The sequence below is a fragment of the Azolla caroliniana genome, unplaced genomic scaffold (genome assembly GCF_043228905.1).
Source record: "Azolla caroliniana isolate FFs.n. ecotype wild unplaced genomic scaffold, voAzoCaro1.0.p SCAF_18, whole genome shotgun sequence".
Classification (NCBI taxonomy): domain Eukaryota; kingdom Viridiplantae; phylum Streptophyta; class Polypodiopsida; order Salviniales; family Salviniaceae; genus Azolla; species Azolla caroliniana.
Window position 1 is genome coordinate 4,649,738 of NW_028230453.1, and position 72,089 is coordinate 4,721,826.

Here is a 72,089-nt window from a genome sequence, read left to right on the forward strand (position 1 = left end):
ATAGTGTCATCTCCGGTTTCGACATTACCGGGTCGCTCCGGCTCTCGAAGTTCGAGAAACCATTCTTTATGAGATGTCATATGGTTTGAGGCTCCAGAGTCAACAAACCATACGTCCTCCGGATTGGGGGCACTAGTTGAGGTAGAGGCCGACATAGAGTTTGTTCTATGTTTCATCATGAACATTCCGCCACGATTGGAGTTGTATGCGTACATTCCGCTATACTCTTCGTAGTCGGAATTGTGCGTGTAATTCGTGAGTTGTCGGCTTGTGGAAACCGATTCACGCATCTTCTTTCGGCACTCTTCTTCGTGGTGGCCGAGCTTTCCGCAATATCCGCATTCGATTGCGTTTTGATGGCTCAGGCCGGAGTGGAAGCTCCCCCTTCTTGCGAAGGTTCCTCATTGGCTTCCATTTTGCGGCCGAAATTGGGAGTTGTTATCGTAGGTCGGACCTCGTCCGCCTTGTCCTTGGCCGAATCGGCCTCTCGACCGTCCGCGTCCTCTTCCTCCGTTCGAGTGCGTGTAGAGCATGTGGCCTTCCAACTCATTGCTCCTTGTACGCACGTGGTTTTCTTCGACCAATAGCATTGATTGGAGCTCGAAGAAGGAGGGAGATTTCTCTCGTGCTAGAACGGTTGTTCGCATCGCGCCGAACCATGGTGCGAGGCCGTTGAGGCATATTTGAACCATCTCATCATCATCATCGATATTTACGCTTATTGAGCCAAGCGAATCGCAAAGCTCCTTGATCTTCGAGGTGTATGTCGTGATGGACATGTCCCTTTGTTGAATGTTGTTCAACTCTTGGCGGAGTTGAAGCTTCCTCGTGGTCGTGTTTGCCGCGAAAATCTTTCGTAGATTTTCCCATGCCTCCTTTGACGTCTTGGCTTCGCGAATGTAGCCGAGCATGTGATCGTGAACACATGTCGCCAAGCAATACTTCACACGGCTTGCGGCTTGCTCCCATGTCGCGTATCCGGGAGCCGCTTCGGCGGGTCGGTCTTCATGCGCTCCTTTGATGTAGCTCCAATAGCCTTGTCCGACAAGGTATTGGTGCATCTTGTACTCCCAAGATGCGACGTTGTTTCGATCCAACTTCTTGGTAGGGAGAGCGCTCCCCATTTGAGTATTCATTATGTCAATTCTTCTTCTTCTTCTTCTCTCTTCGAATGCGAGCTATGTAGTGAAGCTACGATAGCGATGAGCCGGTTCTTGGTTGTCGGCGTGGAGCACAACACATGATCATTGATGAGGCGAATGGGCTAGATCGAGCTACCAAATCGCTCTAATACCATGTAAAGAATCAAGAGATGGATTCTTGTGAAGCGGAATAGGTGTGAATTGTGTGTGTGTGTGGGTGTGTGTGTGTATGAGATAGAGAGAGAGAGAGAGAGAGAGAGAGAGAGAGAGAAACACACACACACACACACACACAGAGTATACACAAGGTTAAGTATATTAACAAAGGAGAAAGACATGACACAATACAAGGTGGGAGGAGGGTGCTTTATATAGTCACCCTCTCTCTTCATTAACTACAAGACTCATGGAGCATGGGGAATGTGAAAGCTCATAAGTTATGTGTCATAGAATATGATTTTATGACTCATACTAAATGCTAGAATACAAAGAGGTGACATAATGGTGACTCTTGACCATTGGAGTGTCTATTCACTCTCAAGGTGAGTTCACACACTAGACCAAGTTGAGCTTGATTCTCAACACTATGTTAATGTGCTACTTTTCCTCTTCTCCTCTTGAGCTAAGCTTCCATTTTGTGTTTTATTCATTCTCCTCTACTCCCTAGTCCAAGACCCCCGTGGTCTCGCCTCGAATCCTACACGTACTCGCGGAAAACCGTGACAATGGGCATGAGCGACCATGTGCGGTCCTCTTCGGGAACTGGAACATGAATACCAACGGGCGTGAATGACCATGTGTGGTCCTTGTCAAGAGTTGGAACATGAGCACCAACGGGCGTGAGCGACCATGTATGGTCCTCACCGAGAACTGGAACATGAATAGCAGCAGGCATGAACGACCATGTCAGTCATTGTCAGGATTTGGAACATGAACAATAGCTGGAGTGAGCGACCATGTGCGGTCCTCATCAGAGACTGGAACACGAACGGGAGTGAGCAACCATGTGTGGCGCTCATCGGGAATTGGAACATGAGTGACCATGTGCGATCCTCATAAAAAACACGAATGGGCATGAGCGATCATGCGGCCCTCACAGAGAACTGGAACACGAATGGAAGTGAGCGACCATGCGGCCCTCACCGAGAACTGAACATGGAACGTGAGCGACCATGTGTGGTCCTCATCGAAAATACGAATGGGCATGACTGACCATGCGGCCCTCACCGAGAACTAGAACACGAACGAACGTGAGGGACCATGCGGCCCTCATCGAGAACGGAACACGAATGGGCGTGAACGACCATGCGTCCCTCACCGAGAACTAGAACACGAACGGACGTGAGCAACCATGCGGCCCTCACCGAAAACTGAACATGAATGGACATGAGCGACCATGCAGCCCTCACCGAGAACTGGAACAATTGGTGTTGAATCCCCTCAAAGGGACCAAGGATGTTACAAGTATTTATACAATTTCCGAGATTGAATATCTCTAGAATATACTTGAGAAATATCTCGAGAATATACCCGTTTAGAATATACCTGTTATGTACACATAACGTTGGTGAGGGTAGGTCACTAATATTTACATTAGTGAAGGGTATGTTCACTATTATTAAAAAAGGGACTAATGATTGGATAGAATGAATGATATGTGCATGCACTATCATGATTTAGACAACCAATGAATAGAGAGCCTTTTAGAAAGGCACATCTATTCAAGGGGCCTAGGAAAAGGTATAAATATGAGGCTTAGCTACCCTCATAGGAATCACGTCGGAAGGCTGCTGTCGTAGACACCGGTGGTGCGGGCTAGGCTTTCGTCTCGACGATCGTGTTTATCTCTTCCAAGGTATTAGTCATCCTAATATCCGGCGGTATGGGACGTCGGTGGTAGGTTGGCTATGTCTAGATCATAGCTCGGGGGTGGTCGGGTGGAACGGGTTCTTCTATCCAATCTATTTTCTTCCTTTTTACTTGATTTGGTCTATTGATTAGTAATAGACTCTTAACAGTGGTATCAGAGCTTTTACTAACAATTTTTTTGTTGTTTTGATGTTTTTTGCGTGTGAGCGAGGGGGATCTAACAAGGCTCGTCATGCTCTTCTCAGGATCAAAACAACACTCTAAACCCGGTATTCTTCTTTTTTGATCTCTTCTCTTTTTCTATTATGCGTTCTTTATGGTCGAATCAAATTGGTATTACGTTTTATTCTCTTTCTTTCTACCTCCTACTATGCTACGATTTTACTTATTATTATGCATCGGGTCGAGCGTGTTTGCACTAATCGCACACGCTCAACTCATGGCCTTTTGCATATTGCGATATATATCCCACTCTCTCCTCTCTTGAACTCTTACGATAATAATTATTCTTGTGCATTGGGTCGAGCGTGTTTGCTCTAATCGCACACGCTTATCTCATGGCCGTTTTGCATATGATGTTGAGTATACCACTCTTCCCCTCTATTGAGCCATCACTTGGCCGATTCTAAGGGATGATGTGGCCTTGACGAGGTGTATGTTGCCTACCTATGCCACTCTACTCTCTATTAAGCCATCAATTGGCCGATTCTATGGGATGTTGTGGCCTTGACAAGGTATATGTAGCTTACATATGCCACTTTCCTTTTTAATTAGCCATCAATTGGCCGATTCTAAGGGATGATGTGGCCTTGACGAGGTATATGTCACTTACCTATGCCACTTTCCTCTTTAATTAGCCATTACTTGGCCGATTCTAGGGATATGTGGTGGTCTTGAGGAGGTGCATGTCAACTACCCTAGGGTTTCGTATCTTAGGGCATGTTTGATTCCATACACCTAATTGTTGATTATTCTAATTAAATTTTAATTTCATAAGTATTGTTTCACTTATATGATTTTCTAGTAATTATTATTTACCCGCCCACAATTAACTCTCCTTTTTCCACTTCCTTTTCATGTATAAAGTATTTACATCGTTTATTTTTAATGTAACCTTTACGTGTAGACTATTTTTTCGTATGGAGTGGCTTGTTGAACGATTTTTTTTCAACGGGTCATCTAGGTTTAACTCTTATCATCAAGCCTTAGAAAACGAGTAAAACCATATGAGTTCCCTTATTGATGTTTTACTCATGGATTTGAGTATTACATCTTTGCGCACAACACCGTCATCACTTGTATCAATTTGTGGCTTATGTCACAATTGTGCAAGTTATAACAATCATATTGGGATGTATATGTGCATACCTTGCACTTCCCATTTATTTGTGACATTTTTTTTTTCGTAGGTAACACATGGGTTCTTTTTTTTTTTTTACCCTTGTTTTCGACACTACTTAACTCTTATGAGTAGTGCCTTATTTTATCATTTTATCATCACGTTTGCTTATTGCTCGCAAGACTAGAATATTACTTGTGAGTGCACTTGTTTTTTCACGTAATACACTTTCTCGACCATATAATACATGATGGGTTGGCATTAATATAAGGCTATCTAGGAAATTTCATTGATGTAAGAACCATGGTTGAGCCTCGGGGAGCCACCATGCTTACTCAAGATAGAGATCCGAGAAATACATCTTAGCTATGTTTTCCCCCATGGTTTTTAAAACACCATAGTGTTACCATAGTTATCGGATCTCGAATCACATCTCATATGTCTAGAGGGGTAAAGACATGAGATACTTTCTTGGATAAAGTTCTTTCAATCAAAATTTCAAGCATTCATTTTGCTTGTGTATTTTCTGAACCTCCTTATTTTATTGCATACCCACAGCGTGCATCATGGAACAAGTTTTGAACGCAGTTGGAACGATCTCTCCAAATGAGACCTCTCAACCCCAATCCGCATCTCGCACACAAGCTGAGATCACTATTGAGCAATTGCTCACTACTACCTTGAATCAATTGGCCGAAATGAGACAGGCCAATATGGCATTGGAAAAGAAATTCCAAGAATTAACTATTGAGTCCAAGAAAGAAGGTGAACCTTCCTTCGTAGTCACGCCTTTCAAGGGAGATAAGAAAGAAAGAACCGAGGAGGCTATTAGCACTTGGCTTGGTCGTTGGGAGTCTCACTTTGAGCTTCATCCCAAGCCCGATGCAGTAAAAATTGGTTATGTCGGTCGTGAGTTAGGTGGCCGAGCTGCTGCTTGGTGGCGTGGCCTAAGGACCGCAAAAAACTTACCCACAACTTGGGAAGGTTTCGTTGATGTTTTTAAGAAACAATTCTTGCAGCCACCTTCTCAAACCGAACAAGCGCAACACTTGCTCACATTGTCTAGTAAGCCATTTACCTCTCTCGAGGATTATGTGCATCACGCTCGGACCCAGATCCAAAAATCGGGACTTACGGGTGAGAAATGGTTTGTCGCTTGTTTTTTGAATGGTATTCCCAATGGGGATTATCATTGGATTGTCCATGACAAGGACCCCACAACTTTCGAGGAAGCCGTCAACATTGTGCTGCGATACCATAGGACTTCCAAGAAAGACCACAATAAACCTGAGTTCGCCAAAACTCCGAATGTCAAGTTCATTGGGAAACGTAAGCAATCCAGTGACACTCTTGACCGCGACTCAAAGAAACCGAACCTCTTCTGTGCATATTGCAAGAAGCGGGGCCACACAAAGGATACCTGTCGTCGTCTTGAGAGGAAGTCAATGAACACCCCTCCTCAAGACAAATCTACGAGTAACACAGGTGAGTCTTTTGATATTGTTGAAGTTCATACCAATCACTTAAGTTTATGTGAATGCACTTTTCCTTCACATTTACTTGGACCTAATGATTTACTCTGAGCAGTCGGATATATCAATGGAACACAAGCACATTTCTTGTTTGATTCCGGTAGTTCTCACAATTTTCTTAATGATCACTTTGTGCAGCAAATGGAGCTCCACATAAACGCAAGTGATCATATCTATCAAGTTCACATGGCAAATGGAAACGTTCAATACATCAGTGGCATTGTTTGTCAACTGCCAATTCAAATAGATACTTATTTGGAGAAGCTTGACTTTCATGTTATGAAATTACAATCCGCAGATGTCATTTTAGGATATCCTTGGTTTTTTAATAAAAACCCTTCTTTGTCCATTGATTGGGTTAATCACTCAATCACATTTGAACTTAATAATTGTAAACATTTTATTCAATGTTCCAAACTTCCTTCTCATTCACTTGTGTCTTCTAAATCTTTAAGTGAGTATTCTAGTTCATTAATTTTTTCGTGTGTAATTGATCCTGCGGTTCAATTTTATTATTTTAATATTGACGCAACACAATTACCACATTTTGAGCAACGATTACTCGACTCTATTTTAGAGGATTTTCAAGATGTGTTTCCTACTGAATTACCGCTTACTTTACCACCTAAACGTAATGTGGACCATCAAATTGAACTCATCCCTGGGGCTGCTCCTGTGAGCATTCCACCTTACCGACTTAGTCGATTAGAAGAGGATGAGATCGCTAAACAACTTAAGGAATACTTGAGTATGGGCCACATTAGGTATAGTAAATCACCTTGGGGTGCGCCAGTTCTATTAGTCAAGAAGAAGGAAGGTTCGTGGCGAATGTGTATCAATTATCGCCGTTTGAATAAAATGACAATTAAGAATGCATATCCATTACCTCGTGCCGATGATTTGATTGATCGTTTACACGGGGCTCGATATTTTACGAAAATTGACTTACGAACTGGTTATCATCAGATTCGCATCGCCGAGGATGATATTCCTAAAACCGCTTTTCGTACGCGTTATGGCCATTATGAGTTTTTAGTCATGCCGTTTGGGTTGACTAATGCACCAGCCACATTCCAACAAGCGATGAATGATGTTTTCCTAGATCAACTCGGTGATTTTGTTGTCGTCTTCTTGGATGATATTTTGATATATAGCCGTACCTTGCAAGATCATGTTCAACATGTTCGATTTGTTTTGCGAAAGTTGCGTGACAACTCTTTCTATGCAAAACATTCAAAATGTGACTTCTTCCAAAAATCTATTGTGTACCTAGGTCATTTAATTACAGAAAATGGCGTTGAAATTGAACCTTCTCGTATTGAAAAGGTTAAACTTTGGCCCATTCCTCGTAATATTCGTGAACTTAGATCATTCTTAGGGTTTGTTGGATTTTTACGAAAATCAATTCGTAACTATTCCAAATTGACTACGCCATTAACTGACCTTTTAAAAGGTCATCCACGTAAGTCTGTCAAACCAATTTCATGGAATGAACAACTTGACAAATCATTTGAGACACTCAAGGAGCATGTGTCAGGCTCCCACTCTTCTATTACCAGACCCTTCTAAGCCTTTCTCAATTGAAACCGATGCTAGTGATTATGCTATTGGTGTCGTTCTTTATCAAGGTGGTCACCCTATTGCTTTTGAAAGTAAGAAGCTTGATGTTGCTCAATCTCGGTATTCGGTTCAAGAGAAAGAGTTGTTTGCGGTGATACACGCACTTAAAACATGGAGGCACTATCTCTATGGAAATAAATTTGTGGTTACAACAGACCATCAATCATTAAAGTATTTTTGTGACCAGCCCGATCTTGTTGGTCGTAAAGGCCGTTGGGCTGACCTTATGCAAGATTTTGATTTTTCCATACGATATCGCAAGGGTTCTATGAACACCGTTGCTGATGCTCTTAGTCGCATTAAAGAAGTTAACATGCTTAGCTTCACGGAAATAAAATCTGATCTTTTAGATCACCTTCGAGGGAAATACCTTGATGACAGTTATTTCTCAAAATACTGGACGAAAGCCGAATCTGGTTTAGATGCCGATACTAGCACCCTATCCTCGAAGGCGACCTTTCACATTACAAACGGTTTGCTCTACCGTAGTGGAAAGGTCTGTGTTCCAGATTTACCAAATGTTAAACAGAAAATTTTTCATGAATGTCATGATGCACCATCTGCTGGTCATCCTGGAATACAACGCACACTCGTTCTCATCTCGTGTACTTTTTTCTGGCCTAAGATGCGCTCTGACGTGCATAAATACGTAACTCAATGCTTACAATGTCAGATTAATAAGTCGGAACGACTTAAAGCTGCTGGTCTTTTACATCCCTTAGATATTCCCAACAATAAATGGGAAAGTATCTCGATGGATTTTATTGTTAGTTTACCTCGTACACAGAGGGGTCATGATGCCATATGGGTTGTCGTTGACAGGCTAACAAAATTAGCTAGATTTATTCCTACAAAAACCACGGTAACCGCTCAACAGTTGGCTTATCAATTTGTTGATGAGTTATTTCGTTTTTATGGATTACCGATGGATATTGTTAGTGATCGAGATTCCAAGTTTACTAGTGACTTTTGGACTCAGGTCTTTAAGAAACTAGAAACTACGTTGAGCATGAGTTCCGCAGATCATCCTCAGTCTGATGGACAAACTGAACGAGTTAATCAAATTATTGAGGACATGCTTCGAGCTTATGTAGCAAAAACCCCTTCTAAGTGGGAGCAATACCTTCCTATCTTAGAATTTGCCTATAATAGCTCTAAACATACATCCACTGGATATAGTCCTTTTATGTTGATGTATGGTTTTCAGCCACGTGCCCCAGTTGATGTCACGATTCATCGTGATACATTAGACAGTACACGCAATTTTTTGCAAGACATGAACCAAATGTTGCATATTGCCAAAGAAAATGTCAAGACAGCTCAAGATCGTGCTCGATTTTATGCTGATCAGGATAGACGTCCTCGTGCATTTACTATTGGTCAAAAAGTTTTTTTGCGTGTCCCGACTGATTCTACGTCATTATCTATGGGCAAGTGCGCTAAGTTAGCCCCACGATATTGTGGCCCATTTGAAATCCTTAAGCGAGTTGGGTCATCTGCTTATCACCTTGCCTTACCTCGTAACGTTGGTATTCATCCTGTTTTTCACGTCAGTCGTCTAAAACCATTTTTAGGCTCTGGTGATAACACCATCACAATCCAAGATCTTGTAACATTAGAGGATTTTTCTTACAAACCTCATGTTCCTGAACGAATTCTTGATTCTTGTACGGGTTCTTCTATCCAATCTATTTTCTTCCTTTTTACTTGATTTGGTCTATTGATTAGTAATAGACTCTTAACAATACCACATAATAATTCTAGAATATACTAACGACTAGAATATTCTTGAATGTATTATACACTAGACTCTACAATATATACAAGTTCACAATCCAATGTGAACAACTTACAAGAGTTTCCATATGGTTAACACAACACAATGTAATGTGTGTTAAATGTCAGAGGTTTGAGTCTAGAATGTGACAGGCTTGACACGGACCTCACCTTTGCCGACTCGGCTTTATGTCGGCCGACTTGTAACATAAATTTAGATTAGTGTCGTAATCTAGGTTCACGGGGGAGACAACCCCAAACACATGTACATGTAGGAAAGAGTTGTCCTTTTACGGGGGAGTTTGTTGGCATAAAAGGCCGACTCCTTCCACTTTGTATCCTAGTGTGAACTCTTCCATATAGTTAGTTAGGGCTTTGTATATAAATGATAACCTAACATTGTAAAGAAGATTCTTGATCGTTCTTGTACAATGTCTCAAAGAGAGAGAGAGAGAGAGAGAGAGAGAGAGAGAGAGAGAGAGAACGTAATAACAAAAGCTTCCATTAACGTTGAAACCGTATATATTTTCTGTTCATTCTCTTGCCTTCCTTTTGTGTTGTTTGCTAAGCACATACAACTAATCCTCACACATACGTTTTCGCACACATACATATGTACGTTTTATACAACCAATCGATTACCACTACAACAAATTTAATGATTGAAATTAATACATAGTGACATAAACATGATTAGAATAGGAGAAGAAAGAATATAAAAAGAAAGAAAGAAAGGAATACTAAAGTTCTTTATGTTGTTGCGTTTCGGGATCAAGCTCGACTGCACATCGATCGATCACCATCCAACCAAAAAAAAACAATCAACAAAAGAAACATTAGGAATCAAGGCTCTGATACCAACTGTTAGAGCTAGATCCTAATGTAAGCATGAGATAAGGATATAATAGATAGATAGAAAAGAAAGGAGAGAGAGAGAGAGAGAGAGAAGGGTGTTGATCCACCCAACCACCCCTGAGCGAAGGGATCACGATAGACTCGAGCCTCGATCGGCATCCCATACCACCGTTTTGGCATTGAGTCATACCTCTACTAGCGCACTCACTACAAGAGTTGAATCACCATGAGCACAGAGTCTTGGCGTAGTCGATAATGTGTCAAATACGGGTAGCTAGGCCTCATATTTATAACTATACCTAAGGCCCCCAGGCAAGCTCACACTTGGCCTTAATGAGTTCTCTCAATCTCGAGGATTAAAAGTAATTGTTGAGAATCAAGCTCAACCTAGTCTAGTGTGTGAACACACCCTTGAGAGTGTGCACTCAAAGGTCAAAAGTCACCACTCTTATCTACACATTAACTATGTGTCATAGAATCATATTCAATGACACATAACTAATGAGTTTTCACATTCCCCATGACCCATGAGCTTCGGTAGTTAATGAAGAGCAAGAGAGTGACTATATAAAGCACTCTCCTCCTACTTTGTAATTAGGTTGATTAATCTCCTTTGTAATATACATCTTCTTGAGTATTCTATTGTCTCTCCAATCTATTTTTTTGTTTCTCTCCCCTATCTCTCTCTCTCACACACACACATATAACGCACATCTCTAACCTATTCCGCTGCACAAGAATCATACTTGATTCTTTAAAGTAATCATTCCCTTTTATACACTCTCGTTTAACCCTCACACTTTATCCAGGTGTATAGAATACTACGGTCCAATCTTACCACGAGATATTATATGGTCATGCCCATAATAGTTGCATTATCTATGGTTACTTGAACATTCATACATTAATGTAATATATTCATAGTTGCAATGAAACTGTGTTATGTTGGGTGTATCAACTTTAGCAAACACCTATGTAATCTATTATGAATATCTTATGGACTCCCCCCCATCAAAGAAGTAGGCCGTCAATGGTGAAATGACTCTCGTGATGCCATCTTCAAAAGTAATTTATAATACTAACATTCTAAATTTGAGGCATACAACCAAAATCCCAATAACGTGAAAACATCAAAGTTAGAGGTCCCATAAACTGTTGGAGTATCATTTAAAAAATTCATTTGTCAAGTCATCCCAACCAATGGCCTCATCCTAACAGAAATTTGCATCCAATTCATGACTATGGAGATAATGGACAATTCATCTAACCACATCATAAAATTCATGGCGCGCTCTAACCACCTCATTCATCCTAAACAATTGTGGACCAATCAACTCCTTACAGTAATGAGCAAATATTACAATTGTTGTAGCTTGATCCACACTAAAATCATCCCTTTGTTTCACATGTACCGCATTAGGTTAAGCACAGCCAAGACGTAATCATTGGGAAAACAAATGAGATTGACATTGATTATCTATAAGTTCATCCTTGAGTTATTGCATCTTAGCATAATGATAACTTTGACATTGCAGTTGAGAAATAAAGACTTACGATTGACTTCGGGTATCCAAATCTCCTCATCTAATAGATTATGCATTAATAATGTATTGCACCTAGATAGAACTGTTGTAGAAGACAGTGTCATTGTTGAGCATTAGTTACCCCATACATACAATGAATAATCTTAATGTTTCATAAATTGTGTCCATGCACTTACTACCTTGTTATCCACATGTTGTGAAAAGTTTATGAGACGTTTCCATACTGGAATTCATCACTAAATATGTGCAAAATAAAAACGTTGTGTCGCGATATGTTTGATGCATCTTATAACGACACATTTTCCAATTAAAATAAATAAATATATATAAGGGGGATTCATAATCACCTAGTTTATTATCAACCCTTCCTCCCGCCATCGAAGAAGAGTAGCAAAATGACGCCGAGCACATCTCCTCATCCATCCACAAGTACATTTAGGGTTAAGAAGAGGGTTATGTTTAGAGTTTGTATTAGGGTTAATTAACCATAAAAACACACAAAAATTAGGAGGCGCGCGCGCACACACACACAAATTATAGGCTAAAATTAACCTTCATATAAATAAGTACACACACGCACGCACACGTACACATACACATATACAAACTAACAACCACATACGAAGATACATGCACATACCATACACAAATTAACAACTATGGACACAAGTTAACAATCACATACACAATTTGTCTTCCTAAGTTTAATTGTTGTTAGTTCTGTGGATATAAAGGTCCAAGGCATTGCTACTAATGACATGAGTTTCAGATACCTTCAGGCTTCAAACTTGGATTGTTCACAATATGTACTTGTTTCCATTGTTTTAGATGTAATGGATGTGTTCCATGTTTTCTTACTTGCAGCTTACTACTAAAGATTTAGAGAAGCCTCATTTAGGGTATGCATGATTCGATCAAAACCAAAATTTCTTATCATATTCTCTAACTCTAGCAAATTATTTACAAAGTTTACTTTTATCTCACCACACAATATTTGCATTTGGTTACTTTTATAGTTCTTGAATGACATTGGTATGATGGCCCAAGTTGTATCCATCCTTGTAGAAATATTATCCAAATACAATTCTATATGGATGGATACAACTTGAGCCATAATACCAATGCCATTTAAGAACTATGTAACGAAAGGCAAATATAGTGTGGTATGATATATAAGTAAACTTCGTAAATACTTTGCTAGAGTTAAAGAAGATTATAAGAAACTCTAGTTTTTGTTCGCATAAAGAATTTGATGAGATAAACTCTTTTTCATCCTAATTGTGCAACCTTTGAGCACCAAACTTATCGCCCCTCTTATTGCCATACTTTCTTCGGACGTAGTTCACTGGGTTAATTTTCTATTATTGATAAGTTTTGATTCTTCATGTTTTCTGATGTCAATTAATGATTTCCCATATCTAAGTTTGACGTAAAATTAGAGCATTCATGAAAGGTGTATACTTGGTTTTTGAAGGTGATATCATTTTGTTCCAAATTTGGAATATGGATTGAGGGTTTCTTATAGTTTGCATGAAAGGTTAGTTACAAATTTTTATCTCAAAATACTTGCTTTCTACTTACAAATTTTGACTTCACACTTAATGAGAAGGGTGCATCGAAATTTCAACTTCTTCCTTCTTTCATAACTCGTACTCAACTAATCCTTTCATTCGCAATATTTGTTTCCATTGTTTTGGATGTAATGGATGTGTTCCATGTTCTTTTACTTGCAAGTTTGTTGCTAAGGATTTAGAGAAGCCTCATGTAGGGTATGCATGATTAAACCAAAAACAAAATAATTTCTTATCATGTTCTTGAGGTCAAATGAGACCAACAAATTGGTCAAATGAGTCTTCCACATCCAACCGATGATCTACCATGATGAGAGGTGATCAATTCATTATCAAATGATTTCTCATCTAATAGTGATGAGGAATCATCACAATACTGATCAAAAGCTTATGCTTTTTTTCTCCAACTCATTGTAATGACACTTAATATTAATAAAAAAATTACTTCAATCATTTCTATCTATTTTTTGGCATGTTAAATTTTCATGTGATGACACTTATCAACATATTTTGTTATAATGTGAGTGAGACCGATTGTGAGAGAGTGAACACACATACACGAGAGAGAGAGAGAGAGAGAGAGAGAGAGAGAGCATGGGAGAGAGAGTTCATTATTTATAGGCAAAAAAATAGTCGTTTTAAGGCACCACAAACCATGTCACAAACAACATCACACAACGATAGTACAAAAGTGATGCGATTTGCAATGATTTTTGTCATTGCTAATAGGAGTCGGAAACGACTTAGCTCAAGTCTGAACCGAGTTGTTCGACTGTTTTAAAACGGTTTGGCAATTTGGTTCATCTTAGTTCAGGCTTGAGCTCAATTTGGCAAGGCGCAAGCCAAACCAATCAAGGCTTAATCGGTTTTGGCCAAACTAGTCAAGTCTTAACCGATTTAGGGATCAATTCGATTCAAGTTTGAAAACTCCCAAACCGGTTAAAGCCTACATCATTTTGATGCAGCCATGCCTATGCATCCAACTTAAGAACCTCAACAACCAATAAAACCCAATTAGTTTGCTCATGGTCATCCATGATTGAATATTGTGATGTAGATGACCCATATATAGGGTTTGAAGAAGTGGGTTCCCGATGCAATACATTCCACAACTTGGTTAAGGGCATACATCCTCATCAATCATACAACCTCACCAAAATAAGTGATTTTTGTAACAAAACATTGATCATAATGATCATTATACACAACTTGAGGATAATACTTATCGTGCACAATTAATATCACGCTTGAATAATGATCACTAACATCTTTGGCATAAAATGATGAATATCCACGTAAATTAATTGTGGACCATGCTAACTCATGACATTTATGCTCAATTGCACAAAATATATCCCATTCTATACTTAACAACGTTTCCCATAATATATACTTTTTATGAGGAGAACATGCCCCTCTCACATTCCATGTTGCCGCATTCATTCAATCGACAATGTTAGTGGGTGCAATTGGTCTGTCAAAGCAACTAATGCTATGAAACTAGTCAAAACATGTCTTGAAGTTGCATATGGGTTTTCATGCGCCACATCCTTGGGGCCCACAAGACATATTGAGTCGGTGTATAGATGACAATGCATGGTTCTTAGTTTCTAATTTTGCAAACATCACAAATCACCAATTTGAATGTGTTATAGCCGTGAAGCTCTGTTCAAGAGCTTTCCAAAGCTTGTTTGAATGTAGAATTTAGTTATCGATAGAGAGTACGATAGGAAATTTTCATCTTTCTCACACATACTTGTTGTCTTTGTGTTTTTTTTTCTTCCACCTCTCTCTTTCTCTCAATGCATATTATAAAGTTCGATCATAAGACTGCATGTATTGACCTCAAATATATGAAAACATTTGAGTGTGAAAAGGTCATTGAAGATATCAAACAACCATATTTGAGCATAAACCTTTAACAAGCACCCATATATTCCAAGATGATTGAGGGTATGTTACAAATAACAAATAGACAACATGGTGCAACTCTAGAATGTAAACAAGAATCTTTCAAGAACGTCATTTTCTCATGAATAAACAATTTTTTTGGTCAAAGTACATACCTTGGAAAGTGCCTTATGAGTTTGAATGTAGTCAAGGATAAGGAAACTGATAAAAAACATGTTGAGAAAAAGAGGCATCAAAATACCCATTGCCAAGCAAACAAAATGAAATGAAATTGTTTTCCTTTTCCAGGCTTAATTTATGTTGATTAATATGGGAATGCAAATATAAAAAATCCCTACAACATCTAGGGATACCAATCCTACAAATTGACTCATAGTGTCAATGTAGGACACTTCATCACCATCATTGTTGTCGCGGATTTCCACGTGGATGTGCTGAAATGGGGCGGGACCACCGGGGTCTCGAACCAAGGAGCTAGCGCGGGAAGAGAGATTAACCAGATCGGTATCCGGATAGCTCCGCCGGAACGCAGTTCGGAGCTGGTAAAGAGGGAAGGGATGATCTTGATCGGTTTTCGGATACCCTTATCGGAGCACAATCCGGACAGGTATCAGATCTGGATTAGTCTCCGGTTTCTGGCGAATGAACACACGGCTCGAATGCGTATGTTATTCCAGACTAGCATATGGTAAACAACCAATGAGCACAAGCTGGAAGACTTGGGTACGCACGAAACGAAGGGAAACGGAGGTGAGAATGCGGACAAAAACGGAGAGAGACCACGACATAGAAGAATCTGAATGCAACAAAGGCAACCGACTAGATTGCAACAAAGGGAGATACACCTAAACTCGGCCGACAATAGAGCTATTAGCTCCTCACACTCACACACATAGACGTTAGCGATCCTCCGTTCAGGAGCACACGGGCTACCAGCGCGAAACGAAGGTCTCGCAGCACAACAACAAAAACTGAAACAGAAACAAAAGATGGGAAAACAGAAGTCTGTAGAGCTTAGTCCGGCAGCACTTCGTTCTCCAAAATTCTGGACCCCTCTCTTAGTCTTTTCCCTCTCCTTTTATAGCTCAAGGAGAGAGAATTTGTTACATCAGGCTGTTAAAGACAACCACTTTTCATTCCTCGATTCTCTCCCATCAATCTCCTTTATTCCTCTCCATCCGTGTGGACTTAAAGTACCTATTAAAACACACTTACCTAGTATTCAGCAATACATAAACATTTGCATATGTTTGTACATAAAGACTAGGTAGTGTGCATCCATGCACAACCCCATTCACGCACATCCAGCTCCCTTTTTCCCTATGGCCGGAATCCTCCACGACACCATGGAATCCAAAATTTGTTAAGTTTACATTAAACTTAGTATCAAGTGAAAACATGTCGTCACCATATACGTGGAAGAAAAACAGTCGACATTGATGGAGTTATGTAGCACTCTCCTTGAGATTACATCAAAATCAAACAACCCTATGCTTCCTTGTTTGGTGTCATGCTTCCACCCACACCTATTGCTCTCTAATAAAAGAAAGAAAGAAAGAAGGTTTCCATGTGTATGTGAGAAGTGCTTGAGATCGATGGAAAAGATAATCTCGTAACTCTTTGGTAGATTACATAAATTAGGGCTTTGGTGTGGGTCAAGGTCAAGGTTGTTTGAAGTTTCCTCATGGACTCTTTATCTCTTTTCGCCTTTCTATTTCTCTCTCATACATTCTCTATATTCTGATTCTTCTAATTTTCAACTCCCACCCTATCCCTCTATGATGACATATCAAGAATAAGTAAAAAGGAAAATGTACATAATTCAAAGGAAAAATGGTTTTAAGAGCAATGTCATGAAGCTCAAATGTGCCTTATGAGTTTAGATGTAGTAAGGGATAATGAAAATGATCAAAAACATTTGCATGAGTGCAAAAGACTTAATCAAAGAGAGTAGAACATGGGGAGTTATTTAACAATTTCTCTTAACTCAAGAGAAAGCACATGTATGTGTTAAAAATTGGAGAAAACATGAAGGGGAAATGTGTTGAGAGTTATGGCGACTTAACTCTTATTCACTTTTATATGTATTGTAATAACTTTTATGAGCAATCAAATGATGATAAGATGATGTATTATGATGCACTTTCAAGAGGCAAAAGATCTTCGATGCATAAAGTTGGTTGAAATGCTCAAATGGACGAGAAAGGAAGCAAGCACATGCAGGAATAAATCATATGTTTAATCATGCATTGCACCATGACATGCCCAATGTGTTAACTATCTGCCATCCGAGACACAAGTTATGAAGACACTGATACCAAAAACGTACACATGTCTCCTTTTTTTACTCTTGAAGATGTATGCATAGGGCTTAAGAATTTGGCCTATCAAACGGCAAAAGATCTTCAATGCGTAAAGCTTGTTAAAATGCTCAAATGGACGAGAAGGGAAGCACACACATGAATAAGTCATATGTTTAATCGTCCATTGCAACATCGCATGCCCCATGTGTTAAACTATCTACCATCTGGGACACAAGTTATGAAGACATCGACACCAACAACATACAAAAAGCTCAAGAAAACACAAGGAAAAGCGGATATAGCAAATCTTACTAGAAAGCTTGTAGCCAAACGGCCACCCTAGTGTGAAAGGTGACCAACCTTATTGTAAAAAGCTATAAAAGTCACTATTTAATAACTTTTAGAGTTATTCTTCCTCCTTAGGTCTCTCCTTTCATTTAATGTAGGGCTCTCACTTTCTCCCCTTAAAATTTCATTAGAGCTTAAGAGTGATTAATGTTAAGAGCTAATTAGCTAAACTCTAATCACTCTAACTCTTGTATGTGTGCCAAACTACCTTTGATAATAAGAAGTGATGTGTTATTTATATATCTTTATCTTCTTATGTATGCATTGTCTACTCATTTGCATCTATTAGGGGAGAGAGAGAGAGAGAGAGTACTAAGCGTTAGAACCTAAGGTTAACAAAGCAAGAAGCTCGAGAGTGATCGACGACCACTCTCACTCGAATTTCTACCCAAAGGGTAAATCCAGTTTGGATCCTTGGCCCAACGATATCGACAGGGGGAAGAACTCCATCGATCCATAGATGTGTTCTAGTTTTGTGCCCATGAAAACACCACACGATGATTAAAGTATGAATTGGATTAAATGTTTACATAAAGTTGGAGTTGTAAATAATGTAACTATTTATCAAACAATCATGGTTGGCTTACTTATGGCAAAACTATTTGGATCTATAATGGAATCAAAGATAAGTACACGGGCTGAAAAAAATTTGTTACAAGAGAGCATATGAATAAGATGAGTTTTGAAAACACCACAACACCATCGATCATGTTGTTACCCGTCGAGCATTAATGGAAGAAAGTTGTTTGAGAGCTAAGCATTTATATTTTTGCTTCGTATACTTCAATATCAATATGGTACCTCATGAACATCTTTAGAGGCTCATGGAAGAACTTGTGGTGCCAAGTGAACATATGCTTGCAATTTCTTGAATCTATGAGAAGATTATATGTTGTGCATGATACTAAGCAATACATTATGTGGCCAGCCTCTCTTTTTATATCAACTCTAAGTAGTTTGTGTGTGCTTCACCGAACATTTCTTGGAATTATCCTTGTCTTGTGTTAAAACACAATTTGTAATTGAGCATCATATCTCAACGCATTCTAAGTTTTACCATTCTTTTCCATAACAAGTATTAGGTAAAGACAAAGTTGTCTAGTGGATGGTGCTTCACATATAAGGTAGCTAGTTAGGCCAAAGGTCAACTTAGTTTTCACCAAGGTGCCATGACTCTCTATTAGTTGGATTATGGTTAACTTGTACTCAATACAAACACTTAATCACTTAATTACACAATCAATTAATACACAATGTAGAGAGTCAAATACCTATACTCAGTACCAAAACCTCAATTATATATATTCTTTCTCCCTCTTTCAAGATAGTTTATACACGGTGTTTATATAGTCGAGGGTGATGGAGACTATATCCTACCTCCATCACCTTTAATGTACCTTCCTTCCTGCTTTACTCCCTAACCGTCGTTTCAATGAGCTTTACATAATCATGCCTTGATGTATAGATAATATGTAGCTATTTTTACTTATCCATAAGAGGCTATTTTCCTTTTTCACATTTCTATCCTCAATATTTTGATACATTTGGCCTACTAGATGACAAACAAAGTAATGAAGTTTCTTTGTATAAACATGCTAATGCAATGTATGTGGATCCTCAATAGTGGTGTTCTATTTGGGTCTTTAATAAAACATTTCCGACGGTTCATTCTGTCAAATAGATGGTAGCTTTCCAAGTACTATCTCTCCTCCAATTCACCCCATTTTTTATGGTACAGACGACTCCAGAGTATGCATATGCTTTATTACTCATGGATATGTGAACTCCCCTAATATCTTATGTTTATGTATTAGGTGCTCATATAGCTCTAGACACTTGTTCAATGTAACATCATATAGCATGGATGAAAGTTGGCAGACAAAGAATGTCTATGGCATCAAAATCCGATATTAAAATGTTGTTACATATATGGTGTGTTCAGATTTATATATGTTGAGCGAAGTTAAAGGTGGTGTGGATAATCTCTTCATTTTGGCTTGTCGCGGGAAAGAGCCTAAGAACGATAAAGCTAAGATATATATATATATGATGAACGCTAATATCGGTCTATGAATATGTTTAGGTTTGAGTAAGGTAATAGACTATATACTACCTCCTCCAAGACGTAGAAAGCAAGTTGAGCACTCCAAATAATCTCCCAAGATAAGATCCTCGCAACTTGTATGACTTGTCATTGCATAGTTGGATACTTGTGTGGATTTCGTATCCTTTTACATATATATCTATGACCCCCATGTAGGAGTGCTTTACATTGTGTGTCACATTGACAACTTTTGAGTCCTTCATATTGAAATCTCCCCCCATGCAAAGACTCGGTCCGAATGTTGGATGACGCAAGACATGCAAACACCCATTTAGAAGCATAGGTATGTTGTTGGTTAATGCAATGTAAGCTTGGATTCTGATCCCTTAACCATCATAAGTGTAATCGGGAGTTCAGTAAAAAGAAAAAGCTTTGATTGGTCACAGGAAGGTTGGAGTAGGGTCGGATCATCGATGGATTTGCGAGGTAAAGAGTGCACAGATGGGCATGACAGGCATGACAGGATGTAAAGACCCCCCCCCTCCACTGCATTATTTATTAGGTAGAGGAGGAGGAGGAGGAGCCGAAGGGCCCGCGGAAAAAAAAAAGCAAAGCAAAGCAGTAGTAGTAGTTAAAAGAATGATGAGTTTTGGAGAAAGACAAAAAAGAAGAAGCGACACACACACACATAGAGAGAGAGAGAGAGAGAGAGAGCACAAAAAAGCACCAGCAAAAAGCAAAAGGCAAAAAAAAGCAAAAAGCAAAAACCCAAGAGCGGATAAACGCAGGGAAAGAAAGAGAAAAAAAAAACACACACACAAAAGGGAGACAAAGATGCGAGAAGCAAAACGCAAAAATAGAAAAGCACACGCACGTGCAGAAACGCAAAACGCAAAACGGAGAAGCGCGCACGTACAGAAACGCAAAACGCAAACAAAAAGAAGGCCAAAAAACGAAGAGCAGGAAACGCAAAAGCAGAGAGAGAGAGACAGAGAAGGAAACGCAAAAGCTGGATTGCGTTTGCAGAAGAAAGAAGAAGAAGAAGAAGAAGAAGAAGAAGAAGAAGAAGCAGAAGCAGAAGAAGAAGAGAGAGAGTGAGGTTGAGAGAAACGCAGCGTGAGGAAACGCAAGAACGCAAAAGAAGAAAGAAGAAGGAAGTAAGAATCGAATGTGATTCTTCTACTTCTCTTTCTCTCTCTCTCTCTCTCTCTCTCTGTACTCTCTGATTTCCGGTGTATAAATTCCCACCCAAATCTGTGAAGCAGTTTGTTTGAGAGATTGTACGATCGCCATAGCCGAGCTTCCTCCTCTGCACAGTACACAGTACATACCCACACACACACACATATATAGTAGAGAGAGAGAGATTAGAAGCTTCCCCTGCAGCTCTCTGCTGTTGGGAATACTGTCCTATCCCCCCCCCCCCCCCCCCCCCCCCAAACAATCGCCATAGCCGAGCTTCCTCTTTCTCTCTTTCTTTACGACACACTACACAGTACTCACAGTACACCCACGCCCACGCCCACATAGAGAGATACACTGTCGTAGGGAGAGAGAGAGAGAGAGAGAGACAGGAAGCTTCTCCTTCAGTTTTTTCTGTTTTCATCTTCTTTCATAGCTTTGAGTGCTGCTGCCCTTACCCATCCCCTCCCCCCCCCCCCCCCCCTCCCATAGCTGAGCTCCATCCCCTCTGTTTCTGATGAGCCACTCCTCGGATGAGCAGCTGGAACGATCAGTGCTCGGAAGGAAGAGATTTAGGGTTTCCAAATTTTCTTCCTACACCCCCCCTTCTGATCCTCTTCCTCAGATGACGGGACGTGACCCCCTCGCATGCCCCCTCTGCTTCAAGAGCTTCTCTTCTCCCCGAGCTCTCGGAGGCCACATGAGGATCCATGGAGGCTATGTATCATCCTCCGCTGGTATGCATCAGAAAGGGAAATCATCATCCGTTTCTGGACGTCGTCATATTCAAGAAGAAGAAACGGATTATGGATCCATGGAGGAGGAAGAGAAAACGGAGCTATGCCATGGATCCATGGAACGTCAGAGAAGGATAGATGATGCCGAGACGAAGGGACCACCACCACCGGAGGAGAAGGTGAAGACCAGGATAAAGCTTGTGTTTAAAGGGAGGCCGATCAGTCATGACAGTCGTTTGGCCTACAGTATCCTGAGTCATCCGAGCTCGAGGTGCAGAACCGGCCGAAGCTACCTCCAAATTCCGAGATTTGTGAAGAAGAGATCTAAAACTGCCCGGAATCGCCACCAAACGCTGAAGATGCGTGGAGGATTAGATGAAGAAGGTGTTGATGAGGATGTATTGCTGGCAAGCAAGTGGCTTCTTATGCTCAAATCCGGGAAGACCGAATCCGGCAGCCTGGATTTAATGTCTAGTAAATGCATGGAATTGAGCAGCCTGGATCCTCACCCTGCCTCCCCAATTCACCCCAGCAATCCGATGCCTCAAGACGAGATGCACATTATCGCCAATCTTGATAGGCATGGCGAAACTGAAGATTCCCTTGCTTCTAATCTGAAGATTCAAGACGGCCCGACAATCAACATGGACAGCTTAATGCCCTTGCCTAATCTCATGACTACTAATAACCCTGAAGGCCAGTATGATGGCGATGCACCGAGTCATCATCGAGCAGCTGAATCTACTGTAAGTAATACTTACCAGTGCATTACCTGCTATAAATGCTTTGATTCTTCTCGAGCTCTGGGGGGTCACAGAGCAAGCTGCCATAAGAAGGGGAAGATGATTACTACATCCCAGCAGTATAGTAATCTTGGTAACAAAAATACCATGAATTACAGCAGAGACATGGTGGCGACACACGGATCGCATCATAGGAGTACTCTCGACACTGAGCATGATATACTAGAAGAACAGGGAGTCATAACTCAGCATACTGGTGGACATTTGTGTTCTATATGTCACCGTGTCTTCACTACGGGACAAGCTCTAGGTGGACATAAGAGATGCCATTGGAATGGTGGTGAAAAGTCTATAAATATGTCAGACTTATATAATGATTCACACTCGATGGTGGCTACAGGTTCAACAGCAAGCACTAGTAGAGAAAGACACGATATTCATGATTTGAGTCTACATCCACTGGAAGAAGAAGAAGAAGAAGAAGAGGAAGAGGAAGAGGAAGAATTACCAGAGGGAAATGAAGAAAGTAAGGCCTCCATGGTACACCATCAAGGGAAAAATCTAGACTTCGATCTGAACTTACCAGCTCCCAGTGAAGAGAATGATGATCTTAATGAAGAAATGCAATTGAATTCATGTCATGATGACAAGTTTGGCCAGGTATCCACATTGCCAGAGCCATCAAATTCATTGGTACTGGATATGAATGTGATAATGACAACATTGATGGATATTGAAGATGATGCGGGCCAATGTGGAGATTTGAGGAATCATTACAGGTCTAGTGCTGCTCGGTTTTCCTTAAATACGGATATGAAGCCTAATTTGGTGCCGGATGTAGACATGCATATGCTGAAAATGGATACTAATACCGCAGACATTGCCATGGAGGGGCAGATAGGGCTGGGACCGTATAATTCTTGGAAGCCCTTAAGTGATGAGCAGTTATGGAGTAAACATGATCATCAAGCTGGTCCACATTTCCTTGCCACTATGCAACCATTGTGAGAAAACTGGTCTTTTCTGCCACATATCTATATATAGCTCTATGTGTACATACATATACAGATACACATGCAGATGCAGATGCATATACATATATACATATACATATACATATACATCATATACATCCACACATATAACTAGTATAGCATTCTCATTCCTAACATGAGAGCCATGATATTTGTTTTTTCTTTTTCAGAGGGTGAATGTTAAGTTCATCATGCTGCCTTCCTTGCACACATGACCACAAATCATACAGTTTACTCCAATCTGAGTGTACATATTCGATGCATTCGTTTATATAAAATACAGTGCCGGCCGATCACTTGTTAATCGAGCACGGAAACATTCAGAGAAGAGATTCATTTCTTTTTTTACCTTCCCATAGCGGGGGAAAGGCATGTAATTTGTTTTGGAATATGTTGACTCTGAAATTCATGCTTCTTTCCTCACGGATTTTGTTATTGTTCTGAGTGCGTGCCAATGCGGATATGCTTCTATGGATTTCAAAATTTTCTGTTATCTATGTGCATTGCCTGTTACAATCAATTGGGTGTCTTAATGAATTGAAGATGCATTTGCTCAAATAGCAGTGTCTGTACTGAAACTGTGGATTTGTTACTGGGAGGAGTGATCAGATAGCAGTTTCTGCACCAATTGAATCTCATCTGAAATACCCACTTAGGCACATGTAGTCAGTATGTTGTTGCTCCACTAATAGCACATGTTGTATGTATGTACATATTGTATGTGTCTTGCTGGAAAACTAGTTACAGTATGTTAAGAGAGAAATAGTGGAAACTTGAGTGGTTTTTGTCCTTCAAATAATGGCTCTTTTTTTTTCTTTTGGGGGGAGGTGGACATAACCAAATGGCAAAACATAAGAGGGTAGGTAGAAGGCCCAAGGGCATCTCGGGAAATAACCAAAGAACATAGGAGAGTAGGTACAAGGCCCAAGGGCATTTGGGGAAATACACAAAAACAAAGGAGGGTAGGTACGAGGCCCAAGGGCATTTGGGGAAATAAACAAAAATATAGGAGTGTTATTAGTGTTTCCATAGAGCCAAAACTTCTTACAATAATGATGTACAAAGGTAGGATGTCCCTATGTTTTGGTTAGTTCCCCAAATGCCCTTGGGCCCACCCTCTTTGACAAAGAGAAGCGATCATATATATGTGTGTGTGTGTGTGTGTGTGTGTGTATGGTTGCACGATTATATGGTATTTTGCACAAGGGCAGTTCGCAATAGAATAAGGCCGTCTTTTGTTTTTCATTGAATGTTTTCCCCCTAAATTGCTAACCTCAACCATTATGGTCTCCACCTTTCATGCTCATTTGTAGTGTCCTCCAAACTTTCCAATCTATTTTGGCTTGAATTATTTGTGGGACTCTTCTTGCGAAATTGAATTAGAACATGCGTATTCTTCTTATACAAGAGACCCAAGTTCAATACCCTTCAGTGGCATCGTAATGCCTCTATTGATTACCTACATGGTACTCTTTGTATTCAATATGTATTCTTAAACACAAGTAGTAGGCTAAAAGCCTTCCGGGTGTTATTTGGATGCCTCCAAGGTGGATTAGCACATCATATCAATCATCACCATTGACCTCTTTCCTTCACACATTATATAATATGGCACAATGTCATCGTTGCTCTTTGACATATTCAATTATTCTTGGTCACAACTAATACTATCCCCACCCCCGACGACCTAGAGGATCAATTGTTCCCAGAAATGATGAGTCCTAAAATACATCTTTTGAACCACACTCAGGAAATATTTGGAAACCTAGTTATTTATAACATTTGTTTGGCTTGACCGTAATCCCTCTCATTTGCTTTATAAGAATCCGCAACACATTTAAGTCGTCATTTAGAAACACTTGCAATGTGGAAGTATTTCACAAATAGGCAATGTGGACACCGCTTCAATAACTAGACAAGTTCATAACTTTAAAAGCTTGCCAACTAATTATTGGTACCTGAGGTCAATGTGAGAATTATAATAAAAAACAGGAATAATGTGTGGTATAGTCATTTAAAGTGAATGACATTTAATATTTCTCTTCCAAATTGATGTAATTGGCAAATCTGATGTCATCACAAGAAACCAAATTCAACAAAAGTGTATGTACTTGTGTTATATTCTTTTGTTTGAAGTATTCTTTTGCTCATCGAAACAAAAACCCTAAACAATAGTAACTAATCATCAATGTGTTTGCTTGTAGCTATGTCTCATGTGTAGATGAAGAGAATTACACACTCTCACTAGCTAATCACCCAATTTTCCAACCTTTGTAACGTGCATTTGCCTATTTGTGACCACCCATACCCAACTATGCCCTACACAAAAATAGGATTTGAATGGACCCTATATGACAATGAGTTGCTTGCATGTGCAACATTACACCATCTTGATGAACTGATGTTGGTTTCTGTCTAGAAGCATATCAAGTATAGAGTATCAAATATTTATATACAACTATTTCAATAATTCACGTCAAGTAATAAAAAGTCCCCAACCAATAGTTACTTGAAACTCCCATTCAATCCATGGCACGTGAAAGGAGGGTTACATTGTGCGAACAATTATCTATCATAATTCTAACATTACCATCATCAACAAGACATAAGTATTAATAATCATAGAGGAAGTTATCAAAGGTTTTCCACCTTCCTAACTATTTTTAGCAGCTTTACGAAGGAAATTTCTTAAGTTAAGCAAATCCCAATATGATGTATGCTCCATCAAAGGGCCTTGAGTTTGTGGGATGTTGTAACAATCAAAATATTGCACATTAATGTATCAAAGTTTGGCATATTCACAATGAGGATAAGATGAATGGTTTTGAACTCCCCAATGAGGATAATGATGTCCATAGTACGAACAAAGAAGATGATGATTATTTGGGGATCCATATTGAACTTGATTTGGTTTGTATAGCTTGAGGATGAAAGGTTGGGCAACCAACCAATACTGTTTTCTAGCCACATGCACTCACATTTATTTATCCTATATAGAGATTAGTCTTAATGATTCAAAGAAGATTAAACAACAAGAAAAAGTTGAAATTTTCTCTTAGTGTTAAGAAAGCTGGTGTTAATCATGGAGTATTGTCTCTTGAAAAAATCTAGAGAACAAAAGATGGCCACTCATAAATTGATTCATTGCTAATAATATCAATCATTCAATTGCAAAGACCTTGTTTTCAAGCTTGAAATTGACAAGTTAATGTGACTTTCATGAGAGAGCCACCACACTCTTTTTGTAACTTAGTAGAATGTTGTAAACTACAAAGATTTGTAGGCATTTTGGGAAGTTACAATTGGTGGTAGAAGGTTATGCCAATCTATAGAAGGTAGTAGAAGCTTTTAATGAGTCAGAAACCAGCACTACATACATCTCCTTTCCCTACATACTTGTCCTACCACACCCAGACTTGCCTTGAATTTGCACCACCAATGTTCCCTCCCTCCATGCCTTGCCAAAGTATACTAATACACAGAAGTGGTAATGAGTCTTACTTATTGAATGCGCGAAAGTTGAAATTCTCTTACTCATCAAAAACACGATGATGTGACCGATACACCTTTGTTAAGTACAAAAGTTAATGCCATATATCATGTTGGTTCTCTTTGAAAGCTACAAAACTCCATTGTCATGTGATTGTTATTCTTGCTTCATAAGCTCACACTTTCGTAGACAAACGAAAGAAATCTAGAATCAATTTGGGACGGTTGCTTCCACGACCTGTGATCCTGGTGGTAGGCGCCCCAGTCCCGGTAGAATTAACTTAAAGCTCCGAGGCATTGGTGTAGGATCATAGTTGAACCCAATCAAAACCAACCCTAAGAATAGGAGAGGGTATATATATTAATTTCTACTCATAAATTTTCATCTTCCAAGCCTTTTTTTTTTAATAGGCAATCCTCTACTTCAAAGTTCAAACAATCTATCTAAGGAATCCTCTAGTAATGAGATTCAGCCAACCACTTGAAAATTGAATCAATACATATTATCCCCTTAAAGTGACTCCTAAAATCATAATGAATACATAATATGGGATCGATAAGTATCTTACCATGGCTCCGAATGCCCAAGACTTCGGTCGGGGACACATTAGCAACCACTAGCACCTTCTTTCCTACAGCATCTTCCACATCCATGACATATTTGCATTCCGAAACAATCGTCCGAATCTCGCACCCAATATCGACCTACGGGAACAAAACATGGGGCATAATACAAATCACACATAGGTTTTCAAACATCACAAAAAAGGATCACAGAAAAACACCGGAACATGCTGAAATGATGGGGATACTTACCACCGGAATGCCCGTTGGTTTTTCCGAAAATTCCGAGAACAGCCCTTTTGGTCGGAGTAACAACAACATTTCGGAGACTTGCGGGGTAATTCTCGGTAAGTTTCGAAAAGGCCATACATGTGGGGCAGACTGGTAAGGTGAAGGAAAATTTGCAAAGCGAAAAGAAAATTCAAGGGGCTCAAATCTTTGGTTTATCTTTTGTATGTATTTACAGTCAATTGGAGGTATCGTCGGCTGTTTGTTGGTTTTCCCCTCTTCTCACTCATCTCCGGGTCAAGCACTGGCTTTGCATGTGTCTGCATTTTAGACAGAGAATCGATTGAATCCTTTCGAGAAAGTAGAATCAAAATGAATCCTTTTTTGTAATAAGAGAAACACATTGAAATATTAGGCTTTTCCTTGTCTATTTCCAGGAGGAAATACAAATACCAATATTAAGCAAAAGAAATGAATCCGAAATTTGATTGATTAAGGGAGAAGCTTACAATGAGTCCGACTCGAAGGTCTACAGTAGAAGAGAAAGCAGAAGGGTGGATTTCAGGCTTCACACTAGGACAGGAAGACCTATCTACAGAGTCCTCCGGGTGGGCACTCTCAGGAGTGTGGCATCTGACGATGGAGGATGATGAGCGCGATGGAGGTCTAGGAGAAATGCTCTTGATTTTGGGTCGTCTCTTCTTGCCATGAATGTGAAGCACGGGGAGAGAAGAAACACGAGGAGGAGGAGCAGGAGAAGTAGAAGGAGAAGCAAGAAAAGGGCATGGTGTCTGCAGAATGGCCATCATCATTTCTTCTTCTTCTTCTGCTTTGGATTTGATTGTGGATACTTAATCTTCTTCTTCTTCTTCTTCTTTTTCTTCTTCTTCTTCTGCTTTGGATTTGATTGCGGATACTTAATCTTCTTCTTTGGATTGGATTGTCTATGTAATATTGTTGGATTCACACCATGTCTCTGGAGGTCTCTGGAGGTGTGTCCGTGTCCGTGTCTGTATCTGTATCCATGTTTGTGTGTGTGTGTGTGTGTGTGTGTGTGTCTTTCTCTATGTCTATGTCCGTGTCCGTGTCCGTGTCCATATCCGTATCCATGTTTGTGTGTGTGTGTGTGTGTGTGTTTCTCTATGTCTATGTCTATGTCTATGTCTATGTCTATGTATGTGTTTGTGTCTTTCTCTATGTCTATGTCTATGTCTGTATCTGTGTTTGTGTTTGTGTTTGTGTCTTTCTCTATGTCTATGTCCGTATCTATGTTTGTGTTTGTGTTTGTGTCTTTCTCTATGTCTATGTCCGTATTTGTGTTTGTGTCCAAATCTTTGTTTGTGTTTGTGTCTATTGTGTGTGTCCATGTCTGTGTCTTTCTCTATGTCTATGTCTGTATCTGTGTATGTGTCCATATCTTTGTTTGTGTCTGTGTCTATTGTGAGTGTCCATTGTGTGCCATCAGACAGTCAATCATGTTCGCCTTGCCCAACACACCCACCCGCCCCCACAAAACTATTTTTGGCACATTGCCTTTTCATGCCCCGTCCATGTTGGCACACGTCTCGCACCTGAAATGGGTTGTACCATTACCTATGTCCTTGTGTTGTGCCCTGTCTATAGCTTCGCCTTAGTTGACAACCGGCTCCTACATTTTACATTTTTGGTCCACAATCTGTATGCTTCATGCCTGACAGAATGCTTCAGATTAGTTCTGAATCCAACCTATAAATGATGCACATGCCATTAGAATCGTGGGGTAGACATCCATGAATGCCATTTATACTATTGTCTTCTTTCAACCCCTACCAACCTAATTGTTCCCTCTCTATGTGCTCTGTAGTTATCGTTGCTCAAAATAAACCTTCAGTTCTATGCAAAGCCTTGCTTGACTTCCCACTTTCTATTTGCAATCCATAAATATCGACAAAATTGTGTTCCCAAAAGGGACCAATCTTTAACCATTTATAAGATATCATCTAATACAATTTTTTCCTTCACAATGAAAATTTGCATTACCCTCCTCCCTCTTTAAACAAATATTTGGACCTCACACTATAACACCTAGGAATTAGTGCATGTTTGTTATCATCTAATACAATTTTTTCCTTCACAATGGAAATTTGCATTACCCTCCGTTAAACAAATATTTGGTCCTCACACTATAACACCTAGGAATTAGTGACGGTTAGGTTTGAAACGCAAACCGAACCACAAAACCACACTTAATGGGTTAACAACTTAATCATATCAGTTTTGCAGGGGGTTTAAGAGTTCAATTCAGTTCAAATTGAGCTGTTATCTACTTAACAGCTTAGGATCTTAATGGTTCAGAAGAGCATTTGAAAATTTATCTATAAATTAACTTTATACATGTGTAATGCAATATTGTTATGAAGTTTTAACTTTCAACACGGCAATTCTTGTGACTTCTAATTTTCTTCCTTACCAAATTAAAAATTCACTCTACAATCGCCAATCAATTTGAGCCAAAACCAAACCACAAAACAGTGACTTAACAATTCTTGGATCTCTTAAACCATTAGGTTTCAGTGTGAAAATCCCTCAAACAATACAATTGTTTAGCACATGATGAATAGGTTGCTAACTGATTTTTCAGAAGACACTCTAAGATATTCATCAAGTATCATTAACTACAATACTAGATATCTTCTTACCAACCACTGCAAAATACAATGATTTTCCTATTTTGATCCACAGTATATTATGTTGTTTTGTCCTTTATGTTGTCCTAATGATATTGATAGATTTCATCACCACATGCATGGGAACGCATTGCTTTTATGCATTCATGTGTACATTTCTCAAGTTCTTTAAACATAATTAATTTGCACCCTTTTGAATTGATTTTGTTTCATACACACCAAGCTCATCACCACATGCATGGGAACGCATTGCTTTTATGCATTCATGTGTACATTTCTCAAGTTCTTTAAACATAATTAATTTGCACCCTTTTGAATTGATTTTGTTTCATACACACCAAGCAGGTTGTCTAAAAGTGTCATATTTTTCAGTTCCCTAGCATCATTTTATTGTTTGACTCCCAATTTCAAAACTCCACCTTGACAACTGCATTTTCTTGTCAGAACCCAGACCAAAGTGAAATGTCCTCTACTCAATACTTTATTCCATCTTCAGTTAACTTGGAAAAAGGCCATTACGCTTCAATGAAAATTTTCTTTTAATACCAACTCTACTTGTACATTTCTTGCTTGGAAGTACCAACGAAATTCTTGCACCTCATGCTCAATTTACACATCTCAAAAGGTATGATGCAACCTCACATTTAAGCCACTATAGAAGAGCATACCTCAGAAAATGTGTCATTTGAAGAGGTTGTCCAACATGTACCATTAGATATCCTCTATTCCCATAGAGTTCACCAAAAGACACTTTGCCTTGTAAGTAAAGCTATTGACATGTTTCAATTTCCTATCCATTCACATTGACATACTTTTACATCCATTCTGTGACTAGTTTAGAAACTGTAACTGCCATACGAAAAGAATATAAAAGAAATGGAAAAACATGTATCCGTTCCCTGAATTGTGGACTTAGATTATAGTTGTTTTACGTTAACGAATCTTAAAAAGGGTAGACACCAATTTGAGCTGATAAACAAACCAGAATTCAGATTACAAGATATATATCCATGATTACACTCATATTACACACCAAGCTACAACCCTCAAACATCAATATACCCTCTCGTGAGCAAATGAATCTGAGAGATCTTCCTCAGGTTAGAATGGGAAAATCCGGCTTGACAGAGATACAACATCAAGATGCACTCAAATTTTTGAAACTTGAAGGTTATCAAAATGCAAGGAACTCAGGTTTTATATCCATGCTATGACAATTCAATGACCCCTGAGCTCAAGATGGAACAAATAAATTTGAGAGAATCTTTCCCAGAAAGGCTTATAAGTTCTGCCCAAAAAATATGAAATTCCTCAGCAGTTCGCAGAATTAGATACAATTGCAAATCTCAGCCTCAAGAACAGGTGCTTTGATAAGTATCCCGATTTGAATACGTGTATCCAGCAAGAAATACAAGATACGGACATGTACAACATTTGATGGATCAAACTTACTGCAATGCGAGGATTATCCGAGACTTCAATGTTCGGACCAGCCTCTGCATTTGTTTATCTCGAGCCATCTTGTCCTGTAAACATAACAATAATTCTATGAAGATTCAATATGAATGATGAAAAAATATAATTCTTCAATGTACACAATACAAGCACCAAGCCAAAGTATACAGTAAACTCTAGACCATTTTGATAGCAAACAATACGAATAAACTTCTATTTTTCATAAACTTCTGCTGCTCTCAGAAGTTTATGAAGAATATTAGAGCTGATCAAAAGTATTAGATAAAACTTTACACATTGAATAACATTGCCTAAAAGATCTCCCATCCCTAAATCTGATGGATCCTATAGATACACTTTACTTGCTTTCTGTTCTCTTTATTTTATTTTAATTTTTCAGATTTATGCAACCATGCAAGGAACAAGAAAGATACCTCAGTTATTCTTTCCAGTTGCTGGAGGCAAGGTAGCAACTTCTCATTCAAGGCACGAAGCTCTTCAATACTCCCGCAGAAAGATTCAATTACACCATGAAATTGGTCTGGCACTTGTAATCTGCCAAATAATGCTACCATCAGCATAAACACTTCAAAGTACAAGCAATTAAAGTGTTGTCTCAAAGTTAGCTTACTCTTTTTCATAATGTATGTAGATAATGTTGAGAGAATGCTCAATAATGTAGAAAAGCAAAGTGACAAGAGAGTCCCTATTGCCAGCTGCACAACACATTTCGACCATTGCAATATATCTCCTGATACATATCACCACATTAATACGCATCATCTGAAACAAAAATTTGCAAAAGCTAAAATATCAATCTATTTCAGAATGCTACCTTTTCCTGATACCCTCAATTTCACCAGTTTGATCCACTCTGCTGTAGGCTTTTATAATATCGTCAACCTCATGTCTAGATAACTCATTCACATCTTGGACCTGCATGCATGAAACAAAAATCGGAATGGTTTTATGAGTAGTCATTGTGATGGGGCTATTTGTTCTGTGGATAATTAGAAGAAAGATGGTAGTGAAAAAATATATTGTCTGGAACCAAGCTTCAACCTAAATTGGATAACATGATCAACCCTCATCTAACATTGACAACTTCACTTCACCAGGTTTTGAAAGAATGATTCATGCAAGTGATCAAACGTTCAGAGCTATGAATTAAGTGTAAGCCCTTAACTTAGCTAACAGCACTGATCTTTCCTCAATTGCTGCTTCCAAATCAGAAACAGTCTGCTCCAGAAGGCTAGCTACAAGATTCAAAGTAGGTTGCTCCTGTCTTCCTAGAGTGAACTGACTGCTTGAAATACTCTCAGAAGTAATCTGTAGTATACAAGGTAAATGCAATGATATATTAGCCACATCTTTGATCATGCCCCCAAAAAGGTGGAAGCCATACATTTTAACTGAAAACAAATCATTTGCAATTGCTCACGCTTGGGCTTGAGCATTTAAGACGTAGTCCTTGTTTCGAGACCATCCTAAAGAGAAAAGATATCAAGTTGCAGCGTACATGTGCTAAGAGTAGTTCCAGTTTCCTAACAGACTGGAAAGGATCAAAATGTTAAAACAACAAATTATGACCAAGAAAAGAAAAGAACAGGACAATATGCCACAATCACTATACCTCCTGTGTTGCTGATGTCAAGCCAGGTAAGCGTTTTGCATCACTGACACACTGCACGTATCTATTTTTAGACTCTCCATCCAGAGGAAAGTAAGCTGATGCAAGATTGTAAAGAGCTCGATGAAATTCCAATTCATCTGCTTTAGCAAGGTGCCAGACCTGGAAAACAAATCTTAAATATCAGCACCGTTTGACCTGAGATAATCAGGAAATTGGCCGCGTGATTCGAAGAGAGGAAAGTAAAAAAACATTCAATTCATTATTTTGATTGTTTCAAACACATGTTTTATGACGCAGATCCTGCAGTGATCCCACATATTACAGATATGCCTCACCAAAAGAACATCCTCAGAAAGGTTTTCATGCTTGATTGTTTCCTGATAACCTCTCTAGACCACCTCAAGGGCTTAGGCTCCACTAATCTTCTCATACGTCCTACCGTTTTAAGATTCCACACCTACACAGCTGGGGAGTCTTGGAATTATTGTTCATTACAGGGATCATGATAACCACCTAGCATAGCCTATTGCCTTCTTTGAGTCCTAATAAGTCTGAAGATATTCACTCAAAGTAGAAAGCTCCATTGGACAAAATTCAATGGCTATGCATTATAATTTCACCCAACAATTTTAATAGGAGAATGTGTCATATAAAGATTGGGCAATATCTATTTAGAATATGGAAGATGTTACTCTTTTCTTTCCAGTACCTTGCTTAATATAGCTGTGACAAGATTCAACTCTTCTAAGCTTTCCGGTTGGGTTCCAGTTTTATCATCTCGCAGCACTCGTGCAAAGAGGCTAGAATGCCCCTTGATGAATTCCAAAATATCCGACGCCACTTCATTATCTTCCTGGCTTAGTGAACAATAACAGTAATAAAATGAAAGTTAAATTATTTCTCAACTAATTTGTTACCATATTCATATCTTAAGCATTACGAAAAATTAAGATTAAGATGGAAAAGCACACAAACCTTTGAAAATGTTTTCTCGCTTTCAATGAGAGTACTCAAGCACAACACTACTCTTAGTACAGGTAAAATAATTTGTTGGTGTCTCTCATACTGGGATGGGAAACCTGTTCCTGCCTTCCGCAATTGCTCCCAGCGTACATCTTCCTGTAATTAATATGCTCCAGACTAAATTACTCTACACATTTTAAGTTATGGGTTGAAGATAAAATTCTGATGGCTTAAGACCTATTTTGAATATAAACAGAAATACAGAGATATACAGCTAAGCATATTCCTCATGGAACATACATAATACTCTAAATTTAATTAAAATGAAAATAATTTCCTGATATCAGTTTCATTTTTTCCATTGTAAGTTGTAATCTATCAATTAGTATTTCTAGGATCATTTTTATGATAGTTGTTCCTTGCATCCAGCTTTTTGTGATGACAACAAGAACAATTTAGTTTGACGAAACTGAAGGAGCTATAAGTAATCTACTTTAATAACAGTTGGTATTTATTCTTTAAATGTAAATTGACATATATTGTATTAAAACATACCGACAACTGTACATCAATTGCTTTGCAAGAAGTAAGATGCTGCAATACACCCATAGAAAACAAAGTCCGAGCTCCTTGTTTTTTGCTCTGGTGGCCAACACGAAGCAGAAGAGATAGCTCAGCCTCGAGTGTATAGAGGCGGCGCACAGATGCTGGCGAGGGAAGCAGAACAGCCTTCAAAATGTAAAACGTTTTTGCCAGATAAGCTGATAAAAAGTCTAATAAACTTTCCTCTGAGGATTGCTGATAGTGAATAGACCTAACCTGATATGAATTTGTACTAATATCTTGTAGACATCCTTGAAGTAACCCCCTAGTTTGTAACTGAGTAAGAACAGCTTGATCAGCATCCATTGCCACTAAAGCATCCAGTGTATAGAAGGCCATAGCTTTACCCATCTCACTCCCTTGTGTGATATCTTTCATTAACTGAATTAACATATCATTTTTTTCAGGAATTCTGTCACTGTAGCAGAGAACTTTTCAAATATTGAAAAGCGTCCATACCAAATTTATAAGGGGGACGAATTGACTTCTGATTACTGAAAGATTATTCTGGAGCAAGTCTGATTGTTCTTTGTCCAGCTGCTTATTGCTCATTGCATCAGGCAATAAATCTACAGGTTTTCCTTAGAAAGCAATTCAGAACAAAAATATAAATGCCAATTACCTTTTCAAGATCTCTTTCATCTTCTCCATCATGGCCTTCAACAAGAAGCGATCTCATGACAGGCAAAGGTAAATCAGGATCAACAGTTCCTTGGCAATATTGAAGGTAAGATATCAATGTTGTATACTGTCTGCAGATAAAATACATCAATAAACAATTCAATTTTTCTGGTGTGCCAGCGCATTTCCTTTGTAAATCTTGCTAGAAGCTGAGGATAATTTCACGTATGTGAATAGAAAAGTACCCTAGTTGATCAACTTTGTGTATCTATATCATTGAATAGCAGAGTAACCTAATTGAAGTTCACCAAACATCACAAAATGTCGGTTGGTTATGATTTAGAAACAAGGATTTGAAGGTTGAGAGAAGTATGAACTACACTTCTTTAGGAAAACCATACATAGATTAAATAAAGGGGACAATAAGTGCATGCTTAGTGATTAAGAAGATCTAGACAGCACTAGAATAAACTGTCAAAAGATGACTACCCTGGGTTCTGGCAATGTTTATTGCATGGTTGCTGCAGAGTTAAAGGCACCAAATATCAATCAATAAAATGCAATGTTTCGCTCCCTAATCAACTTGAGAAATTGACTTGGGACAACTATGGATATATTAAAACAGCACATCTTATGTGGTGCCATTAGTCTGCTACCACAAATAATATCTGAATGATATGGTATGAAACATTTAAAAAAATACCATTTAAACTCTCCCCATAAAATCAATTAAAATGATCAGGTGAAGAATCAGACCTCCGACGCAGTATTTCAGAACTCTCTGCACGTAAAATAGATGTCACCAACTTTGACAAGATTGTCTGACAAGCACTATTTGATAAGCGGGATGAAAAAAGCAAATCAATATATGTAATGTCATCTGTAGTATCTCCGGAGGGACAAGTAAAGCTCAACTCTTGCAATTTGGCCATGCATGTCATTACCACCTGTTATGGCATTCTAACGTGTCAATATATTTCGGGAGTAACTATCAACGGCAAATCCATACACCCAAAACATCTCACCTGACTCAACAAAACTGCCATCTTAAGAGAGCAATCTTGCGAGATGCTTGCTGTCAGTGATGCGTCCAGAATCCTATAATACATCAAATGCACATAAAAAAGTTTTAAAGTTATATAACGGTGTGCTGGTATACCAAAACAATATGAAAATCAACACACGTCAAAAACATTTTGTATGATTACTGTAGCAGAATACGCAACCAGAAATCAAGAGGCATGCAAATCTACCAAAATAATATAAAAATCAACACAAGTAAAAAAATATTTTGTATACTTACTCTAGCAGAACATGCAACCGGAAATCAAGCAGCTCAAATCGTCTAGAAATTCCAACCTGCACTTCATTGATGACATTTTAACAAATATAAATATCTTTAAAAAAAAGGTTTTAAAAGGAGAATACCTCAATAAGTTGTGACCACCCCATCAACATGTGCAGCTGGGCTGCTCGTTCTTCCACATTCTTATTGAACTTCCAGCCCCATCTAAGTAAGTGTTGGACAGCATCCCTTAACATTCCCTGACTTTGTTCACTGATGGCAAAACTTTGTTGCATTTCAATTCTTTTGTATTCCTATACAAAATATTGTCAACGTCAGAGGAACCAGAACAAAGCAGTCAGATATGGTGACGAATTACAAAGTTCAAGTTAAATACCTGCCAAAGCCTATCTCTGAAAGCTACTAACTCTATTAAGTGATCCCCACGCTCTGAGTAGCAATAAACGCCACCTTCCTCTACCATGGCCGGTTTTGTAAGAATTTCATTAACCTGCAAGGGCAACATGATATCCGCAAAGCGCAGTATGTACGGGTAAGGATCTCTGCAGGAGTGCAAAGCGTACAACAAATTCTAAATGGAACATACACCCATGGTATTACCATCAAATCATCCTTAATACTCTGTAATTCCCATGGAAGCTCTGAATCTAATTCAGGTGGTTGAAATTGTACAACGTCTAAAAGCTCTAAAGCCTGAACAATTAAATACATATACACAGATAAATACATATTTAGAAGCATTAAACAGAGGCATCATGCAAGCATCTAAACCTACAACATACCTTCATTCTATGCAATCCAGATGAAGCAGTCTTCATTGCTTGTGGCATATTAAAGACAATCAAAGCATTGCTAGAATCCTCAAAATTGATTGTCTCTTCTGTAAACAGCTGTGATAATAAATGATGACAGTTTTCGCGCTGAGTGATGATATCCATGTCACTCACATGCAATTCTACAGCAAGAAGCTTCAAGAGCCAAGCTCTCTGAAACAAAAATATGACCGAACAGAAATTATTTAACAAAATCTTACAACAACTGATAGATCATTACATAAATCAACTTACCCTGAACTAATAGTAATAGAATTGAATTACCTGATGAAGATTGCTCGTGCGCAAAACTTGATTAGTCTTCCGTGTAGGGAGAGGTTCACAAGCAAATCCATCAAGGTGCTGTAATTCACATATTCTACTAACTAAAATGTTTGCGAGAGTTTCAGATAATCATAGGCCTGCTGATTGTAAAATGCATACCCTTGAAAAGAATGAGTATTTGTCAGACTGCAGAAGTTCAATCATTGCTGCGCTTGTGAGAGGGTCCACGGCAAGTTCATATAACAGCTGTTAGTGCAAAAACAAAATAACATATCAATTGAAGGAAGTAAAATCTCTTTCAATGTTTATACATGAATTCTTTTGATAAGAGTGGCTTAACCTGTAGTCCAAATTCATGTAAACCAGCATTTACATCAGGCCGATGAAGTGATTCCAACATATTCAATAGCACACGCAAACAACTGCAAATAATAACATTATAGTATAATTCCTATTCAAAATTATAATGTTGTGTATACTTTATATATCAAAACATTTAAAAGAAATGATTGTATATCAATTAATAAAACTCTTGCAGGTACTGAAACAGGCACAATCTCATTTTCAAAGATTTGTAAATTTTGGGCCAATGTGCCCTACTCCAACAGTCCTTTGAAATAGATTCTCAAGCGATATGTGATGGGGCAAAAATACACTAAACGTTATGCTCCAGACCTCTTAAAGGTTCAAGCGAGAAGGCAATAGCATCAACAGAATATGAGAAATTGTGTCCTTGAATTCAAGAGTGATCCATAAAATTTCATCCAATTTAGAACGCACAATACCTTTCTCAACATCCATCACTCAGTTAGAGGAGATAATAAGTGCTGGTGATGAGGGTAGATAAACTGTTTCTGTGAGCATCTCTAGACCAAAGAAACCAAGAGAAGTATAGACTACTATCCGTTGAGTGTTTCACATTGACAAGTTAGCATAACAATTGTAATCTTTGTCAGGTCTCATATGCAATTATGGACTCTTGGAGGAGTTAATGTAATTTTTTTTCTTTTAGAATGTCATAAGTAAGAAAAATAAAAATAAAGGCTAACAAAGATATCAAGAAAAATTCAAATACATAACTGAACAGAGAAGATCCCAAACTTGGACTATTTCAATTTGAAGCTAATCTATCACATACTTGAGGATTCTGCCTAGAGAAAGCACGTCAATTGCCTTTACCTACCCCAAGAAATAATATAGCTTATCATTCCACAAGATATTTACACAAGATCAACTATAACTCTGATTCAGAAGAGATTACATAATTTCATAAGTCAACAAGACTTAGAAAGTGAACTAGAGGCATTGTGGGTGAATTACATATCTCAAGCATTTAATGAGGTTAGGTTGACCAAGTTGCATTCAAAACGTCAACATGTTTCAAATGCTTTAGCTAGGAATCCACCAAATTGAATTCTTGGAACCATTTCCTTCATGAGGTTAATCAATGCAATAACAGTCTTCCAGTTAGTCTTCCCAGAAATGCCATATGCCAAGAATAGTTTTTCGTGAGCGTTTATGCCAGTTAACCCCCTCCAGTCATGGATTGCAACACTAATCTAAAACCTGATGAATCAAGGTACAGAAATAAAGTCTCGCAATAGTGAATGTCAATAGTTTCCTTTCACCCAAATATGTAAATCAGTAGCAAAATTATTAAAACTATTGGTCCATCTAACGAGATAAATGAGCATCACGATGCATGCAATGATATTCTGCCCATAAAGACAAGATAAAAGAATTGCAGCTGACATTTTTACCTGTAATGCCTTTTTGGCTGAAGAACTGTTCTCTCCACTGGAAGATCAACATTGAACTTCAAAAGCAAATGAGTGATATTGGGTGAAGGTCGACTCAGGTTATTGATCAAAAGCTGCACAAGAAAAAACCAAATAAGTACATTTAACCACATGCCTGAACATGAAATAGCATATAGTTTATCATAGGCACCCCTTTACCTGTAAAATAAGAACTCCAATATCTTCCTTCAAACTTTCAGGTGCTTGAATTTCTTGACTACGAGCTTCAAGGCAAGCTGCATAATCCTCTGTCAGACCATCAGCAATACCAGCTTCCAAGATAATAGACACCAATTGTGGAAGCCTTGCACTGAAAATTCGAGATAAGGTTATCACATTATAAACGTAAAACAATAGTCCTAACAAAAGTTCATGTTCAGTTAGCCCATGCTTGCAGAATCACAAATCAACATGCAATATCATCTAACATGTACCTATCCTTGGCTTACCTGAGAATGCTCATAATTCTTATCGAGCATTGTTGTATAGCTTGTGATGAATCATACCGTATGTACTCTAGTATAACAACTACCTGTCGGTTGTCATGAGCAAGAACTGCATCCACAGACTGCATCAGAGAAGTATTAGACCTTTAATTCACAAACAAATATTTTGTTCAAACACATCATTATTTGGCAACTTGCCTGATACATGGGCCTCCAAGTATCCACATAAGCTGCATCTTTGTTCAGTGCCATGAGCAGCAGTTCTAAACAAAGCAAGATAGCCTCTTCAAGATCCGGACCATGGGAACGACTCACACGTTCCTCCATCACTATATTCACTCCCAACATAAGAATGCTCATCACATTTCTGAAAATTGTCTTCCCACTCATAAAATCCTGTTAAAAAAAGGCAGATAATAAAGATGAATTGCATATGATTGTGAACAACTCCTGCCGGTAATATGTATCCATGCTAGTTAACAATGCATATAGCTAACCAATTATCCACAAAAGAACATACAGTCAAGGGATCTTAGGACCTCCACATGTACTAACACAGACAAAATTTTTAAATAAAGCATCACAAAGTAGAACCTTCATCACTTCTATGGTTGGCATTTCCGTAGCTTGAGAACTTATTCTAGAACGTGATTCGTTTATTCTCATAGACTGAAGCTCTGGAATGTGATCAACTTGGCTTCGTATGTCCTCATCTGTTGGTTGACATAAGCTCAGCATCCTTGAAACATACATTGTACTTAGCGAAGATTCTTTGACACATAATTAGAGATAATAAAAAGAATGAACTTTTCAATACCTACATTTGAATATGCTTTAGGCAGGCAACAACCAACTGCCATTTCTCTTTGATATCACAAAATGCTCTCTGTGAATACGTTGCAAATATGTGGTCCCGTATAAACCTGAATATCCCAAGAAACCTGGCAGTTTCCCATCAAAAAGGAATAATCAGCAAATTAGATAAGCAGAACTACATCAAAAGGTTCCTCTTTCCATACAGTGAAAGTAGTAATTATATCAGAAGCTTTACCTTAAACCTTTATCAGCAGCCTCAGTTTCTGCCGAAATTAACACATTTAGCAGTCTGACATACGAAAGTGTTGAAGGATACTCTTCACGTCTAGCTTCCACTTCATCTAGCTCGAAACTCATATCATAAACCTGCCAGTTTCCTCTTCAAATTCTGTTAGTATCAGTCACCAGGAGCTAGACTAAGAACTGAGTGTCATGGATAGTGACAAACCTGGGCTTGATGTGGCTGTGAGGTAATTCCAGTTGCCACAGGTCCAACCACCATTGGAAGGTCATATTGCTCCAATAAAGCCCAGATTTTGTCTTTCATAACTGGACTTACACCAACAAAAGTAGCTATAGCATTCCTGAGAGCTCCCTAAGGTCCAAACATTTCAAGTTAACTTCTCCAAATTGCACATGAAAGTATTGTTATTTTTCACAACCATGCATACCTTCAGATATGGTGGAACATTTTCATATGAAAGAAGCTTAAATAAAGGTTCAATATCAGAGAACCACTCAGATCTCTCAAGCTTATTTCCATTTTCCATCACCTGCAATAAAATCAAGAAATCCCAAATGAATGTTACAGAATTGTTGACTTATAGAAATGCCACAAAACAATTCCAGAATGTGAATTTCCCTTCACTGCACAATGGCTGACTACATTCACAACTCAAGCATACAAATGATCGTACCATGTCGCAAATTATCTCACCTAAATATTACTTTGAGATTGAGAATTGCCTCAGTTTCTATAGAGTGAAAACGTTTAAATCTTCTATTGTTCCATAATTCTTGAAACTTTAATGTATTGGGTGTCGATTGAAGGCAGTCTAGGATTGGGAGCCAATGTATTCTCTGACCAACCTCTAAAGGATCAACCACAACCACTTCCCATTATGCATTTTCAGTATTGATTGGCCTACAGCAATCCTGAATAGCTTTACTTAATGATACAAATATATTGTGGCAGTGGGTAACCTACCTTTTTCAAAACTTGCAAATAAGCTTCCAATGCTTTGGCATCCCCTTCTGGGAAAGGAGGCAACAATGCTCCAGTAGTTTGTAGGCTTTGTTTAAAATGTTGCTCATATACATTAAGGGAAGTGAAAAGTGTGTGCCATCCAACTGACCAAGAAGTTTTGCTTTGTAGAAGTAAATAGACTTTTTTAGCTCCTTCTTCACTTGAGGCCTGGATCAGCATATAATTTGAAAATATGAACTTCCCAAACAATATCATTGTGAATTTTTTTAAAATTGAAAACAAAAAAGATATGCAGCAATTTAAATTCACCCTGTTCAAAATTCAGTCATTTTCATCTTGTCATTCTATTTTAATAGATCATTAACAGCTACTGATCTTTTCATTACTTCACACTAAAAAAGTATAAGAGATTTAAATTTGCAAAAACATGCACTGGAGATAGAATTACATACCAGTGCTGAGAGCATTTTCAAAAATGCAACCAGGGTCACATGGCTTGTATGGTTCTCGCTAGCAAAACGAGCAAAATTCCAAAGCCCATCATTCTCCAAGGTAAGACCTGGTTCATACTACAAAACAATTCAAAATATAATTATATATAATATAAAATTGTCTCAATAAATATTGACGAAAAAATTGCATGTTTAAATACACCTGAATTAAAAGAGAAAATAGCAGGGGAGTAACTCTAATTTTGTTGTTGTCATTAAGAAAAGTATATAGAAACAGATAAGAGGTAAAACATATTCAACCTGATAGACCTCAGTAATCAATTCCAGCAATGACAAATATGGTTCAGCTTGTTGCTGAGCTACTCTCTGTTGCTGTGCCTGTTCATCTTCATTCCCTGAACCGTAAGGTAGGTCATAATAAGAAGAGTCTAAAATAGCCATTGCAGCATCCCGCAGCCTTTTCACCTATGCAAAAGTATTTCCATTTTATATTACATATAGTTTGCAACCTCTCTTAAATTCTGAAAAAATTTAGCATAAAACAGATTGACACCTTATCCCTGCCTACTGGCTGAGAAAGAAGGCTAGTAATCAACTTGTGAAGATACGCACGGTACATAAAAACCATATCCTCATCATCATTCTGTAGAATTAAAGTCGGTAAGTATGAGAAGAAAACTCTCTTGCTACAGCCTACAAGTGCATAAATTATGAGATTAAAATGGAGCCTCTCAAGAAAACTATGTCACTTTTTTACTTTAAAAAGAGCTTTAATACATATTTAATCTCAACACATGCACACCATAAGTTTAGCATCACACTTTTATCTTCTCATAAGTCAAGATATGGTACGTCAACCGAAGCTGCCTGTACATATAGAATATCCAATGTTGTTCTTTATGGATTCAAAGAACAGTTTCAAGTTTCCCACTGTGATGTAGCCATGCACATCAAATTCACAACTACCAAAATCATTTTTGATACAGTTGGTGTTGGCTGCATACCTGAAAAGCAGGGGACTTGAGGATGTTTGTTACTAAAAACTTGAAAGAGTTTGAATCACAAGTTTGATCAAGCACTGAAGAGATGGCACTGTTTCCAGAATACGAAGAGTTCAAAAGTGGTGAGACGGTCATGCCTGAGCTCGAAAGAAGCATTAAAAAAACGCCCCATGCTAATCGAATACAGTTACAGAAACCCTCCACAGATTCATCACCTCCACTCTCCATGATCTGAAACAACACAATGTCTGAGCCATGATTTCCAGCAAATCTGTAGTGTCATCCATGCTGCATAATAACTATGAATAAAATCTATTGATTGTTGACCATTACAACCTGCTGTTGGAATTCCTTATGGAAAGTAGCATCAACTGCAAGAATAGAAGGCATCTCTGCAGTACCACTAAGGGCATCAGAAATTAATGATACAAGAATTGCAAAAAGAATGGTGTAGGCAATCTGCAAACAACCACAGTAGGTCAGGCAAATCAAAAGGTAGTATATAATAATCGACATCCAGCAGGAATTATAACTTCATGTTGAAAGACCACAAGTATAGGCACTTATAATGTGAACATACTAGTGTACATCATAAGCATTATAATTTACCATATAATGCATGCTCTAATCTCACCTGCAGCTTCACAGTTTCAGTCACCGCAAGCAAACCATGTGAGTTATCTTTCAGCAAAGAATAATATTCTTTCATTTCTTGGGGTCCTGGAACAATATAATAGTACAGCCAAATTTCATCATATACTCACTATATGCTGAATGAGAAAATGGCAATAAAATAATGGAACTTTGAAACGAGGAGTACATCTACCAAAATATATAAAACGACATTACAATTTATTTTGGAGACGCCGTGACCATATAAATTTAAATATCAAAAGCCACCCCTAAAGTGGGGCATGAAAGTTGACAAGAGCTACATAAGACACTGCCTATAAACACCAACTATACCAGCAAGTTTGCCTAACATACAGTTTTGCAGCTATCTGTGTTTTCAATTTGAGATCTAACTTATCATACTCTCTTTCTTTTATCGGTTATGACGAAAGAAATACCAAAGAGCATCAGTCTTAGGAGCAGCAACAGGGTGTTCAAATTCTATGCTCAGGATTAATCTAGCTTTATCATCTCCTAAAGAGGCAAATTGAGGGTTGTCTTGTGTTTCATCCATAGCCCAGTTTCATTGTCTCCATGATTTCAAACACTCGCAACCACGCAATAATTTGAAGGATTACATAACCATAAATAATTGCAAATTTAAATATTTCAAGATTTGACATGAATAAATAGGTGGTCCTTAAAACTTACAAGAAACTTCTGCAGTCTAAACTCAAAAGACCAAACATTAGAAACAAACCTCTTCAATGCAAAAAATGGATCATATAGTGTACACATTACCTGTGCGCAGAATCAAGCACGAGAAGACTATGCATTGGCTTAAACTCAAGCGTTCCCTCAGCGCTATACTACTTCTCTGGACAAGTGCCCCTCTTGAGTCAATAACGAACTGTTCCACTCCAGGACCCCCACAGCCAGCAGGTTCCTCCCTACTCAAATCCTGGATTATAATAATAACTTGAGAGCATTAACAACACCCTCTGGACTAAAACCATTCTTCTACCTAAGTGGCATGCCACAATATATATAGTTACACTTAATACAGCCATTGCTGGGATATTTATATATAAGGCCTTGTTAATTTAGTACCTTGATGAGTGTAAGCAGTCTTTGCCTTAGCCCGGACTTTAGCAACCCCTGAACATATCTGTGGATGTCAGCAATCAGGTCTGGATCAAGCTCCTCATCCAAAACAATAGCCTGTCTTTCCACAAACACTTAAAGAAGTCAACAAAGCAAGCTGAAATATTTAAAGATAAAAAGAGAATTACTATTGAGGAAAACTCTGAAATCCCCTGAAGTTTACTTTATTTCCCCAAATGACCGTGAGTTTTCATTATTTCCCTATATGCCTTTGTCAAACCCAAAAAGAGAGAAAAGGGAGATGAATTAACCGTACAATAGTTCAAACAACACGTATACTTTGCTCTTTTGGAAAATAGCAAGAAGTTAGGGATATATGGGAAATTAAAGAAATATCAAGAGTATTTCCAAATTTTCCAATAAATATTTACACAGACCCGCAGCAGCAGTTGTAATGCTGTTATTAAAGCCCTCCTCTCTGTGAACCACAGACCCAAAGAAAGCCTCAAAATTTCTAATGGCTCGCGGCCTAGTAGACTCCACTGCCAACAACACACAAGCATAATCAGCAAGGATCCAACCATGAGCTCTGCATCAGCATTAAAAACAGAAATACCTCTTGATGAGCAGCAACAAGAAGACTGACACATTCAATCTCGTTCAAGTGAAGATCATCACTCAACTTAAGTGCCTGCATGTAACATTGTTTGGTTGCATCATTGTTAAAATATGTCACAGTTTTTTAGTCATCATGCCCATATAGCATTTATTTACTCAAAATATTGTTCCTCCTTGACCATTGGATGCCTTCCTGGTTCTATACCGACCATAACACAAGAAATAGACCCATCAAAACCAGTAACTTCAAATTTCTTTTGACAAATACAAGAAGCTCTGGAATGGCTTATTTTTAAGAGCTCTCAACTTAAGTGCCTGCAAATAACATTGTTTGGTTGCATCATTGTTAAAAAATATGTCACAGTGTTTTAGTCATCATGCCCTTATAGTATTGATTTACTCAAAATGTTCTTCATCCTTGACCATTGGATGCCTTCTTGGTTCTAAACCCAACATAAAACAAGAAATAGGACCATCAAAATCAGTAACTTCAAAATTCTTTTGACAAATACGAGAAGCTCTGAAATGGCTGATTTTTAAGAGTTCCACTATAGTTGACAAAAGCATTTTTCACATGTTTCTGGTCCACAAATTTGGCTGCTAATTTTTTAAGGCTTAAGCTGTTTCTTTAGTTACAAATTCAGATAAAAACTACACAATTGTTTATCCACAAAAGCAACTGCTTTTTATCTTTCTTTATACCCACCAGGATCTTCAAATCAATAATAATGACATGCACTTTCTCCCACATTTCCTTGATTGTTTTGTCATCATGAAATCAGCATTAGTAGGTTTTGTAGCATTCTTATCCTTGGCAGCTTGCAAGACAGAATAAACATCATGAAGAATCGTAAATAATGACATTGCCTTGATTGTTCACAAGTTGAGAGAAAAATGCAATTGTCATCACGAATTCAGGTTAGTAGGTTTTGCTGCAATTTTCTCTTTAGGAACTTATGAGACAGTAAAAATCATCATCAACAACAACAACAATCTTTAAGTATCTTAATTATGGACAAGACGAATGGTTGGGACTAGCCTACTTGATCACTTCAAGGAACACAAAGAAGTTAGAACACTGATAGAAGCAGTTTGTGTCTTCTAAGAAAAGCTGAACACAAATTTTAGAAGTGCCTAAAAGAATTTAAAAGTTTGCTAGCTTCTCTGAAAATTTACTAATGACATTGAATGGATAATGACTGGCTCAGCTAAAAACGAATTGTACAACCAATTACAACAAAACCAGATGTTGGTACTAGTTATATAAGCAAGCTAATTTAACATAAATATACATATATGACCAATCCTGAAAACGTAAACAAAATCCTAGTAGAGTGAGCACCATTCACTAAAATGATCGTGGTATATTGTTTATTTTATTTACAACAGACAGAATCACATGAAGCTATTCAACCAATTAAAAATACATTTTTATTAGATACAGCCTTATTAAAAAATACATTTTTATAATGATTTTGCTTCAGTGTTTATTTCATTCCAAAATATAGCATCAAATGAGACAACTCAACCAGCTAAACTTTGTGATTTTAACTATTTCAGAAACAGAACCTTACAATTTGCACATCTTGGTCATCTAATGGTGTTGATGGACCATTGGGCAATCGAACTTCTTTAGCTAGAACTTGTGCTCGATCAGCGGCATTTGGAGGCTGCAATAATAGAATTCTCTCTCTCTTCCTTTCTTTCTTCTCTCTATCTCTCTCTACATTAGAAGAAGCCAAGAGGAAAGCTCGTGCACTGCACGTACGAGTGGTTGGTTGGGCCGAAAAAGGAAGCCCACAAGAAGATGCCAAAAATCTCGAAACAAAGATTGGGGCATCAGATATTCCATTTGCTTCAGCGTGGAGGGTGGGAAGAGATGAGTCTAGAGCTAAAGCCCTTATTATCCATTTCATGGATATTGACAAGAAAAAAGATTTCCTCTCTAAAAGAAAGGCACTCAAGGGTGAGAAAATATACTTAGATGACGATCTCGCTCCAGCCCAAGTGGCACACCGCAAAGAAAACATGCCACGAGTGCTTGATGCAAGAATGGAAGAAATACGGGCAGTATATAGAGATGGTAAGGTCATTATTACAGAGAAGAGAACCACATGACAATATATGGCCTATGATACCCTATGCATGACTATATGAAATTGCAACGGCTCTCTACGGACAGATGTCGGATATTTTGAAGATACCTTCAAAAACACAGATATTGCTATGTATACAGAGACCCACCGGTGCATGGCTAGCAAACTCCATGAGGTACAAGGATATAGATGGGAGACAATATGTCGTCCCCAACCTCAAACACCAGGAAGCACTAGAGGTTCGGGAGGAGTGGCTGTGCTATACAAAAAGGAGCTCCATGACAGAGTGGATGTTGTCCATAAGGATGTAGATGCACGCTACATGTGGATAGGAATCAAAAGAGGGGATCTCATGGAGCTATATATTACAATTTGCTACTTTCCACCTGCCTACTCAAGGTTTGCACCTCAAGGTGAATCACCATATCTACCATTATACGATGATATCATAAGATTTGCTACTATGGGGGACATAATACTACTAGGAGGTTTTATGCACGAACCAAGGATGAACAAACAATTATGTTTGACACAAACGAGGCTGTTTATGGAGAGGTTATGGCAGAAGAGGTTGGTCTAAAATGACAAGCTCAAGATATTACTGCTATAACTGAATATGGCAAACACTTTCTGGCATTGGGAAATGCACATGGATTTGTGATATATAATGGATTATCACAATGGCCTGGATCAGATGCTTTGACATGTTGGAACCCAAAAGGAGGTGCACGCACAGTCGATTATCTAATGGGATCTCCATCTCTTATACCTGAAATAAAAGAGTTTACTATATCAGGTAGACCAATTGGCTTGGCAGCAAATCATGCATATCTACACCTTGAGGTAAAGGATAGACGCACAAGGGATGTATATGCTAAGAAGAGTGAGCTGGCTAAATATCTATTTACTCACAAGACAATTGATGTTTATAATTGTGGAGTATACAATGGCATGCTAGATTTGGATCCTTTCGCACCCCTTGATGAACTTACCCAAGGATTGTCAAAATCATTGCATAAAGCAGCCACAAATGCCTTTCCTCACACAACGGCCAATCTCCCCAAACTTGGTAGAGTAACACAAAATAGTTGGTACGATGAGGAATGTCGCGATACAAGGAGATGCTTGTAGCGTGAATTAACTCGGGGCATTTATACACACAAACAAGCGAAAAAGAAAGATATATTAACGTCTTCTAAGGCCAAATTTGGCCCATGAGACAATTGGTTTACAACAAAATGGGATATTTACCCATTCATCGAAAGTAAAAATAAAATAAAAATAGAGCTTAAGCTAAATAGTTCTAGTAAAATAACAATCATGTTCTACAATGAAATGGCTTTATACTAGGCCTAGTTTCATCTCCATCCAAGTCTCTCGAAAAGAAGCAGGGGGTCAAAGGGTTTCGATGTGGATGTGGCCCCCCGTGGTCCCAATGTAGAAGCTACCCCAACCATAGCTTCTAGTCGGCGTAGCTCACGTTCCCTTATCTTCTTAATCGTTTCTACTCCACGTCAAGTTGGTTTGAAGCTCAACATACGAGGGCATTTGGTCGTTCTTTGCATTTCTGCTTCCTCAAGAGAGAAACCAAGTGGCGTAAGTGTATCCACATTCACCGTCTCCCCTAGTTCCTGAAAAATTACGCTACTTACATGTTGATGAATATTAAAAGGGTTATGGTTAACACTTTGTAGCTTATTCTCCCTATGTTGTTTTAGCTCTAAGATATACCTACCTAGTCTCTTTATATCCAGGGTATCTAATAGTTTGGAGAGGGTGGGAGAGGGTCCTAATATGTCTTGGTATTCCACCCTTATCTCGGCATAGGTTGGACACTTGCATGTAAAGTGATACTCATCCTCTATCTCTATGTGACATAATCTACATAGCCTTTCCTCTCTAGGAACTCTATTAGCCCAACCATTCTCAATCTCAAGTTGGTGAGATGATATCCAAAGTTGTCCAATGGCCGCCCTTAGTGCATTTCATAAGAATGTATCTAGATATCTTGGTCGTGTAATAAAACCTAACTTAGAGAAATGCAAGAAGTGTTCCTTATGATCCAACTACCTCAACTGGTTTATGAGAGAGGAGTAGGTGACATTTACTCCTAACTCGTGATGATGTATAAAAGATAAGGACTTTAGTTTTCGCTAGATTCACTACCAGTCCTCGTTGTGTGCAAAAGTCATCTAGGGCATTAAGATGCTTTTGTAGATCGTGTTCAAACTCTGAGAGCAACCTTCCATCGCCTCGTAAGGAAGAAGATGAGATTGTATTTGGCTAAATTTGAAGATCATTTATATTGCTTGTTTCTTGGACAAGAAAGTAAAAGAGAATGGAAAATGGAAAATGAGAGGCAACCTACCACACATCTGACCTCACCTCAAGTGTGGCCTGAATATGCAAAGGTCCTATATGATATCTCGGGGCAACCTCCTCTTCCCCACCCTCATGGGTCACGCCCACATGAATCAAACTTTTTTACTACACAAAATGTAAGAAATGCCATTGCTCGGCTACAATTTGGTAAGGCCCAGGATCATGATGCTTTGGTGGATTGGTGAGTGAGCACTTTATCTATGCCCGTGACACCTTGCTCCCATTGCTAGCACACATCTACCTTGCTCCCATTGCTAGCACACATCTTTAATAGAGCCATGTGTGAAGGTTTCCCTACTAGATGGACTCAGCATACCATTGTGCCAATCCTCAAGAGTGGAGACCCCATGATGCCAAGCAACTATAAGACAATAATGATTGGCCATTACCTAGCTAAACTATATGGCTCGATTCAAGAATCAGAATTGAGTATATCGGCAGATCAGAATGGCTGCCATTCAGTTGGACAGGTAGGCTTTTGGAAGGGGTTCACAACTTTGGATCACATATTCACCCTTTGGGCCCTTTTTGAGGAGGGCAGAGCCCATAATAAGAGGATTTATTGCTGCTTTGTGGATTTCCGAAAAGCCTTTGACATTATCCACATGCTCAGCTTATGCAGCGGCTAGAAGCCCTTGGTGTTCCTACAGATATGCAATGGGCAATCTATGCACTCTATGAATCCGTGTCAAGAAAAGTGTGGTCTTCCAAGGGTTTGTCAGAGGCGGTGGCTAGCACAATCAGAGTGAAGCAAGGATGCCCACTATCACCCACTCTCTTCGGTCTCTATATTGATGACGTATCACATTACATAGAGAGATTTGGGGGTTTGGGAGCACGCCTAGCAAGTATAGTTATACAAATATTACTATATGTTGATGATATTGTGCTGTTTTATGACTCTCTGGAGGGGCTACAAAGAAATCTAAATGCCTTAAAACTATTTTGTACAGACAAAGGTTTGTCAATCAACATGGATAAAACTAAAGTGATGGTGTTTAACACCACTCAAGCATGGGTAACAAGATCAGAACCGGAATTCTTATTGGGAGAGGAAAAGGTGGAATACACACGCTCCTACACATACCTAGGAGTAACATTTACAAGGCCTAGGTTCTCCTTACAAGAGGCTGATTGTACCCGACTTTCTCATGGATATGCAGCCCTTGGTGCTCTTGAGAGACAATGTGCACAATGTGCACATTTGCAGTTCCAAGAGCCACGAACTAAGCTATGGTTATTTGATACAATTGTCACACCAACTCTTCTCTATGGAGTAGAAACATGGGGACCGAGTCTTAACAAGGCAAATCATTAGAAAGATTTAGACAGACCTTTAGTGTCAATGATTGCCCGCATGATAAGGAGCAAAGCAACAGTGCCCCATGAAATAATCCGGGCAAAGATGGGAGCAGCACCTATAATCACCGAGGCATTGTTCTGATCAGTGACATTTATCCAACATCTTTGGGAGCTCCCTAAACGAAGGTACCGAAGGTTGGCACTTATGTCATCAAGACAACTGGCTGAAAATGGAGACATTCATTGTTGGTATGCTGAAATGCAGCAATGGTTAGAGTCACATGGCATGAGTATAGATGCACTACCCCGTTCCTATATAGCTTGGATTGTTCCCATCTAAACATGGCCCACTATAAGACACACATCGGAGGATGGATTCATCATTAGGCCACCTTATATGGACATACATCTATCCCATGTGTTGCGCAGTGTGATAGGGTAGTTGCAAACTTCATCACATCAGTTACAGATTGAGGTAGGCAGATATACACAACTACCTCTAGAAAAAAGAATTTGCCAATTGTGTCATCAAGGAGTGGAATCCGGACACTATGTTTGTCACTATAGTGTCTTTTATGAAATCAGTGGGAGATACCATTGCCTCTTTAAACGGCATTGACCCACTACGCAAGGTAATAGAATGAGGACTAACGATGCCTAGGACTTTTCTTGCTAGAGCTCAAGAGACATCGGGAAAAGTTGTTGAAGAATACAGCCACACAAGCTCATCCACAAAGAATAATCACAACTTTTTTTAGCCCCATCACTCCTACTAATGCTACAAGTCAATCAAGGGATACACAAATGGGCTCTCGACCAAGACATAACAAAGGGGTTACAATTGATCAGACAATAGCAATTTGTCGTGCACGTAGGCCCCGGCCTCATGGAACACAACCTAAACACCCTTGTCATCGACAAATAAAAGCCATTATCTCCCGCCATCGCAGGTGCTTCCCTCGCTTCGGGGACCTTTCCATTTTGGATTGACCTATGCTCGAGATCTTTCGAAGACAAAAGTTACAATACATCTAACTTGAGAATCTCACATGTGCCGAGAACCAGTTTCCCTCATCTCTTTTTATCTTATTTACTTTTATATTTACGGAGTAATATTTATTTTATTTTATTTGTTGTTCTCAAAGATGAGACAACGCTTAAGATGTAATCTCTTGTTTGGTCTTATAGGCCATCTTGGCCTCTTAAAAGATGTTAATATATCCTTCTTTCTTTCTCTTGATGGAAACCTCATGATGCCAAGCAGCTATAGGACAATCATGATTGGCCATTACTTGGCTAAACTATATGGCTCGATTCTAGAATCAGAATTGAGTATATGGGCAGAATAGAATGGCTGTTGTTCAGTTGGACATGCAGGATTTCAGAAGGGGTTCACAACTTTGGATCACATATTCACCCTCTGGGCCCTTCTTGAGGAGGGCAGAGCCAAAATAAGTATAAACTATACATTATGGACAGTAATGAGCCACTTGAAAAAAGTCCCTCACATCAACTTTCTAGAATTGAACAGCAAGCAAAAAGATCCAAAAGACATATAAAAGAAAAATTTCGTATACCAATTGAATGCAACAAAGAAAAATGGTTTGGAAGATGAGATGCAACACACTTCATCATGATACATCAATAGATTCCATTGTGAATGGCCTTTTTGAAAACCAATTGTTCACATGGGAAAAATGTGATGGCTCAAGCTTCATTGTAACTAACTACAAAACCATATTCTTCGTTCAACCGGGAAACCAACACATCAATACATTTTAGAACCCATCCCGTTGTTTGTCATCCATACCATTGCTTACAAAATAGCTCACACTCACTAAGATTGAGATAGGTTCGGGAGTTCAGATGTCACACTTTGAGACAATACTTTTCCTTTTTTCACATTTGTAGCCCACCAACCCCCTTACCATAACCACTAGAGTCTCACCCTACTACCTCCACATTCCTCACATCATACAAGGTAGAAGATGGTCATTCTATGCCTTCAACACACAATCTTCTAGCCACAGAGAGCTACTAAGTGTACATCTCATATGCAAGAAGCACAATTGCCCTTATCCTTGCACTCATATTGACTAGGGCCTTCCCAACACATGGATCACACATACTATCCATAGATCATGGGACCCCCTAGGCAACTATCAAACTATCATGCCTGGCCACATGCTCACCAAACTTTGAGCATTGTTGAAGTGAAACTCAGGACGAGGTCAAAGAGATATGAAGACAAGAGGGATTTAGGAGAGCCTTCTCTACCACCAACCACATCCTTTCATTATGTTGCTTGGTGGAATAGGCAAAGAATCTGCATTGCTCCTGAAGAAGGAAGTTGATACCAAGTTGTATGTTAATAGAGCCCAAACACAATCAGTTGTTTATGCCTATTTCAGCAACTAAAACTCCCATGTAGAGCTTCCAAAATATTCTCCATTGGGCATAACAGAGAAGAGAGCAATTTAGTTACAAAAGCTACAAACTGCAGCACTCTAAAATTATTCTAAGTTAGCTTTGACACTGAATTTCGAGTTCATCAAAAGAGGTTCGTTTAAATAAAGCAAGAATTGCTCATATTTCCAAGTTTCACCTCTTCAAAAAATATCTTGCCCATTCACTTATCTGTTATTTTTAACTTTCAATCAACTATATGTATGTAGGCCCTGACCTAAACTAACTTTATAAGGTTTAGTTTAAGATTATATGAACACTCCTCTGCAGATTGGAACCCAAACCTAATTAAACCAACCCATGCCAATCCAGGGCTCTATGGCATTGGCTGCTCCACTCTATGGACAATCAGCTCTCTTTGTCCATGCAAAGTAGTTTTTCTTGATTATAAAATCTCCGAGAATGAAAGAGAGAGAAATGTAGTAACTTCTTTTAAGAGGCCAAAATGGCCTAAAAGACCAAACAAGAGATCACATCTTAAACATTATCTCGTCTTTGAGAACAAACCAAAATAAATATAGTTAAACATAAGTTGCTAAAGAGATGATGGGGCTGTGGTCCAAATACCTATAGCCTTCATTTGCAGCACATTAGCAATTTATTGTAACCCCTTTCAAGGGTCCTAGTCAAGTTCCCACTTTTGTAGTTCTTGATTGAGTCATCGCATGAGGAATGATGGATCTAGATAACTCAAAAAGAAAATTGTAAATAATGTCATAAGAGAACCAAAATAGCACTTATTGATGATATGATGTCCCAACAAGGAATTTCCCAAAGATGGAGCTATCATTCTTCTTGGTGACTTTAATGTACAAACTGCACAGTATCAGATTTCCTTCTGTAAAAAACTAATAGTTGAACAAGATAGATGGAGAAGAACTGGGACTACATGAAGTTCGCAAAATAAGGAGTATACAATGGACGCAACATGTCTCTTGGCAATGGAGATTAGCATAGGGAGATGCCCATAGTTATTCCACTATGCCCTAAAACAGTTAGTATAATGATGAAGAGTTAAGGGCCAATTACATAGTGAATGGCAATTGTGATCATTTCTCACCAATAGTCTGGCATCATCTTTCACAGCCTCAAAAGAAAAGAGGTTTTTCCTAGCACATGTCGAGAAAGAAATGAGTCAATTGTTTATGACAAAAGCTAGTTTATCACAAGTTTCCTCAATAATTGGAATGAAGCAACGATGTGAACCATTTTCTCTAAGTCTATTTAGACATTATACCGAAGAGGTCTCTAACTATGTAGGGAGGTCAGAGGAAGATTGAGATCAACTTCGGGCACTTGGATATTCTTGTTATCGTATGAGAATGATATTGTAGCACCAGTAGGTTCTCCAGAGGGATGTTAAACAATGTTTGTGACAATAGGCTATCAGTTAACCTTGCAAAAAATAAGGTTAACCATGTTTAACACTACATGCACCTGGGGTCACGCAATTACATCAGTTTTCACTCATTGGCAGGATACATTGGGGTGGCACAGTTTGCACTGGCCCAATTTTTCTATGATGAATCTTTTTGTGGCAAAATTAACCAGACGATATGCAGCTTTGGGTGGGCTAGAATCGGTTAGCCCTGCTACACTATATGGAGTTAAGGTTTGGGTCCTCGCCTAGTTCACCACAGTAGATTTGTGGCGTTTCTATGAAGGTTGAAGAGCAATGGAAAGGATACTTGTACCATGATCTTCAGGATGAATTGAGTTAAAGCATTGGTACCCCATGTGATCATTAGAGTTGCATATGTAAGCACCACATCACATTGGAGTGGAGACCTTGCTAGACTAGAATCTTTCATCCACAATGCTTAGATGTTTGATCAAATTTGGTGTGCCCAAAGGAGCAAATATTAGAAAGTGCACAGCCTACAATGAGATTTTATGGCCTTTCAGTCTTTTTGGAGTGGCTTCTGAACCTAAGACTAAGTCATGGATTATTGTGATCAGAGATACTTGTGAATCTTATCTCGAGAAGATTTATAGATTTAGAAAGACTATCAACAGAAGAATCAAAACTACCCCATGGAGGTACTTGCCAACGCCAGATTACTGATTTCTTTGAGCAGATCAGCCAAAAAGACTCATGGTCAACACCACACCTGGTGGCATCTCCACAACAAACTCAAGGAAACGTGGGCAATCAAGTCATCAGCTTGATTATTCTTGACGTCCTTGCATCCACAGCTCTTCCCAATATAAATGGAAATTGCATCAAAAGATCTGGAGCATCATCATTCTATAGAGATGCGTATGGGATATGTTCCCTCCTCTTTGTATGAATAGTCGCAGTAACATCGTCTCACTCCATTTACACAACTGTCACTGTTTGATTACTTATCCATTCCTTTCTGTGTCTAAACACCACAAGTAGAGTTTCTGTTTTTTCCTACCATCCGACACTGAAAAAGATCTTACCTGGACGTATATTTCTTTTGTCTCGTACACGATTATGATCTTTTGAAGACATTAATGTACAGTTCATTTTCATTTCTATTTTTATAACTCACACCTCATACTATCATCATTGTCATTAATCATATGTACAATCATCATTAACTACATGTAGCATTACATTTATTTTTCTTCATTATTGGACCGGCCTTCATCATCATTGACTACTTGTACTTCTGATTCCTGGTGAAGGTTGGTTGTAGCATAATTGCTTGCTATATGGTATGTTTTCATGCCTCCTATCCCTACTTAACCACTGATTATGCCATGCAACGTTTCTTGTTTAAACATTATATGTGAATTGTTTGATTTCTTGCTAGAAACAAGGATATATTTCTGCAACTTTCTGAAAGGAGTCTAGTTCATCACATAATATTGCATTCAGAAGGTAAAATGGAAACTTCCCTTGCAAAGGAAAAAGGTAACAAAACAAATATTAATAAAGCCTATCATTGGAGTAATCAATAATGAAGTTCGCTCTTCAATAAACAGTGAATTCTTGCACTGCAGCATTATGTTCGTTTGTAACCCTGGCGGATTGTTTTACCATGGCTTCTACATTATCTCACAAAACTAATTTTCTAACCCTTACCATTCTTTCTTTATCTCTATGTCTCACTCTATTTCTGACTCCCTGCCTCTCTCTATCTATCTATCTCTCTTGGATTTGCACTTACAGTATGTTGAAGAAACGACTGGAAATCGGGCAGAGAGGCATGGAGAAGATGAGAGATCTCTGCACGTTCTCGAGGTGAAAGGCGAGGCCCAGCGAGGAGAGCTCCTTCTAAAGACTGCAGCAGCCGTCTGCGAGAAACCATGGCTCCTTAAGTTAAAACGGCTGTCGTCGTCTTCCTGCCTGCCTGTCTGTCTGTCTGTCTGTCTGTCTGTGTCTCTTCTTCGTGAGGGTTTTTCCCTCCACAAACAAAAAACTCAGACAGAAACCAAAAAGAAGAAAAAAACACTAAAAATGAAATAAAAACTTTAGGAATCAAAACGTTGATGAAAAATGAAAAACTTTGGTTGGTTATATTAATAAATAAAATACATAAAGGTTTTGGTTTGGTTTATGGAGGCCTTAAAAAAGAAGATATATATGTAAATATGCAGAGCGTCTTGTGTGTGCAAGAGCCGGTCCAATCTTTCCTTCCCATCCTTCCTGCTCAGATCTGATCGGTCCAATCTTTCCTTCCCATCCTTCCTGCTCAGATCTGATCGGTCCTTCGTGAATCCCAGAGACGCCTTCATGATTGCAAAAGTGTAATTGATAAAGGCTCGAACCCAACCATTTAAACCATTAAGTCATGGTTTCGTGGTTCAGTGGTTCAAATCAAACCATTGTCGATTGTTAATCGTGATCCTAATGTAGGCAATATAATCTTACTCGAAGTAGGCAATATATATGATATCACTCGTAGAATCCCCCTTTAAAGGAATGATGAGTGCACGTGAATGCCAAACTTTTGTTGTTTGCTTGTAGATGTGCATGAGTGATTGTTTATATATGTATGTAAAGTTTAGTTATACTTTTGCTTACATAGTTGTATAATCACATGTTGATCAGTGTAAATATGTGTACATGTGTACATGTGTATGTGTGTTTGTTTTGTGTGAATACACGCACATGTGTTTGTGCGTGGTTGAATGAATTACCTTGGGTGTTTGCACACCCACTTGCATTTAGGAATGAGTTTATTTAGTGTCGTAAGTGCATATTGTGTATTTGTGTGAGCAACTAACACCTCTTCACTCTTCTTACCCCAATGCATTCTCTTCCTTCCAAACCCATGTCCATATGGTTACAACACTAGCTTACCAGTGTTTGATCCTAGCTAGGGCCGCAAGTAAATGTCTCAAGGTCCAAAGTACCTATAGACAAAGTGTCCTAAGTCTAAAGAGCCTAGGGACAAAAAGGACCTAGGCTTGTAGAATCCAAGGTTGAAAAAAGAATGTCCCTAAATTCGAAGAGCTTGGAGATGGATTCTTCGTTGTTTCCCTTCTTCGAGAATCGCTCTCACTCTTCCCAAATGAGCATCACCCAACGGAAGGGCACTAATTTTCCCTAACCCAAAGTGCATGTTTGAATCTTGTAGCTCATTAAAACTTCTTGCTAATTTAAAAATCATTACAGTACTCCAACTTTTCAGGTCGTAAATTGATCCTATCGCTCATCAAAACCTCTTCTTAATATAAAATTCATTACAATGCTCCAACTTTTCAGACCGAAAATTCCATTGTAAACCATGTGAATGTGGCAACAAGTTTTGTGAATGTCCTTTACATAGAAGCAAGTGCCAAAACTTGTCAAATTTTGCTTCCTTTAATAATTACAAGTGTCTAGAAGACTAGATTGTCTCTATCATGTAATGGGATTTTGACAAGGTAATTGAAACAATAATTACGTTATTGATATGATATGTCATCGTGCATCAAACCCATGCCATGCCATCATCTAAGATTAGCAAACATATACGACAAATAACACATAATGGCAAACATGTTGCTAATCTTAAACGATCATCAAATATAGGATCCCATCATACAAGAGAGTTACGATCGACAAGTCTATTGCTCCATGCTAGAAAATCTTATCGAGATCTCACCAATTCCTCAACCCTCCCTCCAACTTTATAATGTGAGCCAAACATGTTGCAAACCTTTGAGTTGGGGTGTCTCTATCATATAATGGATTTTTTTTCTTGAAAAAATATTCTCCATTGGTATTAAAATTAAAGTGGCCAAAGGCAATATACAAAAACTTCTTTAGTTGTTTGCAAAGAACCATACTTCACATACATATAAAACAACATGTTTCCTATTAAAATCTCATATTCTAGCCCTTTCTTCACAAATTCAACATAAATGCATTGACCCTCATTTGGTCAGGCTAAGTCAACACAAGCTTTTAGGCTGTGTGAATATGTCAAAGCATTCTGAAGGATTCCTTTGTCTTGCATCTATTAAAAAATAATACAACACCTCCTTGGCATATCCATGGTCTATATAGCCTCTTATGAGTGCATTCCATGAGATGATATCTGAAACCATAATTACTTCTTGGCCATAACTTATGGATCCTTTAGTGCCACATGATCTCAAGTAGCAAATATAAGTAATGATTGATGGAGAGATATAAGCATGCTGCATTTTTTTTTAACAATGTAGTACCTTATCACAATTGTGAATTTCAGTATAGCCAGTGAACAATGCATTCCAAGAGACTACGAATCGAGGTGAAAGATGATCAAAAACTACTTGAGCAATATCAAGTAATCCAAATTTTGTATACATATCAATTAGCCTATTATTGATTAAAAGATCATGCTCCAAACCCTGTTTGCAGATACCGTTGTGCACTTCTTGTCCTTTTTCTTACTACTCAAATATTTCCACATGTTTTCAAGACACAAACAAATGCCACGACATTCAGAGATATACCTTCCGAATGCATATGTGAGTGCCATATAAGAGCATCCTCCCCACGCCCATTTTTAGCATGTCCTGAAATCATTGTTTTCCAAGATAATATATTCTATGATGGAAGTCTTTTGAACACATCATTGAGTGCCTCTGCGAGAAAGCCACATTTCATATACATATTCAACAAGGTAGTTCCAACAATCACATTACTTTCAAGTAACCCTTTCTTTGTTATCACCACATCCATTTCTTGGCCTTTGCTAACAACCAATGCATGCCCACATACTTTCAAGATGCAAACATTGAGAAAGATATCTTGATCTTGCATAAGTTGAACATAATTCAATGCTTATTTATCTTGGCCATTCTTTACATATCCTCTAATGAGTGAGGTCCAAAGAACCATATTTGAAACCATAAGCTTATCAAAAACCTCTTGTGTTTTTTCAAGGAAACCACATTTGGCATACATATCAATCAAAGAACCTCCAATACAAACATCTAAATCAAACAAGCCTTTTTCATTGATATCATCGTGAAGCTCTATCCTGTCTCAAGAACTTGCGACATAGGGCAAGCCTTGAGCAAAGACACATAAGATGGACTAAAATAATCCATTTTATGGCATCATAAGCTTGGCCACATTGAATGCATCCTGTGATGCAAGCATTCCAAGCAACAACATTCTTTGTGGGTAGTTCAGTGAAGACTTATTCAAATTTTACTAGGTCACCACATTTTGCATACATCTATACTAAACTACTTCCAAGATGGGTATTCTTTGCTAGAAAACCTCTTTGAAGAATACGAGCATGAACCTTGATACCTTCACGAAGGTCTTTCTTCTTGGCACAAGCCTTGAGATTGAACAGAATCTCAATTATTTCTTTATGGGTCTCACATTACATTATTTATATTCAGAACATCCATGGAAAACTAATTATTATGCAACTATCCGTTTTCCTGCCAAAACTACTCCTCTAAGTTTTCTTTCCTCAACAACTCGTAATTGTCCTCTACTTGTCATCATATCTTTACCCAAGTATTTATGTGAATAGCTTGGCATCACTAATTCCAATGGAGGGGTGTCACCTGTAACCAAGGATACTGCCAAAAAAGAGAAATCATTATTATTCTAAGGAATCATCATCTTCATAACCAAGAGAGACTTCTATATTTGATGTATCATCCTCATAGATTACTAAAGATAACTGATTTTCACAATCCATGACAACACCCGAATAGAATCATCATCTCCATAACCAAGAGAGACTTCTATTTTGATGTATCATCCTCATAGATTACTAAAGATAACTGCTTTTCACAATCCATGACAACACCCGAATAGTTAATCTGTCTCCCCTTATCCCGAGCCACCGGGTGAGGCAAGGATTGAAGGATTTGCTTACCTTTATCCCCCAATTGATTACCTTTGTACAACACACTAGATGAAACCTCTAACTTATGATCGCTTGTAGGGGAGACCTTAGAAAGAATTTCTTTTATCGTTAGGATTTCATGATCTTGCTTTTGGGATAATGGAATTTGCACTTCAACGACTTTATCCAGCTCCCTTGAATTATTTTGAGAAGAAATATCCTGACATTCATCGTTATTCAAATTATTATACGGGTTGCAATCCAACAAAAATATTTCAAGTTATTTGATGGAATAACCATGTTGTTGATATTATATATCATCATGCATTGATGCAAAACCATGCCATCAAAGCACATAATGAAATGATGATCATCAAGTTGTTGGCATATAAAATACATAATAAGCCAAACATAATGAAAAAAAAGGGAACATGATTGAGTAGCGAGATCATTGTAGATAAGAATTACAACCTACAAGTCTATTGTTACCCAATATAAAATCATATTAGGAACTCAACAACCCCTCATCGTTCTCCCCACTATAAAATATATGCCAATAGCACATCTTTCTTCATGGTACCAATGGAAATAGGCTTATTGTTGATAATGGCAAATGACAACTGCCAATTTCAAGGATATGTGGTAGGGTAACAACATATAGCTTAGTGGTGTTACGAGCATTTTTTACCAAGAGAATTTGATGGCTGCTACTCACGATCCTTGCATGAGGGATGTGTGTCATATCAACTGGTACACATGCCAATCATGGGTGAGAGAGATGGAGGAGCTATTACTTGTGAGCATGTAGGCATAATTCATCTAGATACACATGAGACCTTTAACATTATAAAGGTCATATAAGACTTTCAGCATTACACATTTCATGTAAGTGATATTGGTAATTTGGTTATATGCTGCTATACATTCCACATGAACCAAAAGCATTCAGCCATGTAAATCGGTCAATCAGCTGGAGCTCTCCCTCTTTGTAATTAGGTTGTACCTTCACACAAAGCCATGTTTGTCTCAATCCATGCACTAGGGTTCAAATCTCACTAATTGCACTGCTTGAGAGTAGAAGCCAATGCATGAACAAGTAATTTATCTTTCGCAAGATCCTTCTAATTACAAGATTTAATCACATTTGCGCCTCTAATTAGAAAGAGTGGGCATGTTCCTAATCGACCGAATCAAAATCTTAATTTTGCAAATTCTTCCGTCTAATTAGAAATTTAGTACTCACACATAAGAAAAAGGAATTAAAATGTTTGCTAAAAATCTCAATGGGGCTCAAAAGTTGGGAGTACACTTGTGAATAATGTAGATAAAAGACATGGAATCTACATATATAAAACCTTCAATTATGTCATGTTGTCAATGTAGATAATATAGATACATATACATCCCAAAGTTTACATATAACAACTCAAATATATGAGACCAATGATCAATCATTCTTTTGGAAGGAAGACTACATTTTTGAGGGTAGAACCTATCTATTAATCTCACAACCGCATCCATTCATATCTTCCACCCCTCAAGGGCCTCCCCTTCGCGGGGTCAAAATTATATCTGCAAGAAAAAAGAGCTTAGGGTTTTAATTCAAAACAATCTAACTACTAAACAAAAACTAAAAAACCTATGAGCAAAACCCAAGATTGCATAGAAAGTTGGATGAAGAGCCGAAAACAAGAAGAACGAAAAACCCATATAAATTCCAGGAGGGCATGAAAAAAGCAAACAAATGAAGATACGAGTTTTTCAGTATGTATCAAGCATTATCGTCATTTTATTTACCTTTCGATGAACTTCCGCCTCTCTTGTTGTTCTGCGCTGCGGAAAAACGCCTCGATCTCACCCAAAGATGGTATGTCATTGCCCCTATCAAAAGGAGGGGCACTGAAGGATCGAGTTTGGCTTCGACAAGATCTCCGAGATCTCGACATTGATTCCCGAGGATCTACACTCCGGACATCACTATCAGGTGTACTCTCTTCTTGGGTTCTTCCCCTTCTCTGTTGCCTATTGGGTTATTACAGATAATGCTGAGATGTCTTTAAGTGGAAACAAGGTGCATTGGCACAAACATGTTAATAAAAAGTACATAATGTGGATATGCAACAAAGTAATGTGAAATCTGCAAGAATGCAATCGTGTAATAGATTCATCGTAATCCAATGCTCAAACGTAAGAACAGATCATGGACAATCAGAAATCGCTAACTGAGAATTTCTTTTAACATGTTAATAAAAAGTACATAATGTGGATATGCAACAACGTAATGTGAAATCTGCAAGAATGCAATTGTGTAATATATTCATCGTAATCCAATGCTCAAACCTAAGAACAGACCATGGACCATCAGAAATCGCTAACTGAGAATTTCTTTTTACTTGTATCTTAACTAGATGTATGATGGATTGCAATGTAGAAATGCATAGTGGGTGTTTATTTTTCCTTTTACCTATCTTTATGTTTGTTCGGCGGCCCCATCATCTCACTTTCATCACCAAACGACAGCTCGACCTCCTATATTTAAGACCATCATTTATTTCACTTGAGATTGATTAGACTATAAAATACATATATGATGTGCATATGTTGAATAAGACAATATTGACTGAATAGGCCATCACTTTTGCATGCTCAATCCAGTACAACAAATAATTCCTTTCTAATTTCACAAAAAATTATTTGAGAGAAATGATATTATTTTTCTCAGCCTGGTTATAAGACTAGCATATTTTGCTCAATCTACTATATGATGATGATCATTGAATGAATAAAACTACATGGCCATCACGTTTTGCATGCTCAATCCAGTACAGCAAAGATTTCCATGCTCACTACACAAATTCGATGTGAGAGAAATGATATTATTTTTCTCAGCCTAGTTATAAGACTAGCAAATTTTGCTCCAATCTACTACATGATGATGATTGTTGTTCAATTTCATGTTAACAGAAAGACAACAGAAAGCCAAGATGAACCAAATCATACATTGGATGAGATAATCAATCCAGCATTGAAGTAGAAAGAAAACATAAGCATATACCTCAGCAGCACTAGAGCAACTCCTTGCATTAATCCTTTGAAATGCTTCTTCTTCTTCTTCGTCGTCGTTATGACTGCATCTTCCTATTAAAATCTGTTGTCTCCTGCGATGTCTTGTGAGGATACGGAGAGATGGGCGATGGGTATTAGAAACACACACCGAATTGCTCGTGGAGGCAGTAGGGGTCAATCTCTGGACATGGATTGAGGCCTCATCATGCTGATTGTCAATGTTGGTATCAATGACTGTCATATCTGAACATTGCATTGTTGTGTATTGGGCCTTTAGTGTTCTTTGAATCGAAGAAGTAACTCTACATGCATTATCATTATCATCATCATCATGAGGAAACTTTCTTTCATGATGATGGCAATGCAATTCATTACCACTGTCATTGCCATGACTGAATTTAGCAATACCATGATCATGAGGCAATTTATCACCGCCATCATCATTATCGCAGTACAATTTATCATCATCACAGTCATTATCATCGTCATCATCATGCAATTTACTGCCATTGCCATCATTAACATGATCTAATTCATCGTCATCATCATCATCATGCAACTTATCACCATCATTTTCATGAGTTAAATTGCAACTTGATATGCATTTCTTCTTCTTCTTCTTCTTCTTCTTCTCTTTCTTCTTCATCATCATTAAGCAGCTATGGAGCTTAATAGGAGACTCTACCACAACAACCAATTTTACTTGATTGTTGGACTCTCTTCTAGAGATGGGGGGAAGCTTCTCAAGACGCCTACTTCTGAGCTCCATGTAGCTTTCATGGCTTTTAATGACAGTAGACTTAGTTTCAGTCCTAGTTTTATTAGTTTTAGTACAAGATGGAGTGAAGACTTGCTTTGGGTCTTTCTTCTTTCCAGAGATTTTTGAAACTTTTTCTTCTTCTTTTTCCTTTTCATCTTCGAATTCTTTGGTTCGAATACTTTTCTTTGAAGAATCTCCTTGAAGATCTAGCGCTAGAGCTCTAGCTCTTGTTCTCACGCCTTCTTCCATAGATGATACAGAGGGTACAGATGAGAAAAGCACGGAGTTATAAAAACACGGAGACCAGATATATATGTGTATAGAGATGTAGATACATATAGTTATATATACAGAAAATACAGAATTGAGGAATGAAAGAGACTACAAAAAAAAAAAGGATTCAGAAATCACAAAGCTGAGAGCTCGCCACATTCATAGCTTGAGCTAAATCTATGAGACTTGAGGAAGAAATCGAAGGAAGAATGGAGAGGAGAGAGGATTCGATCAGAAGAAGGTAGAAGGGAATTCAAGAGCTTCTTCATGTTCCTTTTTCTTTCCTTCTCTCATTCATTCTGGCTATGGAGGAGGAAAATCAGAATGAGAAAGAAGGAGAGGGAGTGGGGGGGGAGCATAAAGCAAAAAGAAAAACTCAGACAGAGAACGTTGGAGACGCACGAGGGGAAGGGGTTTTACCTTTAACCATGGTTGGGTTGTCTGAGGATTAGGGTTTTTCTGTTCTTCCTGCTTTTGCTTTTTTGCTTTTTGCTTTTTTGCCTTTTGCTTCTTCTTTTTTGTTGACCTTCAAAAGAAGAGAATGGACATGTAAACACATACTAGGGTTTATCTCTCCAAGGATTAGGGTTTATATCTGCTCCTGCTATTGCTTTTTGCTTTTTTGTTGACCTTCAAAGAAGAGAATGGACATGTAAACACATACTTCCTGACCTCTAACCATGGTTGGAGTGTCCAAGGATTAGGGTTTATCTCTCCAAGGATTAGGGTTTATATCTGCTCCTACTTTTGCTTTTGGCTTTTGGCTTTTTTGTTGACCTTCACATAAGAGAATGGACATGTAAACCTGTCCCTCCCAACCCGGTCCCATCTTTATGCTCGTTATCAGGGTCCCCCTTCTTCATTGACTCGATGGATATCCCTCCAACACGTCCTCGCCTCTAGTTGCCCACAACTTCTCTTCTCTCCAACACCTAAATTAGGCACAACTTTCCTGTTATACCGAATGAGTCGTGCTTTGTTGCTTAAGCCTCCGTCGATTAGCCATCTAGTTGGCCACAAACATGCCTATTGTCCTGACATGTCCACCTAATCATACATGTCCTATGTCGTGTCCAAACACATACTGGTTGCCCACAATAGGTTGGGTGAATTGGGTGCAAGCCTATCTTGTTGTCGTGGGTCTAGTGTTTGGATGTTCATCTAACTGCAAACAATCTATTTGGTGTGAGTCCATCTAGCTTGCCCATGGTTTATCGTTTGAATTTTCATATGATTGCCTACAACACGTTGATGCTCCCTATATGATGTTTTTGGCATAGCGTATGAGAAAAGGGAGAAGTCATCAATATAGATCATTAAGTGGCGTATTGTTTGAATGTTCATTTGATCACTTGCCTACAACACGCTGATGCACCTGATATGATGTCTTTCTTTGGCATAGCTCACGAGATAAGGGAGAGGTCATCACCATAGATCATTAAGGGGTGTAAACAGAAATTACTTTATTTTGACCATGATTTATTTATTATAACCTTCTTACCTTTAGAAGGCATCCCTTTGGGGCCCCTTTAGTTTCAAAATGATGACTGATTTCATATATTCATGGAATGAATTTATGATACAATTTGGCCCATTTATTCCATATGCACCCTTCTCCTTGCACAAAGTTTTGTTGGTGCTACAATGTTTGAGTCTTAGTGACTAAAATGGAATTTTTGTAGCCTATTTGACTATGTTATGTTACGGATTTAGGATTGGAGATAATTTTGTTCCACTTATAGATGGATTCTATTTTTTTGCACATAACATCAAATTACTATCCAATGATATGCTTTTAGTTGAGGAATTTGTACGCATGTCAAATTTTGTTCACTTATAAACTAAACTAGTGTTATGGTGCAAGTAATGTTTCTCTATGTTCTTATTGATGAATGCATCACTCAACAACACAAGATTAACTAGATAATCATGACATGTGTAATTTCGTAAAAGTGAAGGATGTCCCTACTTTATTGAATATTCATCCATTTCCGTCTTTTAGAATGTATTCTTGATTGCTATTGTCTCCCATTTATAACTAGATTTGGTTTAAATAAGGCGAGGGTTTAGGATGTGCACACAACTAATGACAAAATTGGAATGGATATATGTATAAAGGAAAGAGAGAGGATATGTACATGTACGGTGTGAGATAAAAATTTCATAATGGGAGAATATGTAGTATACTCTTTCAATCATCCAAGAATCTATATTTATATTGTCAGAATTGTAATCTTACCCAATCTAAAGCAGACCTTTAGTGCCACAAATTGGTTGTACTACATGACAAATCAATCAACGAAGGGGAATATTGCACGAGAAGAATACAATGACCGCTTCCAAGTTCATATTGATGGGTTTGTAACTTAAAGTAAAAATCAAAACAACTTTGTCTAGCTTCCAAATGTGACAATAAGCGTATAAATAAGTGGGTTAGAACACTCATTGTCTTCAAGCTTAATAAATACTTATTGCAATGTGTGAACGGAAAAACAACAAAGGACAATAAGATTTTGTTGTCACCTATTCACTACCATTATGAAGGTTGGGCAACATGGCAACATTTGTACTTTTTTAGTTTTTGTTGTGTGGTTCTTAGTACTTACATTGTGATTGCTCGGGTCAGAGTTCACATGGCCCAACTTGTGAATTACATGGACAATGGGAGCTCTCATGTTCTATAATGTAATACTCAAATCCATAACTTTTCCTTTTAGTTTTTAATGTAGATTATGTTGTATCTCTATGTTGTAAGTTTGCTCGAATTTTCAATGACATTGATGCAATGCTTGTGTATGGGCATGCAAGTAGAGGGGTGCAAGGAGGACAAAGTTTTGAATGTCAAAGGAGAGCTATGGTCATGAAGTGGCACAACTCGTGATTTGCGACACATAAGTTACAATTTCAAATTTCAAGCAACGGGTAAGGTGATCCACATTCATTATATGATAGCTCCACATTTATAATCTGATTTCCCCATAAAAAAAATTTCACAGTTCAAAAGTTGAAAACAATATATAAATGCTTTCTTAAGACAACACTTAAAATTATTGATCGGAGAGGAACCGACATGAGTCTTTTGTCAGAATCCTCTTTTTTTGTTTGGGATAATTAACTTTAACATAAATTAAGCTTGTTGTGCTAGACCCCATGTCCAAAGGTACAAATAATAGAGCTTTTATGCACACTATGGGGTTATGTGCCTTGATATCCCAACAATTTTCTCCTAAAAAGCTTTTCACAACCTAGGGGTCGAAAACAATGTGTCGACCTACCTCTAGGCATTGCCAAATAAAATGGCGCCTTCTACAAAGCTATATAAATTTGGTAACATTCCACACATAGTTACTATGGAGAATATAATCTAAAATACTTTACGACAAAACCAAACGGTCTGGAATACGATACCACAACATCATCTCTCAACCAAAAGCTGCTAGAAAATGCATCCCCATGGATTTCTCCAACAATCCACACAAACATCTATATAAGCCTCGACGTGACGCAAAGAAGCTATGCAAATGAGCTAGCAAGACCATGCAATCAGAGAGGCAACGAAAGCACGTTCGTGATCGTAATGATAAAGTGTGATGGACGACGAGCTTCCGATGGACGCGAAGATCGCATGGCATGGTCTGGCAATTTGCATACCTCATCCCATGGCTCGGGCGTGAGCGAAAGAGAAGGCAACTGGGCAAGCCAATGCTTCCTTCTAGGGGTGCTTGTACTGCGAAGATTGTGTGTGTTAATTTAGAGAGGTGTGTTCATTGGTTTGTGAAGACAAGAAGGTTGCATGAGTTAAATTTAATATATCTATGTATAATGTGGGCATAAAGACCTCATGTACAAAAAGCCCGGGGGGGGGGGGGGGGGGGTGGCCGTCAAATACTAACGGCAAAGGGCCCCGCCGTTCCATTTGCCGTCTAAACTAACGGCAGCCGGCCGTCGCCGAACCTCCTCGGATCCTATTTATCCATTTATATTTTATTTCTCTCTTTGCGGAAAAGTGAGACCAATTATGTATTTTTTATTATTATTATATATTTTTTCAAAAATTATTATATTATTGTTTGATTAAAAGCCAGAAATTATTACGTGCCCTCCCCCCCCCCCCCCTTCCCCAAATTTCAGCCGTTCGTTTTTATTTGTACCTATTTTTAAATTAAAATAACAAATAATAAAAAACAAATCCTGTCTTTTGAGAGAACCAATACTATTAATTTAATCGATAAAAAACTTAAACGATATTTAAATTTTAACAATAATAGAGGGAAAAAAACAGTTAATTTTGACATAATAAAATAAGGAAATTTATGAATTCATTAATGAACTTCCTCAAAAGAAAATAAAATTTATTATTTAATTTTCCAAGAGATATAGCTATTTGTTTAATTTATTTAACTCGAATTTCTAGTTTATTATTAATTATTACTCAAATAAAAAAAACATTTGTAGATAATTATAAAGTTATCCGTTTCACACTCCAAAAAATCGAGAAATTGATACTATTACTAATATATGCTTTAACTCTTGTTTAAAGAGTATGTAGTTCAAAGAAAATGAAGATTTTTAAAACAAAATTTTAATTTATTATCTTTACTCCATTTCATGTTAAACCATGATCAAAAGAAGGTGCATCAACGGTCGAGGTATCATGCTTACTGATTCGATTCTAGGATAAAAACAACAAGAAGGTGCAATAACAACTTCACATGATGTGCCTTCTCCGCCATCTCTAGGGAGTGAGGACACATTATTTAGTATTAATCCATGGCCAAAAACGTGTTAAAGTCTCAAAACCCTAATACATCTTTGCCACTTTTGGTTCATGACTTAAAGATATTGCACAATTCTCGAAAACCAATGAATGTCGTCGGATTGTATCCCTTGAACCTACACCCATGTATCGAGGAACCTCTTAAACAAGGACTTAAAAGAGAATAACAATTGATCCATGGCATAGAATGCGGCACAGATCTCCGCACTAATGCATATGCATCGTCAATACTGGTTTTTGAATTTGTGCTCCATTCTCTAGTTGCGGATCAATAATGTCCCCTCATTTAAGATGCCCCTTGAGATAGGGGTGTAGGTTCATGGGGCACAATCTCATGACATGTAATGGTTTTTGAGATTTGTGCAATATCCTAAGTCATGAACAAATAACCTCTCCTCATTTAAGAGTCTCTTGATACAGTGATGAAGAGGCATTGCACTTTGGACAAGCCCAAAAAAGCAGGAAAACTTTATGGATTGGCTACGAGACATGTATTGAGAAATTTAATGTGATGCTATTATGGACATTCGCCTTGATAATTTATTTCTCAATGTCATTACATATTAGGCCCACAACTATGTCTCTAGTACCCATACATCCAAATGGGTGCAGTGCTAGTAGTATGAAAGCCCATGTTGAACCTTTAGACGAGTTATCACATTTTTAATTGGAAAGAGGATAGCAGTTCCCATGAATAAATATGAGCACAAGCCAACATCCTCATTAGAGGGTTATCAACACTCTTTGTTCTAAGTACTTGTCTAGTGTGAGATGCTAATATTAGTTGGGGTGTGTGTGTGTGTGTGTGTGTGTGTGAGAGAGAGAGAGAGAGAGAGAGAGAGAGAGAGAGAGAGAGAGAGAGAGAGAGAGAGAGGAAAAACAAATTGGCGATGGGGAATTCAACTATTTTATCTTCGTTTGTTGCAAAATCTTTGTGCATAAGGGATTGGTTATCGTTAAATGGTCAAAATGATGATTCAATTAGAATTTGTTAAGAAAATTAATTTACTCTCTACTTTATGTTGCATGTCAAGAAATGCATGTATGTTTTGAGCGAACTGTGTGGGATTGCTTACACTAGCTTTAATAGTCATAAACGACATATTTTGGGGCGTGAATTGGATATTTTGGGATGTTAGGGCCTACATTCCTATTTTAGTAATAGGAATATTATAGGCTATTTTGTGTCAGAGCTCATAAGTGAGCATTAAAGTACTAGTTAGTACTTGTGTTACCTCACTATCAAAAGCTTGTATATAAAGTGCTATGTGAGCTCATTCTATGTACTAAGAATTATCGTTTTGAATTGAAGTTGTTTTGCATGCTCACTCGGTCTCTCTCTCACACTGTGTACTTGCTCTCCACCTCTATTCTTTGTGAATACCTAACTGTCTAGTATTGCCGGTTGAGTTGACTACTTGTGTAAGCTTCTGCATATAAACTTTTACATGGTATCAGAGCGTGAAGATTGAGAAACA

General features: G+C 38.3%; 4 protein-coding genes across 5 annotated transcripts; 1 reads left to right on the forward strand and 3 right to left on the reverse strand.

Annotated features, from left to right (window-relative positions):
- Nucleotides 1-21,565: 21,565 nt before the first annotated feature.
- Nucleotides 21,566-23,971, forward strand: LOC147852175 (uncharacterized). The gene has a single exon (XM_087334460.1). The coding sequence runs from the start codon at nt 21,662-21,664 to the stop codon at nt 23,522-23,524; it is 1,863 nt and encodes a 620-aa protein (XP_087190586.1). The 5' UTR covers nt 21,566-21,661; the 3' UTR covers nt 23,525-23,971.
- Nucleotides 23,972-26,972: 3,001 nt separating this feature from the next.
- On the reverse strand, nt 26,973-28,682 carry LOC147852176 (uncharacterized). Its single transcript, XM_087333774.1, has 4 exons — nt 28,341-28,682; nt 28,068-28,151; nt 27,609-27,744; nt 26,973-27,375 (listed from the first exon to the last, which is right to left on the reverse strand). Exons 1-4 carry the CDS (start codon nt 28,641-28,643, stop codon nt 27,251-27,253), a joined length of 648 nt encoding a protein of 215 aa, XP_087189900.1. The 5' UTR covers nt 28,644-28,682; the 3' UTR covers nt 26,973-27,250.
- Nucleotides 28,683-31,470: 2,788 nt separating this feature from the next.
- Nucleotides 31,471-57,862, reverse strand: EMB3142 (nuclear pore complex protein (DUF3414)). The gene is made up of 45 exons (XM_087333866.1): nt 57,617-57,862; nt 47,805-47,900; nt 46,229-46,303; nt 46,050-46,154; nt 45,619-45,729; nt 45,310-45,469; nt 44,531-44,616; nt 44,233-44,355; nt 43,900-44,127; nt 43,449-43,538; nt 43,196-43,360; nt 42,896-43,012; nt 42,444-42,650; nt 41,908-42,009; nt 41,685-41,831; nt 41,472-41,602; nt 41,242-41,361; nt 41,015-41,159; nt 40,619-40,816; nt 40,424-40,542; nt 40,134-40,284; nt 39,936-40,048; nt 38,516-38,597; nt 38,335-38,421; nt 38,176-38,253; nt 37,861-38,064; nt 37,679-37,771; nt 37,455-37,568; nt 37,201-37,371; nt 37,076-37,131; nt 36,798-36,870; nt 36,529-36,719; nt 35,774-35,903; nt 35,611-35,688; nt 35,368-35,532; nt 35,104-35,277; nt 34,561-34,704; nt 34,295-34,438; nt 33,586-33,744; nt 33,394-33,504; nt 33,138-33,281; nt 32,788-32,888; nt 32,584-32,703; nt 32,387-32,507; nt 31,471-32,023 (listed from the first exon to the last, which is right to left on the reverse strand). The coding sequence occupies exons 1-45, from the start codon at nt 57,755-57,757 to the stop codon at nt 31,946-31,948; spliced, it is 5,748 nt and encodes a 1,915-aa protein (XP_087189992.1). The 5' UTR covers nt 57,758-57,862; the 3' UTR covers nt 31,471-31,945.
- A 5,192-nt stretch (nt 57,863-63,054) lies between these two features.
- On the reverse strand, nt 63,055-66,024 carry LOC147852178 (uncharacterized). 2 transcript variants are annotated; one of them, XM_087334537.1, is made up of 4 exons: nt 64,791-66,021; nt 64,200-64,264; nt 63,533-63,757; nt 63,055-63,307 (listed from the first exon to the last, which is right to left on the reverse strand). In XM_087334537.1, the coding sequence occupies exons 1-4, from the start codon at nt 65,808-65,810 to the stop codon at nt 63,241-63,243; spliced, it is 1,377 nt and encodes a 458-aa protein (XP_087190663.1). In that variant the 5' UTR covers nt 65,811-66,021; the 3' UTR covers nt 63,055-63,240. The 2 variants fall into 2 exon arrangements, with proteins under 2 accessions (XP_087190663.1, XP_087190664.1); XM_087334538.1 differs by lacking the exon at nt 63,055-63,307 and having other exon boundaries at nt 63,561-63,789; nt 64,791-66,024.
- Nucleotides 66,025-72,089: the final 6,065 nt, after the last annotated feature.

What these genes read in the sequence shown, in the direction of transcription:
- EMB3142 (XM_087333866.1), bottom strand. Translation starts at nt 57,757, where the DNA reads ATGGTTTCTCGCAGACGGCTGCTGCAGTCTTTAGAAGGAGCTCTCCTC. An exon ending in GCTGCTGATAAAGGTTTAAG is followed by an intron (nt 41,362 to 41,471) that starts GTAAAGCTTCTG and finishes GGAAACTGCCAG; the next exon opens with GTTTCTTGGGATATTCAGGT. An exon ending in ATTGAGGGTATCAGGAAAAG is followed by an intron (nt 32,704 to 32,787) that starts GTAGCATTCTGA and finishes GATATGTATCAG; the next exon opens with GAGATATATTGCAATGGTCG.
- LOC147852175 (XM_087334460.1), top strand. Translation starts at nt 21,662, where the DNA reads ATGACGGGACGTGACCCCCTCGCATGCCCCCTCTGCTTCAAGAGCTTC.
- LOC147852176 (XM_087333774.1), bottom strand. Translation starts at nt 28,643, where the DNA reads ATGATGATGGCCATTCTGCAGACACCATGCCCTTTTCTTGCTTCTCCT. An exon ending in ACCTTCGAGTCGGACTCATT is followed by an intron (nt 28,152 to 28,340) that starts GTAAGCTTCTCC and finishes TCTAAAATGCAG; the next exon opens with ACACATGCAAAGCCAGTGCT. An exon ending in CTTGGGCATTCGGAGCCATG is followed by an intron (nt 27,376 to 27,608) that starts GTAAGATACTTA and finishes TCCTATTCTTAG; the next exon opens with GGTTGGTTTTGATTGGGTTC.
- LOC147852178 (XM_087334537.1), bottom strand. Translation starts at nt 65,810, where the DNA reads ATGGAAGAAGGCGTGAGAACAAGAGCTAGAGCTCTAGCGCTAGATCTT. An exon ending in GTTGCTCTAGTGCTGCTGAG is followed by an intron (nt 64,265 to 64,790) that starts GTATATGCTTAT and finishes TCTTAAATATAG; the next exon opens with GAGGTCGAGCTGTCGTTTGG. An exon ending in AGGCGGAAGTTCATCGAAAG is followed by an intron (nt 63,308 to 63,532) that starts GTAAATAAAATG and finishes TTTTTCTTGCAG; the next exon opens with ATATAATTTTGACCCCGCGA.